Consider the following 72,089-nt stretch of genomic DNA (forward strand, 5'->3'; position numbering starts at 1 on the left):
AAAGTCATTTTTTATGATGAAAGATTATAGGTCACTTTGTCTGAACCCTAGTTAGGAGGTCAACTTCCAAAGACCATAGCTTGCTCAATTTTTATGATATGAAATCCATTCAAGTTTCATGATCAAATTCAAGATGTCCTTTTCAACTTTTATGTTTGGAAGAAGTTAAAATTCAACTTGAAAATGCATGTGTCAAGAGGAAACATTATAGGTCATTTTGGGCCACTACCATTGAACAAGTGATTTTCCTCAACTTCTAAAATGCATAACTCCTTCATGACAAATCCAAATGAGGTCAAATTTGTGACCAAATTAAATAAGTTTGAAAGATATACAACTTTGATGAAGGAACCTTTTCCATTTGAAGCCCATAGAAAAAGTTATTCAAGGTGGAAGAAGTGAACATTTGACTTGGTACTTCAAAAATTTTAAAATATGTTTGATTTTACAAACTTCCACCTTAAAATTCATCATTATCCAAGGTTCAAATGGAAAAGTGTTCAACATGAAAGTTGTTCCCCTTGATCCCACCTTTCCAAAAATTCCATGATCACCTCATTTGGCTAAACAATGAAGGACTTGTACATGGGTTCTTTTCAAGGAACCAATTGAATGATTTTCACCTTCACACTTCAAACTCAAATACATGGCCACATGACATGATTTCAGCATGATTCATAAGCAATTTTGGACCTGATAGCATTACTTGATGGGCCTATCACACGCCCATGCAAGCATGCAAAGAAAATTGCTAAATTTGGCAAAATTTGGAAGTGTGTGGAAATGAATCACATTGGCTATAAATACAACCCTTCATGCTCAGAATTGAGGACCTCATGCCCAAGCTTTGAACCTACAATCCAAACCCTCACCATTAAAGGATAATCTTGAAGGGTTTCATTTGAAAATCGAGCTTCAAAATCTCATTCTGTTTTGAGATTGAAACTCCAAGAGTCCAAGCCATTTTCTGATCTTAATCACTTCCTACAAGCTTCAGAAACAAAGCCAAGCATAATTAGGATCAAGATCAAGCAAGGTTGAAGCTCCCTCGAAGGTAATTTTTCAGAATTTTCATCTCTTCGATTCTCCCTCAATTATTCACTATTCTTTGTGATTTTTGGTTGGCTGAAGTCCTACCAATGTAGGCAAGAAGATTGAGTAGCTTTGAGGTCAAATCGAAGCAATTCAGTTCATGATCCTCAAAATTCAAATCCCTGTATCTTTTTATATACTTGGAATTAGAGAAAATTGAGGTCAAATTCGAGCTCCTGAGCATTTTTTTCTCTAAATCCATGTCCTTGTTTTTCATTTATGTGGTGGTTAGTGGTGGCCAAGTCCGGTGAGGTCCACCGGAGAAGAAGACCGGAGCCCTAGCTCCGGTGGTGTGTTGGCACGCCTCATGACCATCAGATCTTGTTCAAGTGTTCTAATCATGGTCGTTCCTTGTGATTACCATCCCTATGACGCGTTGACTGAGGTGTATGGTGTGAAGCGCGCACTTGACCATAAGATCTGCCACCTCAATTAATGAGGGAGATCTGATGGCCTTTGTTTTTTTTTTGTATTTTCTGATTTTTCATTTAATTGCTTTATTTTGTTTAATTCATAATAATTTCATTTTTAATCAAAAAAAATATGGGACTTTCACCAAAAATCTTTAAATATTTTCCTTTTTCATTTTCTGAATTAAAATTACTTTTTGGAATAATTTTGATATTTTTCATGAATTAAATATTTTTGTGCATATTTTTAATTGTTTAAAAATACTTTTGACTTTTCAGAAATCATGAAATTTTTTGTCTAAGGTCTTTTGACCTTGTTTGACCTAGAATACATCTTTTGTCCATTTATTTGGTGTTTTGAAGAGGTTTTAGCTTTTGACCAAATAAAATTGAATTTTAATGCATTTTTAATTTGATTTTTAATTGATTAATTGTGTAAAGATTATTTTAAGCCATTTTTATGGTCTTGTGATGTTTGACTATTTGTTTGGGCCTTGGTCAAGGTTGATTTGACTTTTGTTGAATTAAAATCATTGAATTTAGGGGATTGATGAAATGTACATTTTATCTTCCAAAATGAATGAATGATTTTAATTTGATAAAATTCCTCCCATGACCGATTTGTGTTTCTCTCACTCCCCTCCCCCTTCATCTTCATCCCTATTCTTCCCCCATTCCTTTCATTGACCAATGAAATCTCAAATATCCTAAGGCTAATTGGTTCATCAATGACCATGTGTCAGATGAACCAATACAAGTATGAATGAGATTGGTCCATCCCTCTTAATCTTTTCTTTTAGTGTGTGGCATGTGTTTAGGAGTTTGGTTCATCATACCAAATCTATAACATGCATTAACACTTAAATTTTTATTGCCCGACCTCAGATAGTTATGACTTCTACATAAGTCCAATTACGTTTGCTTAACATAGAGCTAAATTTGATCCTAAAGGAATATCATTCTAGTAAGTGAGATTGTAAGTCTCCCATCTTTCATGGTATTGTGTGGAAACTTGGCGTTTTTTCCTTCCTATGGAAGATGTCTTGGTTCAAGGACTCATGCTTGTGAATAGATGGTTGAGTGTTCTCCAAAGAATGACTTAATCAATTAAAAAGCAAAACACTACTAACATTCAATTAACCTTTGACTAACATTTGACTAACTCTTATTAATATTGCTTTACTTTCAAGTCCTTTACTTTATGAAATTTAATTTGTAGTCATTTATCATTTATTGCCATTTACATTTCATTTAACTTGTTTATGTTTATGTCATTTTCACTTTGCTCATTTGAGCCATATCTTGTGATTGTATATATTTATTTGTGCATTTTGATTTTGTTTGTGGTCTTAGGAACTTAAAATACTTAATAAACAATAAAACCCCCAAAAAAATGTTTGGTGGACTGTTGATCTTGATCTGAACTTTTGGACTTAGGATTAGGCAACATTCCCTATGCAAAAAGGACTTGGCCATAGCCAACATTCTGAGACCAAGTTTTTGTGAACTAAGCCTTCATCTGATGCAAGTCTTGGGATTTATTTGAACTCATCTACTACATTGTCTTGATGCAAACTGTTATTTTAATCTTGTGTCCAATGTCTTATTCTGAGATGATCAAGGAGTATTTCATCTGATACATGAGAAGACAAAGAAGACTGCTAGCTATGAATTTGCTTATTTGGATGGGGCTATCTTTATTTGATGCCTTGATCTTCATGATGTCTGATGTTACTAATTGCTTAATTGATTATTGCTTGATTCAAAGTCCAAAAGGAAATTGGGTTTTCTATATAACATTCTTGTCATATTGGATTGCATCCCATCGGTAAGATCTTTTCAACTCTCAACTTTTAATTTTATGCTTAGGATTAGTCTCTTCATCTTCTCCCACTTCTTAAATTTCAAAATCTCTCCCTATTTTCAAAAACTTTCTTTGCTTGTGATTTCAAACTTAGACCTATTTTCAAATTAGAAACTTTGGCCTTATGCCAATGAATTTTTAAACCTTTTTCTTGAATCAAACTTGTAAATAAATCTAATCATATTAACTTAAAGTTTCAAAAGACAAAAAAAACTAACACTCTTTCAAACTTTTGGGCCCTTTGTGCCTATTTTCATCCAACTTTTGATTAAAAGCAATTCACTCATTTTGAAATTGATACCACGAACTTCGAGGTTTTGATCCCTCATTTTTATGTGGGTACGTAGGCACAAGTCTGAAGGTCTTGTCAAACACAAAAATATAATCAATGAATTCTTTTCTCATCCCCACACTCTATTTTTCTCAAACATCATTTTATACCAAAAACACATACACACATAAAAAAGGGCTCCCTAGGAGTACCTAGGACACTTTGGGTGCTAACACCTTCCCTCTGTGTAACCAACCCCCTTACCTATAATCTCTGGCATTTTATTAGTTTTGATTTGAAAACTTCTTATCTTTGGGTTTTGTTCGTACTTTTTCCTTTTCCTTTGGAAACAATAAAAGCGCGGTGACGACTCTGGTTTTATTGATGTTAAGCTTATCCATATCTTGATGGTAATAAATTTACCGCTACCCCTACCAATAGCTTTTATCCCCCAGAGTCTCTGTCTCCTCAGTGAGTTTTCCTTGGGGAATGCATTATGCTTCTGTGGACTTTCAGTCTCTCCCGGATTCTTTTCCTTTGTGGCAATATATTCCCCAGAAATATTATATTTGCATTCATATCAAATGCATCATGAGGTCTCTTAGGGACCAAAATTTGTTTCTTTTTGTTGTTATTTAAGTATATTTTACCGTGTTGATATGAAGATTTTAACCTTCACATCATCGGATAGAATGACCTTAAATAGGGGTAGCTGTAAGACCCTAATTTTTACCCCTAATATCCCTCATGCCATCTCATAACTTGGCATTGGCACTAGGATCATACCTTGGTATCCTCCTCACTTATCATTCATTGGGTTTGTATTGGGATAGATCACCGAGCATATTTGATTGTATCATACTTTCTTTTCTTTTTTTACTAACCAAAATCCAAAAATATGTCTAGTGTAGTTTTGTTTCTTTTGTAGGTAGTGTGTGTATGTCCACCTGTGCCTCATCAAGTTCACAACAAGGATTTAAGACCCTCAATACAAGGGATCAAGTTAACGAAGGTTAACATTGGTTCAAAGCATCTTATATGGATCCCCATATTATTTATTTGTCATTTTGATTAAGAATTCATCAAGAGTTTGAAGCTTGTTTGTCAAGGAAGCCCTAATTCATATGGGTATCTTGTGTGCCTTCCTCAGCAAGTTTCTTCAACATTTGGTCAAAGATATCAAGGGATACTCCATTGGACTTAATCATAAGCATATATGATCCTCTATGATCCCCAAAGAGCAAAATAACTTCAAGTTTGCAAGTTGGTTCAAGGAGGTTGATCAGAAACGTCAACTGGTCAAATCTAGGGTTTCCTAGACTCTATCTCTTATAATTTTTGTCATATTAAAATGATTCCAAGCGTAACGTTACTCTTTATGACATCCCAAACAACTTTCATGTTGGAATCAAGAGATAATTTTACTTGGAAAGTCATTTTTTATGGTGAAAGATTATAGGTCATTTTGTCTGTGCCCTAGATAGAAGGTCAATTCCAAGAACCATAACTTCCTCAATTTTTATGACATGATCCAAGTTTCGTGATCAATTTAAAAATGTATTCTCCAACTTTGGTTATTTGAGAAAGGTCAAATTCCACTTGCGAGGGCATGTGCCATGAGGAAACATTATAGGTCCATTTTGGTCATCATCATTGAATAAGAAATTTTCCTCAAATTCTAAAAGTCTTAACTTCATCATGAAAGCTCCAAATGGTGTCAAATTTGTGACCAAATTGAAGTTTATTGAAAGATATATAACTTTGAAGACTGAACTAAAGTCATTTGAAGCTCATAGAAAAAGTTATTCAAGGTGGAAAAAAGGGTCATTTAACTTTTAACTTAGAAAATTTTCAAGTATGTTTGATTCCTCCAACTTCAAGGCCAGAATTCATCATGATCCAAGCTTCAAATTGAAAAAGTCCTAACATTAAAGTCGTCCCCATGATGGTAGCTTTCCAATGAGTCAAAGATCATTCCATTTGGATCAAAATTGAGGGACTTGCGCATGGTTTCTTTGCATGGCCCAATTTGAAAACTTTTGAACTCAAATGTTACACATATTTGCATGGCTTCATGTTATGATCTCAACATCATTTGTGCACGAATTTGGACTGATTGCAATGATCATTTTGGCATAAACACATGTTCATGCAGCCATGCACATTGAATTACTATTTTTGGAAAAAATTTGAAATGGTTCAAAGATCAATTCCATGGCCTATATAATGAGATGCATTGCCTCAGAATTGAAGAGAACCCTTGCCCAAGCTTTGTCCAGCAATCCCATAGCCACATTGCATAGAATACCTTGAAGATTTCATTGAAATCGAGCTTCTAGTTCAACTTCCATTTTTGAACTAGAACTCCAAGGATTCATAACCTTTTTGATCCTAATCATCTCCTGCAAGCTAGAGGAAGCAAGACCAAGTGGAATTGCATCGAGATCGAGCCTCAAAACTGCAACCTGAAGCTGAATTTTCATAAACTTCTCTTCTTTGATTCTCACTCATTTCTTAATATTTTGGCTTGATTTTTGGTTGCCTGAAGCCCTACCAATGTAAGCATTAATACTGAGTTGCTTTGAGGTTAGTCGAAGCAATTCAGTTTGCATACCTCAATTTTCAACTCCATATTTCTCATTATAGAGTGAGAGTTGAAAAATTTGGAGGTCATATTTGGAATCCTCGTGATTTTCTCTTCAATTTGGTATACGATCTATAAATTTTGGTGAGCTTTTGACCTTGACCAGTCCAGTGAGGTGGCCGAGAAGATGTCTGGACCTAGGGCTCCATTAGCCACATTCTAATCTTGTCCATTGATTGTGATTACCAAGTGCACGCACGCGTTGACTGCAGCGCATCACGGATGTGATGCGCTTGGCCATCAGATCTGCCACCTCAATTAATGAGGGAGATCTGATGGCCCTTGTTTTTTTTTATTTAGTTTATTTTCCATTTTAATTTTTTAAATAACATTTTCTCATTTAATTCATTATAATTTCAATTTTAATCCAAAAAAATGGGACTACCACCAAAATTTCACAAATAATTTCCTCTTCCCATTTCTGAATAAAAATTATTTTTTGGATTGAGTTTGATATTTTTAGTGAATTTTGTTATTTTTAACTTGTTTTTAATTGATTTTAAATACTTATGATTTTCAAAAAATTCCAAAAAAAATTAGTCAATGGTCCTATGACCTTATTTGACCTATGATAAATCCCTTGGCCATTTCTTTGGTGATTTGAAGGGATTTTAGGGTTTCCCCTTTTAAAAATTATTTTCTTCATTTTAAAGATTGATTTAAATTGTTTTAATAACTTTAATGTTGTACTGAGCCATTTTATTGACTTTGTGTTTACTCAACTTCTGTTTGACCTTGGTCTTGGTTGAATTGGACCTTGACTTGGTCAATACCATTGGATTTAGAGGGTTGATAAAGTTTGAACTTCATCCCTCAAGATGAATGAATGGTATTGATCAAGTGATATTCATCCCTTGATCAATTTAGGATCTTGTAAGACCCCAATTTTGACCCTAAGATCCCTCATGCAATTCCATCATAAGCATTAGCATTGGGATTATATCTTGGCATCCTCCTTACCCATCCTTCATTGGGTTTGTTTTGGGAGAGATCACCAAGTAATTTGAGATTATATCATACTTGTATATTATCATTTTCTAACAAAAATACCAAAAATATGTCTTTGCATCTATCTAACTCTTTTTGTAGGAAGGACATGATCTCATTGATTCATTGATCACATCTAGGGTTTGAGACCCTCATGAACAAAGAGCACAACCAAGAATTGATTCAAGAGTGGTTATAAGTATAATATATGAGTCCCAATGATTCCAACATGTTATATTGATCAAGTTTGCTTCAAGAGTTTGAGGGTGATTTGCCTTGGAAACCCTAGTTTGATTAGGTATCTTGAGTAACTTCTCCAACAAGCTATCTCACCAATTGATCAAATTTCTTAAGGGACACTTCAAATATCATCATCTTATGCATATATGATCTACCATGAGCCAAAAAAGTCAAGAGAATTGTAAATTAGCAAGTTGGTTGATGGTGGTTGGCCAGATGAATTCATCTGATCAAAATTGGGTCTCCCTAGACCCTATCTCCTACACTTTTCACCATATGAAAATTATTCCATGAGAAAACTTACTCTAAATGACATTATAAACAACTTTCATGTTGTGACCTAGAGCTAGTTTTGCTTGGAAAATCATTTTCTATGTTGAAACATTATAGGTCATTTTGTCTAAACCCTAATTTGAAAGTCAACTTCCCAAGGCCATAACTTGCTTAATTTTTATGAGATGAAAGATTTCCAAGTTGAAAAATCAAATTCAATGTGTCCACTTCAACTTTGATGTTTGGAGTGGGAGCTAATTCAACTTTTTTGAGCATGTGATATGAGGCTACATTATAGGTCACTTTTGACCTATACCATTGATCAAGTGAGTTTTCCAAACTTAAAAAATGCATAACTCTATCATTTCAAATCCAAATGACGTGAAATTAGTGACCTTTTTGAATGTATTTGAGAGAGATACAATTTTGATGAAGACACTTTTCTCATTGGAAGCTCCTATAAAAAGTTAAGCAAGGTGGAATATTGAGACATATGGCTTGACACTTAGAAAAAAATTTATGTGTCAAATTTTTCCAAATGTCCACCTCAAATTTATCCAAGTTCCAAGCTCCAAATGAAAAAGTGTTCAACATAAAACTTGTTCCTCTTGATCTCACCTTTCCAAAGAGCTCAAACTCATTCATTTTGGACTTGAAATGCATAGGCTGCGCATGGCTTACACAGACTGATATCATTTGGCATGGATCCAACTTCAAGCAACAATGCACATGTGCCTTGCAATCTAAGCTAACTTCAAAGCATCTGAACTTCAAATTTGGACCTTCAACTATCATTTCATGGGCCTATGTGCGCCCATGCACCATTCCATCATCATTTGCCAATTTTGGAAAGTGGAAGTGAGTGTGCAAATATCACTTGATTCATCTATATATAGAGCTTCAATTGCTCAGAAATAACAACACCATTGTGCCAGCTTTGATCCCCCATTGAAAACCCTTCACTCTCATAGGATAAACCTGATAAATTCATTTGAATTTGAGCTTGAATCTCCACTGTTTTGGAATTCAATTCTCCAGGAATACATTGCTTCTAAACCTTTCCATTTCTCTTCCTGCAAGAAATTGAAGTGAGTCCAAGCACAAGCCAGATTAAGATCCATCGTGTTCATACCTCCATTGAAGGTAATTTGCAGAAATTTTAAACTCTTCGATTCTCTTAAATTTTTGCTCAATTCCATTAATTATTTGGTTCTGAAGTCCTACCAATGTAGGCAAGAAGATTGTGTTACTTTGAGGTCAAATCGAAGCAACTCAGTTCATGTACCTCAGATTTAATTTCCACATATCTCTTAATATATTTGGAATTGGAGTAATTGGAGGTCAGATTCGAGCTCAGTGTCATTTTCTCTTTAAGATCATGTCCTTGTTTCTTTTTTGGGGGATGGTTTATGCTGACCAGTCCGGTGAGCTCTACCGGAGAAGATGACCGGAGCTCTGGCTCTGGCGATGACTTGGACAACCTCTGAACCATAGGATCCATGTCTCATGTTTTAATCTGGATCGTCCCTTGTGAATACCATCTTTACCACGCGGTTGACTCAGGAACATGTGGAGTGCGCTTTTTGGATCATCAGATCTACCACCTCAATTAATGAGGGAGATCTGATGGTCCGCGTATTTTTGAATTTCTGATATTTCATTTTAATTGCATTTTCTTCAATAATTCATATTAAATTTAATGTTGATCCAAAAAATATGGGACTTTCACCAAAAAAAATCAAATATTTTCCTCTTTCATATTCTGAATTAAAATTATTTTTTGGATCATTATTAATATTTTTCATGAATTAATTGATTTTGCATTTGTTTTTTATTGCTTAAAAATATTTTTAAATGTCCAAAAATTATGAAATTTTTTCTCCAAGGTCCTTTGACCTTGTTTGACCTATGATAAATCTCATGGTCATTTCTTTGGTGTTTTGATGAGATTTTAGGATTTGGACAAAACATATTTAAAATAAATGCATTATTTTATTATTTTTAATTGAATAAATGCCATTTTAATTTTGTTGACCATTTGTATTGACTTAATTGAGTTTGCTTATTTGTTGTTGGGCCTTGGTCAAGGTTGATTTGACTTTGTCAAGTTAATATCATTGGATTTAGGGGATTGATGGAATATATATTTCATCTCCCAAAATGAATAAATTATATTAATTTAATAAAAGTCCTCCTTTGACCAATTTGTGATCTCATTCATCCCTTTCCCTCTTCATCTAATTCCCCTTCTTCATCCATTCATTTCCATTTGGCCTATGACATCTCAAAGTCCTAATGCTAGTTGATTGAAAAGTTGACATGAGTATGGATGAGATTAGACCACACCTTTTGCATATTTTTTATGTGTGGTATGTTTCATGAGCATAGTCCATCATACTATGTCTCTAACATGCATTAACACCAAAATTTTATTGCCCGGTCTCAAATAGTTGTGACTTCTACATAAGTCCAATTACGATTGCTTAACATAACGCTAAATTTTTGACACAAAAGGCATAAGAATTCTAGTTAGGGAGATTGTAAGTCTCCCCTCTTTCATGGTATTATGTGGAAACTTGGCCTTCTTTCCTTCCTTTGGAAGATGTTTTGGTTCAAGGATCCATGCTTGTGATAAGTGGGTTGGGTGTTCTCCAAAAAATGTCTTGAAATGAAAAGCAAAGCAAACTAACCTCTAACTTACTAACTATTAACTTTTAATTTCAAGCTTTTACTTTAATGCAATTTACCTTTAGCATTTTATTTCATTTGCCATTGTTCATATCATTCTAGTTGTTTATGTTAATGCAACTTTCACTTTGTCCATTTGGACCATATTGTGTGATATATCTTGTTTGTATATACTTTGTTTGTTTGTGTGGTCTTTGACCATTAATGTACATAATAAAACAAAAACCTTAAGAAACTTTGAGTGGATTGTTGGCTTGATCTTGGACAAATGGACTTAGATTCTAGGCAACCTCCCTAAGCTAAAGGACTTGGCCAATGCCAATTTGTGAAGAACCAAGTGTTTTCAATTTGAAACTCATTTGATACTTCATTCAAGATCTCTCTAAGTTCATATGTAACTTGATCATTGTGAAGCTATCATTTTGAACCTGTGGAATTCATCTGTTACATGGGTCATTTTCTGAAGAAGATCATGGAATGGTTAAGCTTGGATGAGGCCATATTTATTTGATGTCTTTGCTCTTCAAGATAATATAATTGTACATTTGTGTGTTGCTTGATCCTAAAAGTCCAAGGGAATTCTGGGTTTCTATTGACATTTTTGTCTATTGGATTGCTACCCATTTGGTCAGATCTTTTCAACTCTAAACTTTTAAATTTTGTACATAGGGTAGTCTCTTTATCTTCTTCCCATTTCTTTAATTTCAAAATCTCTCCCTCCATTTTCAAACTCTTCTTTGTGTGAACTACTTTTGTTCTAAACTTTGACCACTTTTGCAAAAAAGATAGAAACTTTGGCCTTATGCCATTGCATTTTTAAACTTCTTTTCTTAAATCAAACTTGTAAATGAACTTAATAATACTTGACTTAAACTTTCAAAAAGCCAAAAATAACTACTCATTCAAACCATTTTAGGCCTTTGTGCCTTTCAAACTTAAATTTTGTTAAAATCAATGCATCCATTTTGAAATTTGTAGCACGAACTACGAGGTTTTGATCCCTCATTTTATGTTGGTATGTAGGCACAAGTCCGAAGGTCTTGTCAAACATTAAAATATAATTAATGAATTCTTTTCTCATTCCCCCATTTTATTTGTTTGTAAACATCACTTTGTACAAAATACATATGCACACAAAAATGGCTCCCTAGGAGTACCTAGGACACTTTGGGTGCTAACACCTTCCCTCTGTTTAACCAACCCCCTTACCTGTGATCTCTGACTTTTATTAGTTTTTATTTGAAAACTTCTTACTATTTGGTTTTTGTTCGTACTTTTCCCTTTTCCCTTGGAAACAATAAAAGCGCGGTGGTGACTCTTGTTAATTGATCTTTAGCTTGTCAATAGCTTAATGGTCATGAATTTCCCGCTATAGATCTCTTTCACTTCATTTCTTCATTTTCATCTCACTTATTTCCGAATCCGCTCATGGCCAATAATTTCTCATATATCAAAATGTTAGTTGATTCATCAATCACCTTGTGTCAGATGAATCAATATGAGCTTGATTGAGATAGGTTCATCCCCTCTTATTTTAGTGTGTGGTATGCTATATGAGCTTAGTCTTTATACCTTGTCTCTAGCATGCATTAACACCAATATTATTATTTCCCGACCTCAGATAGTCGTAACTTCTACATAAGTCCAATTACGATTACTTAACATAGTGCTGAATTTGTCCCAAAAGCAATAGCAGTTTTGTAAGTGAGATTGTAAGTCTCCCATTCGTCATGGTATTGTGTGAAGATTTTGCATCTTTTCCATTTGTGAGATCTAATGGCATACTTGTTGATTTTTATCCAAGTTGGAGCCCTTATCATGAATGATGTCTAGGTTTATATCTTCATGCTTATGAGTGGATGGTTGAGTGTTCTCCAAAGAATGACTTAAAACAATTTTCTTCTTTCACTAACATTCACTAACATTTATTTGTATTGTCTTTATTTTTAATGTCATTTACTTTAATGCAATTTAATTTATTGCACTTTATCATTCATCGCCATTTACATTCATGTAATTTTTTTATATTTCAGTCATTTTCACTTTGCTCACTTGAACCATATTTTGTGCTTGTGATTTTATTTTTTGTATGGTCTTAGGACCTTAAAATACATAATAAAAACAAAAACCCTAAAAAATATATTGGTGGACCGTTGGACCTCTGTCTGTGACTTGATTTGGACCTTATGGACTTAGAGTAGGCAACATCCCTGAGCTATGGAAAGAACTTGGCCAATGCCATTAATTTGAGACCATTTCTTGGCCAATGTCATTCATCTGATACAAGCTTTGAGAGACTCATTTGGTTTATCTGTTATATACTCTCTTCTTATTTGAATTTTTATCTTATTGATATCATTTAATGCTTTCTCTTTGAGTATGTTTCAAGGGATATTTTCATCTAATACATATAAAAGACGTTGAAGATTGCTTGCTTTGGAGTGCTTACTTGGATGTTTGGTTATCTTTATTTGGTACCATTGGTCTTCTTATTAATTACTTGGATGATTATGCTTTATTGATTGCTTAACAATCCAAAGGAAATGGGTTTCTATCTGACATTATTGTCTTGTGGATGCTTCCCATTGGTTATATCTTTTCAACTCTTAACTTTTAAATATTGTCTAGGATAGTCCCTTCATCTCCTCCTCATTCTTTAATTTTAAAATCTCTCTCATTTTCAAAACTTATTTATTTGTGTTTTTCAACTTAGACTTGTTTTAATGAGTAGAAACCTTGGCCTTATGCCATTGATTTTAAAAATATTTTCTTAATCAAATTTGTAAATGAACTTAATCATATTTACTTTGTTTTCAAAAAGACAAAAAGAACTAACAACCTCATCTAACCCTTTTGGCCACCTTGTGCCTTTTCCTTTTAAAACTTTTTCAAAAGAGAGCATTTAGATTTGAGTTATCTTTGGTTGAGATATAATTCTCCCATTCCATGATATATTGATTGTAAGACTTTCCATTTATTAGGGGTTAGTGGCATACTTGTTGATTGAATCCAAGTTGGAGTCCTCCCTCTTAAATGTTGTAAAGCCCTCATTATCGGTGGATGTTTGGTTGAGTATTCTCCCATTGATAACAAAAGATCTTTAAGCTTTTGTTAAAATCAATCCATCCATCTTTAAAAAATTTACCGCGAACTACGAGGTTTTGATCCCTCATTTTTATGTTGGTACATAGGCATAAAATCGAAGGTCTTGTCAAACATAAAATTGTAAATAAATGAATTCTTTTCTCATCCCCTCATTCTATTTTTTTAGCAAACATCTTTTCAACTAAAACACTTACGCACAAAAAAAGGCTCCCTAGGAGTACCTAGGACACTTTGGGTGTTAATACATTCCCTTTGTGTAACTAACCTCCTTACCTGTAATCTCTGACATTTTATTAGTTTTGATTTGAAAACTTCTTATCATTGGGTTTTGTTCGTACTTTTCCTTTTTCCTTTGGAAAAATAAAAGCGCGGTGGTGACTCTTGTTTTATGGATATTGAGCTAACCAATAACTCAGTGGTCATGAATTTACCGTGACAATGCTACAATAATGATAGTATTCTATGCAATCTTTCTAATGAATGCGTTCGCGTCTAAAATAGGGTCATAATACTTAAGTTATCTAACAAAGTAGCTTAATCAAAATTTGGGTTAATACTAACGCGTTTCACAATTATACAACAACAAAGGCTTGGCCTAGTGGTAAGGCTTGCACCATGACACGAAGGTCCTGGGTTTGACCCTCATTGGTGATAAAAATCTATTTTTCCAATAACAACAACCACCATATGCAAACATATGAAACCTAACAATAATAGAAAACTTAGTAACCATTAATCATGATTATGAAAACTCTTATCATCCTATCATAAACCTTACTAATTACTCTATGATTTATCAAAATCCTAATTTCTAAATCAAAGGTTCAATTTAGAACCCACCTTGTTATTGAGATGAAGAAGTTCTTGTTGCAAGATGCCAAGGAATTAGAAACAGGTGGACCAAACAATTATCTTATGCTATTAACCATACTATTTGTTCTACTAGAGCATTTGAGTATTTAAGGAAATACGGGGCATTACACCCCCCCCCCCCCCCCTTAAATACTATTTGTTATACTAGAGCATTGAGTATTTAAGGAAATACGAGGTATTACACCCTCCTCTCCCTTAAATAAAAATGCATCCTCGAATTTAAACATTACCTGGAAGAGATGAGGGTAAGCTTCTCACATCTCAAACTCAAGCTCCCAAGTAGCATCGCCTGAATGTGATTCATCCCACTGGACCTTCACAAAAGAAATCTCCTTATTTCTCAACACCTTAGTTTCCCTTCCCACAACACGACTTGGTTGAGGTTCAAAACTTAGGTCTACTTCTACTTCCACTGAATTAGGAAGAATAGACTGAAGAGAATCATGAATGAATTTTCGGAGTTGAGACACGTGAAAGACATCATGCATCTCAGATAAAGAAGGTGGTAATGCTAATCTGTAATCTACTTACCCAATCCTTTCTATAATCTGATATGGTCCCACGAATCTCAGACTTAACTTTCGCGACTTAAATGGTCCCTTTAGCCTTAACCTTAGAGTAACCTTCAAGAATTCATGATCACCTTCCTCAAATTCTAATGGCCTCCTTTTGTTATCTGCATAACTCTTTCGGCAATCTTGTGTTTTCTTTAAATTATTACAAATCATCCTTATCTTTTCGATAGTCTCTTGAATAATCTCTAGTCCTAAGATCCTTACTTCACCAACTTCCATCCAACACAAGGTGTTATGCATTTCCTCCCATATAAATCTTCATAAGGAGTCATTCTGATACTCGCATGGTAGCTATTATTATATGAAAATTCAATCAATGGTAAGAGCTTTTTCCAATTTCCTCCATTCTCAAGCACACAAGCTCTTAACATATCCTCCAATGTCTATATCGTCCTCTCAGACTGACCATCTACCTGAGGATGGTTAGACGTACTCAAACTTAACTTCAATCACATGGTCTGTTGAAAAGCTCTCCAAAATCTTGAAGTAAACTTTGGATCTTTTTCAGATACAATACTAGTGGGGACACCATGTAGCCTCACAATCTCCGAAATAAATAATCGTGCTAGGTGACTTGTCTTGTAAGTAGTTTTCACAGCTAGAAAATGTGCAGAGTTAGTTAATGATCCACAATCACCCATATTGAATCATAACTACCTTGCGTACGAGGTAGCCCAACTACAAAATCCATTGAAATACTATCCTATTTCCATAATGGTATCTCTAAGGGCCGCAATAAACCACCTGGCTTCTGATGTTCAATCTTTTTCTGCTGACATACCCCATATTCAGACACATACTTCGTAATATCCTTTTTTATTCCAGACCACCAGTAGTCTTTCTTCAAGTCTTGATACATTTTTTATGAACCCGGATGTATGGTAAATGCACTTTTATGAGTTTCTTTTAAAACTTTTCTTTTCAGTTCGTCATCATTCGGAACACAAACCCTTTGATTAAAAATAACAACTCCATCTAACGCATGAGTGAAACCCGATTGAATTAACATCTCTTACCACTTCTCATCTAGCATTTTCCCTTGCTGAATTTCTTCTCTTAGATTGGAAGTAACATTCAAATTTACCATTATAACACCATTATGAGTCCAAGCAAACTGAAGGTTAAGATCTCGAAATTTTTCCAACAATGCATATTCTAACATTATCAACTCAACTTTGTGTATCTCCTTTTGACTTAGTGCATCTGCAACTTTATTTGCTTTTCCTGGATGATACTTTATCTCAAAGTCAAAATACTTCAAGTACTCCATCCATGTCCTTTGACGCACATCCAATCCCTTATGGCCAAACAAATATTTCAGACTCTTGTGGTCACTGAACATCTCAAAACATACTCCATACAAGTAGTGACACCACACCTTCAACGTAAAGACAATAACTGCTAATTCAAGATCATATCTCAGATAATTTCCTTTACGAGTCTTCAACTGTCGTGAGGCATAATCTACGAATTGACCATCCAACATCAACACTCCTCTTAATCCTTTCTTAGAAGCATCACAAAATACTTCATAGGGTTTAGTAGGATAAGGAATAATTAAAATAGGAGTAATTGTTAATCTCTTCTTAAAACTCATGAAACTTTGTTCACACTCTGAATCCCAACAAAAAAGAATCTCCTTTCGGGTAAGTCTAGTCATTGGTAAAGCTAATTGATAAAATCCTTTAATGAACCTTCGATAATAACCTACCAACCCTAAGAAACTTCTGACTTCAGAGGAATTCTTCGGTCTTTCCCAATTAATAACTGCTTCAACTTTAGATGGATCCACTACTCCTCCTCCTTGTGAGATCACATGACCAAGAAACTTGACTTCAGTCATCCAAAACTCACATTTTCTTAACTTGGCAAAAAAAAATGTTTCTCTTGCAATACTGAAAAACAATTCTTAGATGTTCTTCATGCTCTTGTGGAGTGTGACAATAAATAAGAATGTCATCAATAAAGATCACTACAAACTGGTCCAAGTAAGGTTGAAATATCCTATTCATATAATACATGAAAATGGCAGGAGCGTCACACCAAATGGCATTACAAGAAATTCATAATGGCCATATCGGGTTCTAAATGCAGTATTTGGTATATCATGACTTTTAACTCGAATTTGATGATAGTCCAATCTCAAATCAATCTTCGAGGACATTGAGGATATTTTCAATTGATCTAACAAGTTGTCTATCATAAGTAGTGGATACCTGTTCTTGATTGTAACTTTATTCAACTGACAATAATCAATACATAAATGCATACCACCATCCTTCTTCTTCATTAGTAACATTGGAGCTCCCCAAGGTGAGACACTAGGTCGAATGAAATGCTTGGTCAATAACTCTCTCAATTGATTCTTCAACTTCCTCAACCTAAGGGGGTGCCATATGATACAGAGAAACAGATATTGGGTTCGTTCTAGGTACCAGATTAATAGAGAACCCCATTTTCCTTTCAGGTGGAAGGGAGGTGACATCCTCGGGAAAAAGTTCTGGAAATTCACAGACTATTGGAATTTGCGCAACCTTCATATCATCACTTGATTCTTTGGTGAGAACCAAGAGAAACATATTTTTCCTTCTCGAACAAGAAATTAACCATGCCAACCGTACCTTCTAGAATAGTAGTTAATACATTATTTGGAGTGGCTTCACTATATGGAGTGATGATTAAATTTTTCTTCATATCCAATAAACACCGAATTGGAAAAAATCCAATCCATCCCCAAGACTACATCAACCTTCTTAAGTGGTAAACAAATAAGATCAATCTAGAAAACTCTACCATTCACCGACAGAGAACAATTTTCACAAATCATCGGTGTTTCTACAACATCATCCATGGCGGTAGTAACCACCATAGAAGCAAACAAAGGAATTGCTTGCAAGCCAAGACGCTTCATACATTGAATTGATACAAACAAGTGTGTTGCTCCACAATTAAATAATACAAAACAAGGATGACCATTAACGAGACACGTATCAGCAATCAAAGCATTGTTACCCTTAGCCTTCCTTGCATCCAAGGTACAAAACTAACCAATATTCTTTTCTTGCGTCTGAACCTTATTATGTGGACACTCTCTAACCATGTGACCTTCCACATGACAAGTAAAACACCTAACTACACCACCAGTACACCTTCCAAAATGGAACTTCTTACATACTTGACACTAGGGAGATTGGGTAGGTTTTGCATGATACACTTGTTTTCCTTTGAAAGGTTATGGTCTAGGTCTAAACTGATGACTTAATCTTCCTTGGTTATTCCGGTCAACTTCATCCTGGATCCTTTCCTCCTGGACCTTCTTCAAACTATTCTGAGTCACATAACATTGTCTTTGTAACTCTTCATAGGTAGTGAACTCTCTTTCTTTGTTGGGTGTCCACCCATAAGCTTTCACGAGATTTAATCCACCATGAAATTCAGGAGGAGTCATGCGAAAGAAATCCCAGAAATTACCACCTACAACTTCTTGTGGAAGCACTTGAGGGTGAAGACCAACATTAAACTGTTGCCTAAATTTGTTTTGTTGTTGCTACATCTGTTGCACAAACTGAGGCCACTGGACACCTTCACTACCACTCGCGAGTTCTGAATTCTGAGTTCTAGGTCTACCACGACCTCTGCGCCAGCCAGCCATGATCCTTAACATCATACAAATAGAATTAAGTTGATCAAGCTCAATACTATAAATCTAACATCAAGGACAGTGACGACAACATATATATGAGGCAAAAATAAATACTCATAATATTTCATGGCTAGGTCGAGGATTCGACCTGCTCTGATACCAATTGTAACACCCACATATAATATATGTCTAGAATTTCATATTATACATAGTGTAATACTGGTACTGAAATACATAAGCACCTATTGGCAACATTATATATATTTACATGCCCAAAGGAAACTACCACGATGGCACAATATATAAAAAGGTGCCCAAAATAAAACTAAGATCTAGATCATTCACTGAATGATCTTAAAATAAATATCTACACAGCAGAAAAGTCATCCCAAAAAGTAAACAAGCAAGTACATCAAGCCATCTTGTCCTGACCATTCGCTTGCTCAAAGCTTCTTGAAAAATAATCAACAAATATAGGGTGAGATAATAATCCCAGTGGATTCCCTATCTTATGGGTCCACTCAACTCTACAAGGTTTCTAAACAATTCTCTAACTTAAGTCAACAAGGGAAAGAAAACTTAAGTAATGGGGAAAATGCCGCAACTTATGGAAACATGTTACTTGAGTTCTCGTAACTCAAATGAATCACTATTCAGATTTACGAAACATCAATCCCCGAGCGGACCTACGTCTAGGGCAAGCTCGGTTCACACATGCTCGTATGATTCGACTTTCATTATGGATATTGGGTCCTCTATGAGCCTCAAACTCAGTCCAAGCGACTGTCAACCATATGGGCCTCTAACCCATTTAGGGTATCTTTCACTGTATTGGCCTCTAACCCACTTAGGTGTCCACCTATCCTCCATGTCTGCCATGGTTGGGGATCAAACATAATTGAGGCACGAATCATTGGAGTTACATCCCATTGCCTACCTCATATAAGCATCTCAAAAGGGGATGGACACCATCAAGGATAAAACACTCTGAATACGTGATTAATTCCACAAAAACATGATTGAAATCATAATCACTAGGTGACCTCATTCACCAATATTCACATCATATATACATGTTCCATACAATGCTTATTATTCATGGCTAAACAACTATCTGCCATAATACACATAGAGGTATCATTATGTACAAGCATTACCATCTAAGTTGTTCGTCATACCTTAAGTTATCTTTCTAGTCCATTTACCTAGTTATAAACCTAGGTTTCCTCACTTATCTTCATAAAGATTAAAACATGTTATTTCACATTCCACATAACGACAATATTTATATTACATCAAAAATATGATTCATGTCATTCATAAGTACATAATGTAATATAATATGGTACAATAATAATAGTCTTTTAAGATATCTTTCTAATGAATCCATCCGCGTTTAAAATTGGGTCATAATACTTAAGTTATCTAACAAACTAGTTAATCAAAATTTGGGTTAATACTAAGGCATTTCACAATTATACAACAACAAAACCTTGTTCTAGTGGTAAGGTTTGCACCCTGACATGGAGGTCCCGGGTTTAACCCCCATTGGTGACAAAAATCTATTTTTTCCAAGAAATTAATCTATAGCTCGACCTATACTGACATTTTCACCTAAAAACCCATTTTTTTCACCTGCACTTATTTTGGTTCATTTCTAACAACCATATCCACCCATAAGACAACTAACATACATCATGTAAACATCATACAACATGTATATATATTCCATAATTCCTTCAAGATCATAACACATACTCATAATAACAACCACCATATGTAAACATATGAAACTCAACAATCATAGAAAACTTAGTAACCATTAATCATGATCATGAAAACTCTTACCATCCTATCATAAACCTTACTAATTAATCTATGATTTATCAAAACCCTAGTTTCTAAATCAAAGGTTCTACCTAGAATCCACCTTGTTATTGAGATGAAGAATTTATTGTTGCAAGATGATGAGATGAAAATGGTGATGATGGATTCCAAGTTGATCTTCTTCTTCTTCTTCTTCTTCTTCTTGCTGGAAGTTCTCTATTTCCTTTCCATGTTTTCCTTAGATTTTCCAAGTCTTCTTTCCTCTGATGGTTTCTACCTATGTACACAACATGATACGTGTCATACCCCAAAATTTGCCCGTTAATCTTGCAAGACATTTTTCAACGCACTTCAATTCATTTTTCAAGACACTGATCTTAAAGGAACAAAGACCCAGCACACAGGTGGCCAAATCCAGAAAATGGCTTAAAATGGCTTGCTCGCTAGGCGAGCAAAATCCTTCGCCTAGCGAACCCTTCGCTACACCACTCGCCTAGCGAAGCTTGCGAATACCAAAAATTTTGGGCTTCATTCTGAGCCCATTAGGTCACAAAAAATCATTATAAATACCACAACTTCAGTCAGAAGAAGGGGGGAGAGACAGACGGACGGAGACAGAAAGAAGGAACAACAAACCCTAGAGGCTAACCCAGAGAATTCAGAGCAACCCTAAAGGAAACCCTGAAGGAAACTCATCTGCACAAAGGTTACCTCCGCCCAACTAAATCCGGCACCAACCCTAAGAGTGATCTGCCAATTCAACGTTGCAATTCAATTGCCAACAGGTTTGCACTACCACTACCGCTTTATGCTTCCAATTTACATGTGGTATTATGATTGAATTTATAAATATATCTTAGGTTTTGCATGTGGATTTAAATATGTATGGATATCTTGAATGTTTAACCATAAAATGTCTGTAATGGATGCCATAGGGTATGGAGCTTGCTGAAATCGTACTATTCTTAAATTCAAAACCTGCAGCCGTTCGCTAGCACATCGCTAAGCGAACATGTAGCGAGGGTTCGCCAGGCCCTCGCTAGGCGAGGCAGCAGCGAACGTGACAGTCGCTGATTTTTCTGTTCTGATTTTTGCTAATCTGACATGTTTTATTGTAACCATGCATGGTTTACCTGACATTATTACTGTTGTGATTCCTTTTGGTTTGGTGCAACTCTCGATTGCACCCTGATTTGGTATTCTGACCTGTTTGCTGAATATTGTAAGGGCTCACATACTCCTGGAAAAGGTAGCTTGCTAGGTATTCCACTTTATTTGTGGGATACCCCTGTGGAGATTCATCCTAATTACCTAATTGATTATAATGTGGAGATTCATCCTAATTACCTAATGGATTATAAAATATTTCCTTTGAATATGTGATCTTGGACCTCTTTTTGTTGCCTTACGGTATTACGGTATTACGGTATTACGGTCATGTCCCGCGAATGTGGGGATGCACTTAGCAAAGATCCTTCGGTTAAATCATCATGTCCCTATAAGATAAATCATAGTCCCTCGGATGTTGCCTGCGAATATATGATTTTTGTCCCTCGATGACCCGTCGTTGTAGCCTACGGTTAAATGATGATCGTCCCTTCGAATGCTAAGGTATCCTTACAAATGTTGCCTTCAATGACCAATCAATGACCCTACGATGTCCCTTTTACATCCAAAGGATAAAACTACTTACTTCTCAATAGTAAGGACAGTTTTACCCTCATAAGGATAGGAAATGCCCATAAAGACCTTGGGTAGGTATAACTCTTAAATGCTGACTCACAACCTAAAACATTTTTCATACATCACACTTTGCAAAACATCTACTAGAAAATCACCATTTGGTATACATTCATACTAGAATCATTGTCAAGTTATATTTTTCTAAACAGCTTTCAAAATTAAACGAGATAAATACTTTGTATACATTCATACAAGAATCATTACAAAGCTAAACTCTCTTTTCAAAACATTTTCTAAGCAGTTCACAAACACTTTTTCAGACAAGAAAAACATAAGTGATCCAGCAATTAAGAGCCCATGGATAACCATGGATACAAAGGGTGCTAACACCTTCCCTTTGTATAATATACCTCCCGAACCCAAAATCTAATCAAGGTCTTTCCTGTTCTTTTCCGCCTTTCCTTATTGGATAAAAGAAAAGTCGGTGGCGACTCTTGTTATCCGCGACATTTGCTTTCCAAAGCAAAAACACACCACAGTCAGTTCACCGTATGACAGAACTGGCGACTCTGCTGGGGACTAACTTAAAAAGAGAGGTTGCCTTAAAAAAAAAAAAACAAGATCACTTATTTGAATTGTCTGATTTACTTTTAAGGGATTGCTGGGGTATTTTATGCTTGAGTGAAAGATCCTACACCCGGATCTAGTGTACCTTCGGTAAGTAGCAAGAGATCATCGCGACTATCCGGCGTATACTGGAATGGTTAAAATGATGGCTACGGTTAATGTGACGCTTTGGATGTCCTGATGTTCCTCATGTTTACTTGAGGAGAAATTTGGCGTCTGCGTGGTGTCATCAAAGCATTAACCAGACCTTTAGAACCCTAATTGACTCATCCTAGCCATTAGAAAGTAGTGAGATAACTGACTTCGGTTCCGGCTGGGGTTGGTTGAGACTCGATACTACACTCTTTGAGATTGGACTTTAGGAAAGCTTTGGTCAACCATTTGGTGTTGCACTGAAGTGGACTTAAGGGAAGGTCAATGATTGGAGATCCTTTTAGAACCCGATTACTATTCTAGGACAGGTTGAACCAACCAAACTGCAGTGGGGAGGGTACTTACCTATGGAACTCATGCAAGCCTTAAAACTTAGGAATGATTGTTGTGTGACTTGCTTGTGTTTGTTACTTACATAACATCATAACATCATAACATCATGGCATTGTACTAACCATTTCAAGGACTTGGGGATTTAACTTTGCTCTGTAACAGGGCTATGGCTTCCAGGAAGACCATCCGGATCAATCTTGTGGCGATCTCTCCTCAACTCGAGGATTTAGTGACAGAACTTCCCGATCATGCTCAGTTCATCAAGAAACATGGTTCCCTCCTCAATTTAGTTACCACCGGTTTCAAAGAAGATATGATGAGAGTTCTATTCCAGTTCTTCGATCCTAAACATCATTGCTTCACCTTCCCAGATTATCAGTTGGTACCCACATTAGAAGAACTCTCCAGGCTGCTTGGGGTACCTATCCTTGATCAAACACCTTTCAGTGGTTTAGAAAAGATTCCGAAGTCTGAAGAAGTTGTCGCAACTTTACACATGACAAAGTCCGACATTGAAACTAATTGGGTAACAAGAAGTGGAGTTAAGGGTTTACTTGCCAAATTTCTGATAAATAAGGCCCGAGAATTCTTAAAGGTTATGAATGTCCATGCTTTCGAGGATGTTCTAGCACTACTTATCTATGGTTTGGTTCTATTTCCTAATCCGGATCAATTCATAGACATGAATGCTGTTAGGATATTTCTCACTCATAACCCTGTGCCTACCTTGCTTGGAGACATTTTGCATTCCCTTCACACTCGTACTATGAAAAGGCAAGGGACTCTCATGTGCTGCGTACCTTTATTATCCAGGTGGTTTATTTCGCACCTTCCTCCATCAGTCTTGAAGAATGAGCAAAATTTGAAATGGTCTCAAAGGATAATGTCGCTCTCCCATTCAGACATCCGTTGGTGTCCTCATCTCGAAGAAAATGTTATCATCATTGACCGTTGCGGAGAATTCTCTAACGTACCACTCCTGGGGATAAGAAGAGGTATTACTTATAACCCAGCTTTAGCCCTACGTCAGTTCGGTTATGCTCGAAGAGATGGTCCACATGAGATAATTATCCAAGGCACTGTGTTTGACTATGACAACGATTCCCAAGGTCTCCGTCAAAGATTTGTACGAGCTTGGAGCATGGTGAAAAGAAGCACCTTAGGACAGAAAAACTCTATTCCTATGGAACCTTATCTCAGATGGGTACGCGCAAGAGCTCGTGAACTTGTCATGTCATATCTTGCAATTGGACCTCTGATTGTCGGACCGGAAGTTGAAGGAGGCGCACCTCAGATCATTCCTTATCCAGATATGCCTACCAATGTTGAAGAATTGAAGAAATCCTGGATCCAGTTGAGAGAGGAAAGGGATACTTTTGAAACTCGGTTCGGTGCAGAAAGGAAGAAGGTGTTAGAGCTCACCAGGCAGCTTAATAAGGAAGGAAGACTCAATGCATATCTTCGCCCAAAAAGAAGCCGTCCCTGGGAGACTTGAGCTTTCATTGTATTTTTATTATTCTTTTTGTAATGAACATCGATTAAAGAAATTATTAATAAAAGTTTCTCTCTTTTTGGTGGTTTACGCAAAGTTAAATTCCAAAAGTCCTTGAAAACATTTCATACATTGCATAGCATAACATTGCATAACAGGTATTCTAAAGGATCAATGTTCTCACGGTCTTCCTTCTAAACAGAAAAATGGCTCTCGAACAAACTGTCAAAGATCTCCAGGCTCAAAATGCTCAATTCCAGGAGATGATCATGAACTTATCCAAGGGGCAGGAGGAGCTGAAGACTTTCTTGCTCGATAAGAAGAAAGACAAGAAAGTTGTGAGTTACATTAACCCGGGAAGAAGGCTTAAAGGACAGGCCGCAGGAGCCAAGATTAGAATTCCGAAGGATCAAGAAGAGGAGACAGAGAATGATTCGGGAGAGGAGAATGGTGATCCCTTCAACCCTGAGGACGACGATGAAGATTATGAAAATGAACAATACTCTCCAAAAGATGATAAATATAAGTTGCTGGAAGAACGCATGCTAGCTATAAAGGGTCAGAAGGCGCCCGGTCTGGATTTCGAAGGCTTAGGTCTGGTCTCTGATGTGGTCATTCCCCGCAAATTCAAGGTCCCCGCGTTCACTAAATATGATGGTGCGTCTTGTCCTCAGATGCATCTGAGAGCTTATGTGAGAAAGATTCAGCCGTATACCACTGATAGAAAACTATGGATCCATTTCTTCCAAGAGAGTCTGTCTGGCACACAGTTAGAGTGGTATTATCAGCTCGAGAGCTCTAACATCCGCACCTGGACTGATTTAGCGACAGCTTTCTACAAGCACTACCAGTATAATTCTGAATTAGCGCCTACTCGGCTACAGTTGCAGAATATGACTATGGGATCTAAAGAAAGCTTCAAAGAATATGCTCAAAAATGGAGAGATTTGGCTGGCCGAGTCAAACCCCCTATGACTGATCGAGAATTAGTGGACATGTTCATGGGTACACTGACTGGCCCATTCTACAGCCATCTATTGGGAAGTTCCTCATCGGGTTTCACTGAACTTATACTAACAGGCGAACGTGTTGAAAGTGGCATTCGAAGTGGAAAAATACAGGTGGCTACCTCTGCAAGCACCAAAAAGTCCTATCAGGGGAAGAACGAATCAAATGATGTGTACGGTCAAAGGGGTCATAACAAGAAAAATCGTGACCATGCTGTTGGAGCAGTGACGATTGCAGCACCGCCATCTCAAAACTTCCAGCACAGACAAGACAGGCCCAGAAGACAGTTTACAAAGATCAATATGACTTTAGCACAAGCACTGCAGGGTATGCTAAAAGCGAATTTAATTACCCTCAGAGGCCCCCCTGCAAATCTCAACACTACTTCTCCTCGTTATAATCCCAATGCCAGGTGTGCATATCACTCCGATAGTCCCGGGCATGATACAAATGATTGTTGGTTGTTGAAGAATAAGATTCAGGATATGATCGACGCTGGAGAAATTGAATTTGATCCTCCGGAGACCCCTAATGTCATCACCGCTCCTATGCCTAATCATGACAAGACCGTTAATGTTGTGGATGACAATTCTCACATTTCTAATGTAGCTGACTTAGCATCTCCTCTCCTAATCATCAAGGAGAATTTATTGCAAGCTGGTTTATTTCCAGGTTGTGCTGAAAGTTGTGATCTCTGTATACTCCGACCCAATGATTGCTTAAAGTTGAGGAATGGTATTCAACAGCTGATGGATGATCGTACAATTCTCTTTGAAAAGATTCCTAAGGTGGAAAACCCTATTGAAGAAATATCTGTGATTGCCAGATCCAAAGTTCCAGTGAAGATTACCGCTACTAGAGTGCCTGTGAAGATTACTGCTGAGCCCAAGGTAGCTCCCCTAATTATTACTGCACCTGGCCCAGTACCGTATTCCTCAAGCAAAGCCATTCCGTGGAATTATGGAGGTGATGTTTACATCCATGGCATAAAGCAAGATGATAATTCTGCTAATCCTAATGACGTTGACATTGTTGGGACTAGTAGAATTACTCAAAGCGGAAGGATCTTTTCTCCAGAAATCTCACCTCCCGTCCCTGAAACTCGAGAAAAGGAACCAGTAATCAATCCTTCTCAGTCAAGGACACCAGTCAAAGTTACTACCGAAGATGTTTCCAAACAGGAAATGGAAGAAATGCTGAAAATCATCCGCAAGAGTGATTTTGATGTGGTAGAACAGTTGGGGCATACTCCATCTAAAATTTCGATGTTATCCTTGTTGTTATCTTCTGAATCTCATGCCAATGCATTGATAAAATTCTTGAAGACCGCTCATGTACCTCAGGAGACATCTGTCGATCAGTTCAAAAATTATGTTGCTAACTTGGCTGTTGACAATGGCCTAGGCTTTTCCGATGCTGACCTGACACCAGCAGGAAAGAATCACAATAAAGCTCTACATATCTCCATTGAGTGTAAGGGGATCACCTTATCTCATGTGTTGATCGATAATGGCTCTTCTTTGAATGTGCTACCGAAGGCTGTGCTCGGTAAACTGGACTGTAAAAGCATCAAACTGAAACCTAGTGACGTTGTGGTGCGTGCTTACGATGGTGCGAAGAGTGTTGTCCATGGTGAAGTGGTTCTCCCTATCAAGATAGGACCTCAAGTCTTCAACACTACCTTTCACGTGATGAACATTCGTCCTGCCTATTCCTGCTTGCTGGGACGCCCTTGGATTCATGGGGCAAGTGTTGTAGCTTCGTCTCTCCATCAAAAGCTGAGGTATCCTAGAGGGTAAGATTGTCACTGTGTGTGGAGAAGAAGAGTATATTGTCAGTAGTGTGCATACCTTCAGATACGTTGAGATGGATGGTGAATTCTTTGAGACTCCTTCTCAATCATTTGAAGTAGTTCCTCCGACCAGTCCCGTCCTTAAGCCAACTTCCCGTGTGCCCAAGGTTATTCGTGCTCCTCCTGCCATGACTTCTTTGAAAGACGCTCAAGCCGTGGTCGAGGATGGTGGTCGTACTGGCTGGGGTCAACTGATCGATGTACCGTACAAGTCTGATAGATTTGGCCTGGGATTTAGCTCTGAAAAGATGGTCAACGATCAGATTAATGTTGTAGAAGATGCTGATAGCGATTGCGACTTGGATAAATGGATCTTCCCAACAATTGGTGACGGACTCAAAAATTGGAAGGCTAAAGACACTATCTCGATTTCCTTTAGTCATGAGTAATTGTTATTGCTATTTTAGTGTTGCAAATTTTTAATTTTTTTGAACTTCTTAAAGCATTGTGCCTATACCTCGGGCACAAATAGCTAATTTGTTAAGGGTCTTGTCATCTTCATAAGCATATTCACATTCAATAAATCAATGGACTTTTTGCATTCAAATATTGCGCTCTTTATCTTTCCTGTCGTCTTTCAAACAAGCTATGCTTTCTTACACACACTCACGTAATAAATTGCAGATCCATATCCACTCTGGATCCTGTTGATAATAATTATGTTACTGTTCATTATGACTTTGAAAATCCGATCTACCAAGCCGAGGATGGAAGTGAGGAAGATTGTGAAGTACCTGGAGAGCTTGCCAGACTGTTACTGCAAGAAGAAAAGACTATACAGCCGCATGAGGAATCAATTGAAATTGTAAATCTGGGTACTGAAGTAGACAAGAAAGAAGTCAAAATAGGAGCAGGCTTGGAAAACAGTATCAAAGAAAGATTGATTCTTATGTTACATGATTATGTAGAGATTTTTGCTTGTTCATATGAAGACATGCCAGGACTGGATACTGATATAGTAGTGCATCGTTTGCCAATGAAGGAAGATTGTCATCCTGTTAAGCAAAAGGTTCGGCGCATGCGTCCTGAAATGTCTGAGAAAATCAAAGTTGAGGTTATGAAACAATTTGATGCAGGTTTTCTGGCTGTTACTTCTTATCCTCAATGGGTTGCTAATGTGGTCCCGGTGCCGAAGAAGGATGGTAAGGTGCGAATGTGTGTTGATTACAGAGATTTGAATAAAGCAAGTCCCAAAGATGACTTTCCACTTCCGCACATTGACGTTCTGGTAGATAACACCGCTCAACACAAGGTATTCTCATTCATGGATGGATTCTCAGGTTATAACCAGATTAAGATGGCGCCTGAAGACATGGAGAAAACTACGTTTGTGACGCAATGGGGCACTTTCTGTTACAAAGTAATGCCATTCGGTTTAAAGAATGCAGGGGCAACATACCAGCATGCTATGGTGGTTTTGTTCCATGATATGATCCATCATGAAATAGAGGTGTATGTGGATGACATGATAGCCAGATCTCATACTGAAGAAGAACATCCCGATCATTTATACAAACTGTTTGAGAGGTTGAAGAAATACAAGTTGAGATTGAACCCGAACAAATGCACCTTTGGAGTAAGATCCGGTAAACTCTTGGGCTTTATTGTCAGTGGTAAAGGAATTGAGTTGACCCGGCTAAGGTCAGAGCTATTCAAGAAATGCCAGTTCCCCGTACAGATAAGGAAGTCAGAGGTTTCTTAGAACGCTTGAATTACATTGCCCGATTTATCTCCCATTTGACTGCTACCTGCAAACCCATCTTCAAATTACTGAGGAAAAATCAAGAGATGATCTAGAATGATGAATGTCAAGAAGCTTTTGACAAAATCAAGAAGTATCTCCAAGAACCTCCAATTCTGATGCCACCAGTTGAAGGAAGACCTCTAATCATGTATTTGACCGTGTTAGAAAATTCAATGGGGTGTGTGTTGGGGCAACATGACGAGTCTGGTCGAAAAGAGCATGCCATATACTACCTTAGCAAAAAGTTTACCGACTGTGAAACAAGATACTCATTGCTCGAGAAAACTTGTTGTGCTTTGGCTTGGGCTGCTCGCCGACTAAGACAGTATATGTTGAATCATACCACCTTATTAATTTCGAAGATGTATCCTATCAAATATATATTTGAGAAACCTGCCCTCTCCGGAAGAATAGCAAGATGGCAGATGATTTTAACAGAGTATGATATCCAATATACCACTCAGAAAGCCATCAAAGGAAGCGTGTTAGCTGATCATTTGGTTCACCAAGCAGTTGATGATTACCAATCTATGAATTTTGAGTTCCCAGATGAGGATGTCATGCTTTTTACTGATTATGAAGAACCTGGACCAGATGAAGGACCCGAACTGGGATCCCGATGGACTATGGCTTTCGACGGATCTTCTAATGCGTTGGGCAATGGTGTTGGTGTTGTAATTATTTCTCCCAGGGGTTGCCATACGCCTTTCACTGCTAGACTATGTTTTGACTGTACCAACAATATGGCTGAGTATGAAGCATGTATTTTGGGACTCAAGGCTGCTATAGACCTGAAAATCAAGTTTTTGAGTGTGTACGGGGACTCAGCCTTAGTAATCAGTCAGATCAAAGGAGAATGGGACACTAAACATCCGAATCTCATCCCTTATCGAGAGTGGGTGTTGACATTAATCCCATACTTTGAAGAGATTACATTCGAACATATTCCACGAGAAGAGAATCAGTTGGCAGACGCATTGGCCACCATGTCATCTATGTTCAGAGTCAGATGGGACAATGAAGCTCCCATGATCACCATTGCACGATTAGATGAACCAACATATTGTTATGAACTGAATACTGATGAAGTAGAAGAGAAACCTTGGTTCCACGAAGTAAAAAGATATCTAGAAACTCAAGAATACCCTGAAGGGGCATCCATCAATGACAGAAAGTTTCTGAGGAAGTTCTCCGCTAAATTCTTTTTGAGTAATGGAGTATTATACAAACGTAATCATGATTCGACTTTGCTTCGCTGTGTGGATAAAAGGGAAGTAGAAAAGATTATGGAAGAGATACACGACGGTACTTTTGGGACTCATTCTAGTGGACATACGATGGCCAAGAAGATTCTGAGATCAGGGTATTATTGGTCTACCATGGAAGCTGATTGCCACCATCACTCCAGAACTTGCCACAAGTGCCAGATCTATGCGGACAAAGTACATGTACCTCCTACTCCATTGAACGTGTTGACAACACCTTGGCCCTTTGCAATGTGGGGCATTGATGTGATTGGAGAGATTAAACCTACTGCTTCTAATGGACACCGTTTCATTCTTGTTGCTATTGATTATTTTACGAAGTGGGTAGAGGCAGCCTCATTTGCTTCTGTCACCAAGAATGTGGTGGCACGGTTCATCAAGAATAATCTTATTTGTCCGTATGGCATCCCTGAAAGAATTATCACTGACAATGGTACTAACTTGAACAACAAGATGATTACTGAACTTTGCACGCAGTTCAAAATAAAACACCATAACTCTTCTCCGTACCGGCCAAAGATGAATGGCGCCGTAGAAGCTGCCAATAAGAATATTAAGAAGATCATACAAAAGATGACAGTAACATACAAAGACTGGCATGAGATGTTACCATTTGCTCTTCATGGTTATCGCACTTCAGTACGCACTTCGACAGGGGCAACTCCTTTCTCTTTAGTCTACGGAATGGAAGCCGTTTTACCAGTGGAAGTTCAGATTCCCTCTCTAAGAATTATGAAAGATGCAGGCTTAGAGGAAGATGAATGGATTCAGACTCGACTCGATCAGATAAATTTGATTGATGAAAAGAGACTCGCAGTTGTTTGTCATGGACAGATATATCAAAAGCGCATGACCCAGGCATTTAACAAAAAGGTCAAGAGACAGGTGTATCAAATTGGCGACTTGGTAATAAAGCGTATCATTCTACCACAAGGTGATTCTAGAGGCAAATGGACTCCCACATACGAAGGGCCGTTTGTAGTTAAGAAGGTATTCTCTGGTGGAGCCATGATGCTTGCTACAATGGATGGCGAAGACTTCCCACATCCCGTGAACGCAGACATAGTTAAAAAATACTACGCATAAAAGAGACCCGCTAGGTCGACGTATCTAGGCAAAAGTAAGGGCATCCCGGCGAACCAAAAGGGTTCGGGCAAAAATTAGGGATAAACATATAAAAACGTACACCCGGCAAGTCGAAAACCTGAAAAGGCGGCTTGGGCAAAAAAGGGTATCCTGGTGGACTGAAAACCTGAAAAGGCGGTCCAGGCAAAAATTAGGGATTAAAGCGTATGACTATGCCCCGTTCTCGGTCAGCTTCACCCAAGTCAAAGGGACTAAACAAGCCAATCACTTCTATCCGACAGCAGGAGATGAGAGGCTTGAAGACATAATGACAGTAGTGGAACTAAAATCAATAGGACTTTTTCTGCATAGCTTTCTCTTTGTTTTTTGGACAATTTCCTCTTACTAGGATATTTGTCTCCTTGTACTCAAATTGCCTGATTATAGGCCCTCTTTCAAAATCAATACAATTTTAGTTCCAAAAAGATGTTTTGTTTTACTTTCTCTGTTTTGTTTGCATAAACGTCCATTGATTTAATTCGAATTAATATATGCATTTGAACATGATTGATGTTTACCGAAAATACATGCATAAAATAGGAAAAGCAATTACTAAAAGACTTTAGGGTCGAGGATAAAGTCTAACCATGCTTTCCGACGAATACAGTTGCTAATCCCATTCCCCAGCAAAAACCAGTTATTCCCCAGAAGAAATCGGCATCACCAGACAGACTGGTCATCTCTTCCATCCCCAGCCAGGCTCTGTGGAATATTTCTACCATCAGACAGAAATCAAGTATCCCCAGCTAAGAAAGGGTCATCAATACAAATATCTCCAACCAGAATATTGGGATCTATTTTCCCATGGAAAAACTTTTCAGACGCATAATTCATTCATTACATCATTTCACAGCATACGCATGCATACAATGTTCGCATTTAGTTTCGAAAGCATAAAACATCTCATGCATCATGACATGGCATGAAGCTAACTTTATTTTTCAGGTTAATTATCCTCCTGATACAGTCAAAGTAAAGATCCATTCAGACGGACGTCTTTATCGATTACATTCCAGATTCAAATACATCTCTCAGATATAATCCATATGAATATTCATTCTGACAAGCACTCTGATATCCTCCTGATGGCGCCATCTTTAAGCCCATCCCTGACGTTCATTGCAAATACAACATATACAAATATTATCAGGTATAGCCTAACGTATGGTTCATTATGATTCAGCCCAACATATGATTCCTTCAATTATTCCAATACGGTCTAGCGTACAACCCATTTGGATCTTCATTCCTCAGATACTACCTAGCGTACGGTACATTCCGAGGTGTAGTCTAGCGTACGATTACTTTCTTCAGATACAGCCTAACGTACGGCTCATTCTGCAGCTCAGATACGATCTAGCGTACGATCCATTTGGATCTTCATTTCCTCAGATACTACCTAGCGTACGGTACATTCCGAGGTGTAGTCTAGCGTACGACTACTTTCTTCAGATACAGCCTAACGTACGGCTCATTCTGCAGCTCAGATACGATCTAGCGTACGATCCATTCTGATCTTCATTCCTCAAATACTACCTAGCGTACGGTACATTCCGAGGTGTAGTCTAGCGTACGACCACTTTCATCAGATACAGCCTAACGTACGGCTCATTCTGCAACTCAGATACGATCTAACATACGATCCATTCTGATCTTCCTTCCTCAGATACTACCTAGCGTACGGTACATTCCGAGGTGTAGTCTAACGTACGACTACTTTTTGTCAGATACAGCCTAACGTACGGCTCATTCTGCAACTCAGATACGATCTAGCGTACGATCCATTCTGATTCTTATTTCGTCAGATACAGCCTAACGTACGGCTCATTCTGTAATTCAGATACGATCTAGCGCATGATCCTTTATCCCTAGCGAAGTCGACGGCGTAATGGATGACTCACTATACGGTCTAGCGTATGACCCGGTGCGACACCCATGTCTTCAAATTGGTCTGATATACGATGCACTCTGAAGCTCTCATCATCAAACTTCCTAGATGGCATCTTTAAGCCCATCTCCATCAAGACTAATTAACAAGTGCAAATTTTCGGGGCATTCTAAGTGTTCAATAATCTTCCACCTCCAGACCACGAATGGCGTACATACCATTCTAACTCTCTCGGTTCAAGAATATTGAACAGGGGCAGCTGTCATACCCCAAAATTTGCCCGTTAATCTTGCAAGACATTTTTCAAGGCACTTCAATTCATTTTTCAAGACACTGATCTTAAAGGAACAAAGACCCAGCACACAGGTGGCCAAATCCAGAAAATGGCTTAAAATGGCTTGCTCGCTAGGCGAGCAAAATCCTTCGCCTAGCGAACCCTTCGCTACACCATTCGCCTAGCGAAGCTTGCGAATACCAAAAATTTTGGGTTTCATTATGAGCCCATTAGGTCACAAAAAATCATTATAAATACCACAACTTCAGTCAGAAGAAGGGGGGGAGAGACAGACGGACGGAGACAGAAAGAAGGAACAACAAACCCTGGAGGCTAACCCAGAGAATTCAGAGCAACCCTAAAGGAAACCCTGAAGGAAACTCATCTGCACAAAGGTTACCTCCGCCCAACTCAATCCGACACCAACCCTAAGAGTGATCTGCCAATTCAACGTTGCAATTCAATTGCCAACAGGTTTGCACTACCACTACCGCTTTATGCTTCCAATTTACATGTGGTATTATGATTGAATTTATAAATATATCTTAGGTTTTGCATGTGGATTTAAATATGTATGGATATCTTGAATGTTTAACCATAAAATGTCTGTAATGGATGCCATAGGGTGTGGAGCTTGCTGAAATCGTACTGTTCTTAAATTCAAAACCCGCAGCCGTTCGCTAGCACATCGCTAAGCAAACATGTAGCGAGGGTTCGCCAGGCCCTCGCTAGGCGAGGCAGCAGCGAACGTGACAGTCGCTGATTTTTCTGTTCTGATTTTTGCTAATCTGACATGTTTTATTGTAACCATGCATGGTTTACCTGACATTATTACTGTTGTGATTCCTTTTGGTTTGGTGCAACTCTCGATTGCACCCTGATTTGGTATTCTGACCTGTTTGCTGAATATTGTAAGGGCTCACATACTCCTGGAAAAGGTAGCTTGCTAGGTATTCCACTTTATTTGTGGGATACCCCTGTGGAGATTCATCCTAATTACCTAATTGATTATAATGTGGAGATTCATCCTAATTACCTAATTGATTATAATGTGGAGATTCATCCTAATTACCTAATGGATTATAAAATATTGCCTTTGAATATGTGATCTTGGACCTTTTTTTGTTGCCTTACGGTATTACGGTATTACGGTCATGTCCCGCGAATGTGGGGATGCACTTAGCAAAGACCCTTCGGTTAAATCATCATGTCCCTATAAGATAAATCATAGTCCCTCGGATGTTACCTGCGAATATATGATTTTTGTCCCTCGATGACCCGTCGTTGTAGCCTACGGTTAAATGATGATCGTCCCTTTGAATGCTAAGGTATCCTTACAAATGTTGCCTTCAATGACCAATCGATGACCCTACGATGTCCCTTTTACATCCAAAGGATAAAACTACTTACTTCTCAATAGTAAGGACAGTTTTACCCTCATAAGGATAGGAAATGCCCATAAAGACCTTGGGTAGGTATAACTCTTAAATGCTGACTCACAACCTAAAACATTTTTCATACATCACACTTTGCAAAACATCTACTAGAAAATCACCACTTGGTATACGTTCATACTAGAATCATTGCCATGTTATATTTTTCTAAACAACTTTCAAAATTAAACGAGATAAATACTTTGTATACATTCATACAAGAATCATTACAAAGCTAAACTCTCTTTTCAAAACATTTTCTAAGCAGTTCACAAACACTTTTTCAGACAAGAAAAATATAAGTGATCCAACAATTAAGAGCCCATGGATAACCATGGATACAAAGGGTGTTAACACCTTCCCTTTGTATAATATACCTCCCGAACCCAAAATCTAATCAAGGTCTTTCCTGTTCTTTTCCGCCTTTCCTTATTGGATAAAAGAAAAGTCGGTGGCGACTCTTGCTATCCGCAACATTTGCTTTCCAAAGCAAAAACACACCACAGTCAGTTCACCGTATGACAATACGTAACAAAGTATTATAATGTGTGGTTGGAAAAGGGCCAAGGAATTAGAAACACATGGACCTTAATTGGTATTGGAAAAGTCTGGATGGGATTTAATCTGATTGTAGAAACAATTATCTTATGCTATTAAACATACTATTTGTTATACTAGAGCATTTAACCCATTATTAGTGTTATAAAAAATGTCCCAATTAATAAAAGGTCAGTTCCAAATAATATTAATTAAGTCGATATGAGTTCACTAGTTACTCTAATCATCCCAACTGATAACTTTCAGAGCACATAGGAAATCAGTTGATCTCAACTGATATGAATTTGATTATTTAAGGAAATACAGGGTATTACAAGGCCGATGAGGTTGATTAGGCAGGGTCATCTCAGGCTGCTGAGGCCTTGTAGAGTTGTCATTGTTGTCACTTTACTCAGACCATACTGTCAGACATATATGGGACTACGAGGTAAAATTAATTAGATTCATTTTTTTAAAATTAATTTTTATTATATTACAAGTTTCTAACATAGATTTATTTTTCTTCAAGATCGTGATCCGCTGAAAACCATTATCCATGTGCAGAATAGTATTGGCTTGCCTTAGCCCAATGACTAGTGGTTGCAGGCTGATTTGTCCCTATCTGGGATGAAAGACTTGTGCAAGACCGATTATGTTATGGCCAACCACAAGATGCTTAATGCATTTGTGTAGATATGGGGCACTGAGACGTCATCATTTCATCTATCACTTGGTTAGATGTTTATCACACTCGACAATGTGTTGTGTTTGTTGCACCTTTCGATTATGGGGAAACTTCTAGATTTGAATTCCTGAAAATGGTATATACATATGAGCTCCTTAGAGCAGAGCAGGGTATAGGTCATGACGAGCAAGTGAGGTTGCATAGAGTGTATGCTATGCAAGTCTACCTATTATATATTATCGGCACTGCCATTTTTGTGGACAAGAGTTCCATTTATATGGATGTCGTCTACCTAAGGTGCTTCGAGAACTTCGAGTGAATCCAAGACTACAACTGGGGGACGTTTGTTTGATATACTTGTACTCTAAGTTATCAAAGGGTTATAGGTGGAAGAAGAAGCATGTGACATGAAACATCACACTACTACGGTAATATTTATTGGTCTTTTAGTGTTCGTGTTTCATTTTCATTACATTCTTGCGACGTGTGTTCCAACACTTTTCAGGCTTGGATCCTCTAGTACTTCTCGTGCATCTCTGGATGGTTGTGTGTATTGATTTATACTGAGGATATGTCGTGCGCTTCTGCATTTTCCCCACTCAGAGGGAACCAGGTGACAGAGTCGTTTAGAGTGTATCTTGACCGCTTGGTTGTTGAGGATATGCACTTTAATATCTATGTCGATAATCGCGAGACGCGGCCATTTGGCGACATGGTGTTATACTCTGTATGATTAGCTTTGGTTCACGTCTCACATTTCCTCATCTGTCTGGGTGTGTCATGCGATAGTTTGGCTATACTCAGACAATTCTCAGATACCCTATTGTCTTTGCTCCTCCTGCTATGACATATAGAGATACGGATTCCATGTTTGATGATTATCTTAGTCATTAGGTATCGGAGGATCCACGGAGTATCATAGCTGAGAGCGACTAGAGTTATGTCAACGAATACATTAGGTGGTTCTTTAGGGTGTCACATTCATATGTGGTGTAGGCTGCTCCAGGAGATCCACCAAGGTCAACTCATCAACAGATACTAGAGGAGGGGATGCACAGTTAGATCATGCTAATAATGTCTTGCCTAGTGTTAGCTGACCAATTTCGGCTAGGGGAGAAATCCAATTTCGACTAGGGGACCTGTCGGAGCCTCCTCGACAGGATGGTGGACGAGTCCGTAGGTTGACACTTGTAAGCCTTGGTCGAAGTCGAAGGGTTTGAGCAGTGAAGGAAGACGTGGGCACTCAAAGAGACCGTGGGTAGTTATTTGCCAAAATGGGGGAAGTGGATCGACACGTGACATCATGAGATGGTTTTGTAACCTCCAGATGGTTATTTTCAGCTAGTATTTAAGCCAATGTTAGGTGAGATTCTAGGGGTGGCATTTTAAACATTTGCAGTAGTGGTAAAGCTTGAAGTATCAAAGCGTTTACGAGAAAAGAGTCAATCTCCTCACAAAAATGTACTTTGCCTCCATTTTATATTTATAAGTCATTTAATCTTACAAAATTTACCTTTTGTCTTTCTTGCTTTATCGTTCATACATTCCCTTTTTTTCGCCTTACTTTTATCACGTTCCTAACTCATCAAGAGTTAAGTTTACACCATTTTAAACCTTTCAAAAACATGATTTACCAAAAAGCCATACGCTCAAACACTAAGTTCAGGACTTTGTAGCCGGTCCTGCAAGTAACCCTCTTATAAGAAGGCTAGAGATTATTGACGAAACAACAAATTGGCACACCTGATGGGACCTCGATAGTGTTAAGTGTATGCGATTGCGCAGTGGGAAAATGACGTCTCCTAGACCCCACGAAGGAGCGTCTTCGGAGGGAGACACAACGACGCCCGAGGCCGCCGACACCGGCTCTAGCATGGCTTTGACAGTTTCAACAGCATTTGTAGGACCAATTATGACGTCGTGTCAGTCATAAACTCTGACATCGACAACCATGGGGACTATGGGGCAACATATGCCCAGTTTCACGGTTCCCATGCACAAAACGTTGAGAATACCGATGGAGTTTATGGCAAATATGAATAATCTCGGTTCGACTTACAACGATACCTCATCATCGCCATTCCCGTGCTACCAGGGTTTTGGACCTTTGGAAACCCCATTTGGTTGACCCCCAGGTTTCGGATTGACGTCTCAATCAGTCCCAACTTTTACGTCAAGTTCTATCGTCGTTATGAGAGAACAGATGGACGAGAGCAACCATGAAATGGTACACATGCTAACTCAGTAAATGGATACTATATTGAGGCCATTGATCCAGGATTCGATGCAGAGTTATCAATAGTTGGCGACCCAAATGACAAGGATTGGAGATTTTTTGGGAGCTCCAAGGGCTCAAGTTCGTCGGAATCCCACGCCTCCTCCTCGACCGAAAACACTGGTTCGACAAGAGGAGATGATAGATGATATTGTCGAATAGGAATATCAGGAATTCGAACACATCCCAAGGGTGGCACGAAGGCCCCCCGTGGTACTGGTTAACCGCAACTAGGATCCATACCAGGTGGTTCGACAAGTTCGACACGATGCATCCATGAGAGAACAAAACCTAGAGGCTATCCTCGAACGGGTCATAGTGCGAAACAGAGTAAGCCCTTGCCTACAATGGCCGACTTACTCTTCGCCCCTGCCGGATTTTGTCTTACAGACAGAATTGCCTATGGGATGGAAAGTCCCTAAATTTACTAAGTTCACTGGGGATACTTAAGAATCCACCGCCGAGCACGTGGCCAGGTACCAGACCGAGCCTGGCGACATAGAGAACAATGAGGATTTGAAGTTAAAATACTTCCCAAGTTCTCTGACAAAAAATGCGTTTACATGATTCACGGCGTTATCTCCACAGTCGATCAAAACGTGGACACAGTTAGAGAGGTTGTTCCATGAACAATTTTACATGGGACAATCAAAGATCAACCTCAAAGAACTAGCTAGCGTTAAGCGAAAGGTTGATGAATCAATTGATCAGTATCTGAACAGGTTTAGACTGCTAAAAGCATAATGCTTTACTCAAGTCCCTGGACACGAACTAGTTGAGATGGCGGCTGGAGGTCTAGATTATTCTATAAGGAAAAAGTTGGATACTCAGTATCTGAGAGATATGGCCCAATTGGCCGATATAGTTCGACGTATCGAATGCCTGAAAGCTGAGAAGTCTAAGGCGGGTCGACATCAAAAGAAAGAAAAAGTGTTCTACATCGCAGTCGAGGGAGTTTCTTCCGACGACAAAGATATAGTCGATAGGAGTGAGGTCAATGTGGAAGAACTTAAGCCCGGACCTCCGTATGCGTGTAAGATTTTGAAGCCATCAAATGGAAAAAAACCCGTCAAACCAGAAAAAACAGACAAATACGTAGCTAAGACCTATACTTTCGACGTGTTTAAGTGCGACGAAATCTTCGATCTATTAGTAAAAGATGGTCAAATTATCGTCCCTTAGGGTTTAAAAGACCCTCCCCTAGAACAAAATAAAAAATAGGATTCTTTAAATTTCATAATTTCCTTGGTCACAAAACTCACCAATGTGTTCTTTTCAGGGATTTGGTGCATAAAGCTCAAGTTTGGCGAAAGGCCAAAAATGCAGGTGGATTCTGATCCTTTGAAGGTGGAAGAAGCTTTGTACACGAAGCGTCTCTAGTGCATGATGGTAGAAACTACTGATGGTCTCGTTGAGGTTTCCAAAGCAACCTCATTAGCTGAATCATTCAAAGTGATGATGGTCGAAACGATTGAAGGTTTTAGAAATGAGGAAGAAAGGAGGCCCGAGTCTGCCTATCCTCATCATGGCGAAAGCTTATCAGACTTCTAGGAGAAGAATAAGGGAAATGGTTCAAAAGCTCTGTTATGCCCATAGTGCAGCGCGGTGTTTGACGAGAAAACCGCCGAAAGACTGGAGGCCGACAACAAGGTTGTGAAAGAGGAAAAGCCTAATGTCCCACGGTTCGTGTTCGATAGGCATGGAGCACCTCGACGGAACGAAGATTATAAAAGATAGTTTCAGCGTTCCCGACCAAAGACCTTCATTCCTCCAACTGATGTTCCAAATGAGAAATGGATAGAATCCGTCAATCAGAATGGGGGCAAAAAGCCAAAATGGAGGGTGTTGGAGAAAGAGACAAAATCTCCAGAGAAGAAAAGAGGCTACACAATCTCTCCTAACTACAAGGGAAAGAATCCAATGACTAGGACATAGTGGAGACGCCACCACCGGAAAAAAAAAGTTGGGAAAGTCGTTACCACTCCGTAGTCGAAGACTCCGGAGACCATTGGACAAAAGGAACAAATATCAAAGGTCGTAGGACCAGGAAAAATGGTGGCCAATCATTTAGTGGCCATGACCGTCGACTCGAAGGGAAACAAGGCAGTGATAGCTACTTAGAATGTGGAATGTTCGTCACAGATCGAGAGCCAGCCACAAAGCGAGGGAAAATCAAAGAAGGAAGAGCCCAAGTATTCTACCCAACTAGAGGAAGGAGAGCCTGAATACTCCCCTCAATCTGATGAGGAATTCGACGAAGACATGTATGAAGAAAACAACGATGAAATTTATGGTGACGATTTCATCGTAAACTATGGCATCATATCGGTGTTGCTAGCTGAATACGACATGGTGTCCGAAGTCTCTGAAGAAGGAGACTTTATGTCAGACGAAACAGATGGAGGAAAACCTTTATGCTACTATGTCATGAATAACGACATGGTGAAAGAACATAACGCAATGTTTGAAAGGCCCAGTTCTTGGATAATGTACCATCTGAAACCGTTGTTCATCAGAGTTAAGGTTGATGGAATGCCGGTGAATAAGGTTTTTGTCAACGGGGGTGCTGCAGTCAATCTGATGCCCTATACTCTGTTCAAGAAAATGGGAAAGGGTGACGAAGATCTCCGACAACACAACATGGTCCTCTCAAACTACGAAGGAAAAACCAGCAATATAATGGGGGTTGTTCAGGTCGACCTCGCTGTAGGCACGACAACATGTTCAACACTATTCATGGTGATAGACTCAAAAGCCAATTTCAACTTACTCCTGGGTCGAGAATGGATCCATGGGATAAGGGTTGTTCCCTCAACGGTCCACCAAAGGCTTATAATCCAGCGAAAGGACGGCATCATAAAGAATATTGAGGTTGACCAAAGTTATTATCGGGTCGACGATAGGGGTTCCAAGAGGTATTTCGACCAACACTTGGCAAATATAGCGCCATGTGATGACGAATAGGGCTTCTATACTTCCGTCAAAATTGGTCAAGTTCTGAACTTAGACCCTGATCATGGTTTCATATGGGATAACGAGGAAGACACGGGATCAGAGGTGGGAATCCCACTTACGGGGAGACCAGCAGTCGATGAGGATGACTGTTGAGTCAGAAAGCCTAACTCAAATTTCAGCCTATTTGGATGAAAACAAAAGGAAGTCAATTCTCGAAAGGGAGAGACTTCAGAATTTGGCCTGTGAGGCCGAAGGTCTAGAATATGGTCGACCAGACTAGACAACAACTTCAGAAAGCCGGAGGCTTGATTGTATCTATGACAATGAGCCTTTGGGGTTCAAGAAGAACCCACTAAATGAGTCCCAGAAGATGCAAGCGCGAGATCCCCTCGAAGAGATCGATCTGGGAGATGGAATCACAAAAAGACAAACCTACATAAGTACTAAGGTGGGGTCAGAAATGAGGGCGAAACTGTTTGAGGTATTGATCGAATATAGGGACTGCTTTGCCTGGGATTATGACGAAATGCCAGGTTTAAATCGAAGCATCGTAGAACACCGACTGCCTATCCAACCTGGGAAAAAGCCAGTGAAGCAACACCCTCGATGATTCGCTCCAAACATTACTTCAAAGATCAAGCAAGAAATCGAAAGACTCCTCAAAAGTTGTTTCATAGGAACGACAAGGTACGTTGAATGGTTGGCCAACATAGTGCTTGTCATCAAGAAAAATGGAACTCTTAGGATTTATATAGATTTCAGAGATCTAAATAACACCACGCCTAATGATGAGTATTCAATGCCCGTGGAGGAAATGTTGGTCGATTCGGCCGCAAGTTTTGAGTATCTGAGCCTACTTTATGGATACTCTAGCTACAATCAAATTTAAGAAGATATCCCCAAGACAGAATTTCAATGCCCTGGCGCTCTAGGGACATACGAGTGGGTCATCATGCCGTTTAGTTTGAAAAACGCAGGAGCAACCTACCAAGGGGCCATGAATGCCATCTTTCATGACTTCATTGAGAAGTTCATGCAGGTATATATCGACGACATTATGGTAAAGTCTTCATCTCAGGAGGGGCACTTGGATCACCTTCGACGCTCGTTTGATAGAATGAGGAAATATGGATTGAAAATGAATCCATTAAAGTGTGCTTTCGGTGTGCACGCAGGTGACTTCCTGGGATTTGTGGTACACAAACGAGGTATCGAGATCAATCAGAACAAGATGAAGGCGATCTTAGACCTCAAAATCCCATCTACAAAGAAACAGCTCCAGACTTTGTTGGGGAAAATAAACTTCTTAAGAAGATTCATTTCGAATCTTAGTGGTAAAATGAAGGTATTTCCGCCGCTACTTAAAATTAAGAAGGAAAGTGATTTTCACTGGGCCCTTGAACAACAAGAGGCTTTCGATGCGATCAAGGGGTACCATACCAAACCTCATATTATGTTACCTCCCAATAGGAAGAAAAATATGAGTTTATATATTGTTGCGTCTGATACGACTATAGGGAGCATGTTGTCCCGAGAGGATTGTAATGGTGTCGAAAGGCCCATATATTACCTCAATAAAAGGTTGATAGATGATGAAACTAGGTACAATCTCATAGAAAAACTATGTCTATGTTTGTACTTCGCCTGTATGAAATTAAAGCAATATATAAAACCAGTTGATATTTATGTTTCGTCTCATTACGATATTATTAAACATATGTTGTCTAAACCTATTCTGCATAGTAGAATTGGGAAATGGGCACTGGTGTTAACAGAGTTCTCTCTAACTTTCAAACCTTTAAAGGCCATGAAAGGCCAGATCATGGCGGATTTTATAGTGGATCATGTCATGGTCGAATTATCCCTGAATGTGGTCGACACCATACCATGGCGTCTGTATTTCGAAGGATCGAGTCACAAAGACGGAACGGGAGTCGGGGTATTGATATTATCCCCTCAGGTGGGTCCGACGAAGTTTAAATACAGGATCAGTGAAAAGTGTTCCAATAACGAAGCCAAATACGAGGCTTTAATAGTTGGTCTTCAGCTTTTGAAAGAGATGGGAGCCAGTCGAATTGAAGTAAGGGGAGACTCGGAGCTGATAGTAAAGCATATCACACGCGAATATAAGTGAATCAAAGGGAGTTTGCTAAAATATTTTGTGACTGCAACGCGACTATTAGAACATTTCGAAGTTACAAACATAAGACATATACCTAGAAACAAAAACCAAGTGGCCAACGAATTGGCTCAGATTGCTTCAGAGTATAAGATGTCTAAATCGAAGTTACAAGATATGATCGAGGTTTGAGAGAAAATGGTATCGAGAACACCACTGACAGAAGATATCCTCGATAAGAATGACAGTCATGACGGAGAATGGTAGGAAACCTGTGGAGTCGAGAGGCATGGGAACATGGAGTTTTCATTGTCAACAGTTCATCGCCAACAGATTGGAGGAAGCCGATTATCAAATATTTAGAGAATTCAGTCGGGGGTACTGATAGGAAAACCAAATATAGGGCTTTAAGTTATGTGTGGGCAGGAAAGAATTGCTGAAGAAGACACCATAATGGGTATTACTTAAATGCATGGGAGATGCCGAAGTGTACTTAGCCATATATGAAGTGCATAGTGGAGTCTGTGGTGCTCACCAGGCAGGCCATAAGATGAAGTGGTTGTTGTATCGACAAGGGGTTTATTGGCTCAGTATGTTGAAAGAAATCATCGAATTTGCCAAGGGATGCCAAGAATGTCAAAGACATGCATGTATTCAACATATTCCAACGAGTGAGTTGCATGCGATCATCAAACCATGGCCCTTTATGGGGTGGGCTTTAGACATCATTGGAGAAATTCGACCAGCCTCGTCGAAGCAACAAAAGTTTATCCTAGTAGGGATAGATTACTTCACCAAATGGGTCGAAGATGTCCCTCTAGTGAAGGTGAATCAAGAAGCGGTGATTAAATTCATTCAAAAACATATTGTGTATAGGTTTTGTATCCCAGAGACCATTACCACGGATCAAGGGTACGTGTTTATGGGATAAAAGATGCAGGAGTTCGCCAGCGAGACAGACTTCGGGTTGGTTACCTCTACACCTTACTATGCACAAGCGAATGGCCAAGTATAAACGGCCAATAAAGTAATAATAAGCTTGATTAGGAAACATATCTCCAAGAAACCAAAGAACTGGCACAAGACTTTGGACCAAATTCTACGGGCTTGTCGAACGTCCCCAAAAGAGGCGACGAATTCGACGCCTTTTCGACTGACGTTTGGTAAATGTCGCGGCGCGAAAAATACCCAAGCGTAGGGAACGCTCGAAATATAAATAAAACAGAGTCGCCACCGAACTTTATTTATTCCCAAAGAGGGAAAGGGGAAATATCAATAAAACCCACAAAAATAAAAAAGAAATGGTCGTCGCAACCAAATCGGGTTCGGGAGTCGGTTATGCAAGGGGAAGGTATTAGCACCCCTCACATCCATCCTACTCGATGGGACCCATTTAGTTAGTTTTGTATTAGAGTGTGAGCGTGATATCATTTGCAATATTCTACTTATCGGGTAAGGAAAGAGAAAGAAAGAAAGGAAAGACTTATGGGTGTTTTAATATTAATGTGCCTGACAAGATTTCGCAATCCTGCTCCTACGTATCTCCAGGTGCTATGAAGAACTCAAGGCATACGTAGTTCTACCCAAAGAGAACTACTGGATGGATTGCTTTTAAAGAGAGTGATGCTTGGATCATATTTGAGCGATTAAACCTTTACTTGTTGCTCACTCTTGGAGGCTGAAGTCTTTGTTTGTTTCACATCAAAATGAATATTGCATACTGTTTTCTGAAAATGTTTTCGAAGTTGCACAAGGGCGGAAAACAAGTTTGATGAGTTTGAGTTGATTTTAAGCGGAGACAAGCATCTAAGCAGGGAGCTCTACTGCAGTACTCAGATGCTCGAAAAGGAAGAGGCCTAAGCCCAATAACTCTCTTTTCATCCAAAAGTTTATTATGAAAATGTATGGCAAATTAGGCCAAAGTTCATTAACGGAAGACGATTAGTCAGACAGAGAGCTCTACAACAGTGTCCAAATAATCGGGAAAGAGAAGGTCGATACCCAATCAATCTTTTTCTTCTATAAGAGAAATGACCTAATTCTAGTAATTATTGTATTTTAATATGGAAGACGAATGTTTGAACATTGAGCTCTACAGCAGTATCCTAACATCCGAAATAGAGAAAGTCTAAACTTAATCAGTTTCTTCCATTTTTATTGTGAAAAGCTTTTAAAAACAGTGGGACGACTTGACGTTGGATCAAGTGTCAGAAGTTTACTTATGAAAAATAATTTGGATGTGGCGGGGGTTTAGATTTTTAGTGAACATTTGAGGATAGGCGTGCTCCTAATGCTTGTTTACTCAAGATATTCAAAAGGATGTGCTTCCAATTATCACTTGTTATCCTTCGATTTTATTAAAGTATTTTGGGCATAGAAATATTTTGACGTTGGGTCAAGCATTTCAATTTAACTTATGAAATAATTTGAATTAAGCGAAAGAGCTACTCGATGTTGGATCGAATACTCACGTCGTGAAAATGGTTTGACTTGTTGAAAATGATTTTTGAGTTTAAATATGAAAATAAATTTGTTTTTTTTTTGTTTTGAAAATAAATATGGATTTTTATTATTTTAATATGATTTAGTTTTTAATGCTTAAATATTTAACTACTAAAAAACAGATAATAAGAAAAAGAGAATCAAAATAGAGTGTGGCTTAATGAGTAAATAAGCTTATATTCTAATGATACCCCGTCCAATAAGGGAAGTCATTCAAATTAATTTCAATTAAATGATAGCAAATAGGAAATAATAAAATAAATAAAGTAAAAGAATAGCAAAATTCTACCAGAATAAGAACACATGCATAGGATGGTTAGGCAGGATGTTAAATAAGAATTTGACAGTCACTTAAAAAACATATCTACATATAAACTTAAGCTGAAATATTTATTTATATGTATAATAAACTGAAACATTCTATATACATAAAAATCAAATTTAATAACTTTTATATATATATATATATATATATATATATATATATATATATATATATATATATATATATATATATATATATATATTAGAAAAAATTAGAACAGAGAAATTTATATATACACATGCAAAACTAGCATTAACAGTATGTATGTATTAGAAAAACTTGGAACAAAAATTTGTATATACACATGCAAAACTAACACTAACAATATGTATATATTATAAAAATTTAGAATAAAAAATTTATATATACACATGCAAAACTAACACTAATAGTATGAATATATTAGAAAAAATTAAAAAAAAAAATTTAATATACACATACAAAACTAACACTAACAATATGTATATATTATAAAAATTTAGAACGAAAAATTTATATATACACATGCAAAACTAACACTAACAGTATGAATATATTAGAAAAAATTAAACAAAAAATTTAATATACACATACAAAACTAACACTATCAGTATGTATATTTTAAAAATAAAATTAAAAAAAATTATAAGATATTGTTTATATATATACACATGGTATCAAGATACATATATTTAAAAAAAACTTAGAACGAAGAGTTTATATATATATAAAACAAACAAGCATAACTAGTAACAAAAGTTTGAACATTGAAGTAGAAAATAGAAGCTTACCGAAAGGCAAATGGTTTACGGTGGTGCAACCGCTGCAGTGTATTGTTATTGTTGTGCTCAGTGGTGGGTTGAAGGTGTTGGTCGTTTGGTCTCCGGCAAAGACGAAACGAACGGAGGAAGTACTTGTTGAGATTTGTTTTGTATGTGTAGGGTGAGGTTCGATCAGAGGGTGTGGTTTCCGGCGAGCAAAACGATGGCGGAAGAAAGGGTTGTTTATGGAGGAACTTTGAAGTGCGTTGATTTTCTAAAGTTATGGAGGAGATTTTCAAGTGTATTGATGAATGAAGAGATGGAGTAGGTTGTTGTGTGAGGAGAAAGTTACATGGTGGTTTTTTTTATTGAAGTTTTCCATCCATCCTTATGAGTTCAATAGTGTGGTTGTTCATGAAGCATGTGTTATGTGTTGGTTAAAACAGAGGTATTGTTGTATGTAATGATGTGAAGTGTATATCATGAAGAAAAATAGGGAAGGGGTTTTCTTGAGATGGGTTAAAGGTGATGTTGATGGTGAGTATCAGTTTATGAAGAAAGTGTTGGGAGAAGGGATGAGAAAGTGAAGTGTGATGATGAATGATGATGATGGAGCAGAGAATAGGAGAGTATAAAAAAATGAGAAAAATAGAGATAAAAAAAATATCTAAGAGAGAGACCACGTGGGAAGGAAGGAAAGAGGAGGAAAAATATCCAAACACATGCCATGTGTCAACTTTATGATGGTTCAAAATTAATCTATTTTTAAAAAATAAAATAGTAACAAGTGTCAAAAGGTGATTGGTTGTCTAATTTTATTTAAAAAATAAAATAATTCTTTTATCTTCAAAAATTAAATTAAAAATAAATAAACACAAATTAAAATTGACTTGAAAATACAAATAATTCTAAATAAATCTTCCAATTGTTTTTTACAAAAGAGTAAAAACAATCGGACAAAAATTGAGTAAAATTTGGGCGCAAAAATACCCGGAAAAAAAAATGAACGCATTAAAATGATCAGCGTGAAATAAACTTCTCTTAAAATACAGGTTTTGATCGATTTTTTGAAATAAAAGTTGACCGGTTAAATGGCTCAGGCGGATAAAATTGAGATTGAAAAAGTAGTCGAAAAATTAAAACTAGCACGCCAAGTTAAACCACGCGAATCGTAGATTAAAAAAAACTGACATCTTCAAGCTCAATTTTGAAATTTCCTATCCGCTAATTCGACGTACAGTTGAGAAATGGTGCGACTGGTCTGTCTGTAGATCCGAAAAATTAACCTAGCTAGAATTTCAAGCACTATGCGAAACAATATGCATGTTGTGACAAGTATAAAATGCAAACTTCTGTTGAATGCACTGATTCACTGACTAAATAAATACAAACAGACAATCAGACACAAATGAATCGCCCTTGGACCATTTGCTTCTCATTCTCAAACACAAACAAAACCCTGTATATATTCAGACAATAACAACACTCTTGATTCTCACCTTCTGAACCTCTGAAACAAGATGTAATTGAATGAATGATGCACTGAGATCGAGAAATCAAGTCTTTCGACTTCTTAATCAACATATGATGAATGAAGGTTATTAAGATAAGATAAAATGCCAAAACTCCTGACTTTTCATCTAAAATCTTGATAAATTCTTTTTAACTGATGAAATGCATGACAAAATGGATCGATTCATGCTATGTTGATACGAGTGAAAAACTCAGGGTAAAATTTAGGGTATGACAGTAACAATGCCATATTGCCAGTAGAGATCTGCTTATAGTCCGTCAGATTCCAACGTCATAACGACCTTCAGTTAGAATAGTACTGGAACATGATGTTCGACGAATTAGCTGATTTGGACGAAGAAAGATTGGTCACAGTCAAAATGTTGATCCGACAGAAGGAGCGCATAGCTAAGGTTGTAAGAACAAAAATTGTTCTACAACAGATTCCTTGATTTTGATGATAACAAAGGATGAAACCAAAAATGGCACCCTAACGAAAAGTTTCTAAGTGTGCAGGATTCTAAAGAAAGAAGGAAGAAATCTGATGATGTCATCAGATACAAAACCAGATCAGATACAAATTATCAAAAGATAAGAAGCATCTGAAGTAGAAACAAGTTCAAGAAAGTCTAACTCTGAGCAAAACAACAAGTATCAGAAGCATCTGAACAAGAAGTAAGCTCTAGAAGTTCTGACTCTGAACAATGCTATCTCTAAATTCCAGAAGTTATCAGCGCTGTCTAAAGAAACTATCTGAACTCAACATCAGAAGCAAGATTCCAAGATTCTCCAGAAACACAAATACTCTGAGCATGGAATTGCTAATCATGAAAGAGTAACGTTAAAGTCAAGTAAAGATTTGCAAATGGTTTTCCTAATTAAGAAAGAGACGTTAATCTCCAATTTCAATAAAGAAGATACTACTTGTGGTAAGTAGTCATTTCAAGGAGAGAAAGTTATCCTGCAGAAGCTATTTAAGTGATGGCGTAAATTCATTTTAATATCCACCAGTTTCAACTACTACTTCAACTGATATATAAAATGGGCTGCAATCAACTTTGAAGAATTAGCAAGCCAACAAGCCAAAATTATACTGAAACATCAACGCTCAAGAAAAACACTCTTGCTCTCTAAGATCTTCACGAAGCTTTTGCTTATAACGTGAAAAAAAACTCTTGTTCTTAATACTGTAATATTTGCTTTCTTAGAAGCACTCTAGATTACATAAATCTTTTATCTATTGTTTATTTATTTCCTCAAGTGACTCTGTGAAGTCTGTATACTTGAGAGGACTAAGAGATCTTTATCTTAGACGTTGTTTGTAATCTTTCAAGATTAGTGGATTAAGTCCTTGTTGAAGGCGAAATCACCTCGGCCGGGTGGACTAGAGTAGCTTTGTGTTATAAGCGAACCAGTATAAAATCCTTGTGTGATTTTCATTTTGAAAAAGCGCTTATTTTTCCAAACAATTCAAACCCCCCCTTTCTTGTTTTTCTCACCTTCAAAGGTATACAATAGAAAGGTAAGGGAAAAACCTTTACTGATAATGATTACAAAATATGGTCGATAGACCTACAAGAGAAATAAAAACAGAAAGAATTCAAATGGGGAACCTATATTTAAAATCCTCAAACGAGGTCATCTCGTGACTAATCCTATTATCCAGAGTGAGCTTCTTCCCGCGTAAGTATTTGATGTTAGTCTCGATCTTGAGGGCCCTTTCTCCATGAGATATTCCCCTCAGGATTTCACTGTCGATCACCTCTTGCTCAGGAACTCCCTCAATCATCTCCAAAGAAGCTTTTTGCGCTTCCACCTCAACAATCTTTTTATTAAGTTCAGCGATCTGGGCTGGTAGTCAGAGATCTGTTGATCGAAGGCTTCCCGCTGACGAAGACGTTATTCCTTCTTGTGTTCGAATTCGTCGAGTTCCCGCTCACAAACCTCACTAGAGTCCCATTCGATCTTCGCCTCATCGAGTTTCGTTTTTATCTGAAGATCAGCATTTTGTCAAAGGCTCAGGTCCTTGGAGAATTGAGTAAAAAAGGCCTCAAATTCGACAAAATACTTGACCATTGAGGTAGGAAGATCATGGAGAGCAAGAGAGTCGAGAAATTTGAAAACATCACGAGCAATCTCCCCTTCTCTTTCAAGAGTGCCTAGAAATTCTTCATCGAAGAGTGACGCCTTGAGCTGTTGAAGGATGAAGACAACCTCGGTGTGAAGCTCGTAGGAAGCACCGACAGTAGTAGATGGAGGTGGTGCGTCAGTCGACAAACGACGAATTTGTTGCAATTTTCTTAGGGCCTCAATGGGATTCCTTTGTTTGATAGTCCTTATGTCGTTTGAGGTCAAAATGTTGGTCGATACGTTTTCGTCAGCCACATTCGCATCAAGAGGTGGTGGAGAGGCATGATTTTGAGAAGTCACTGGGGAACCACTTTGAAACTCAGATTGTCGTTGAGGGCTTAAGACGACGTTGGCGGGAGGACGTTCGGTTGTATCTCTGGCCACGACTTCGACCTCAATCGGGGAGCCCACTAGTCCCTAAAAGATAGAAGTGTTAGATCACATGGAAAGGAGAAACCCATATATGATGGGTAAGAGTATGGATAAATACCTGGAGATCCACAGGAGACGAAGCAGTGGGAGTTCTCTCTGAATCCCGGGGAGTAGGAACCTCTTCGACATCTTCCTAGACTGTCGGGGAAACCTTTGGAGCCACCTTCATCGGAGTCTTCTAGGTTTGAGCCTTCTTCCGCCGCGTAGGGGTAGGACGAGTTCTGGAAGGTGCTTTTGATGGAGAAAAAATGTGTGAGTGCACACTCCCATCAGAATCTTCATCCCCTACCACAAGCACCTCTTCGGGTATCTGAATGTTAAGACATGTGGAGAGGTGATAATAAGGTCTTAGTCAAAAACTTGTTCAAAAATGAATAGGTAATACATATGGAGGCAGGGTCGAAGGAGCCCGTTTCTTCTTCGAAGGTTTCGCCTGAGTCGGTTTACCAGAGGGGGAGACCCTCTTTCGACCCTAATAGCCAAAAAAACTGTTACTTTGGTATAACACCAATAAAAGAAGAAAATAAATTAGTTTACAAGTACCTTTTTAGGGGCTTCGTCAACATGAGGCTTTTGGATTCTTTGGTCGGGAGCATTAGCGGACAGAGGCGGAGGCGGTATATCACCGGCGAGAGTGGGAAGTGCGTCAACCATGTTTTGAAGAAACCGGTCACCTGGGAAAGCATGACTGTAGTAGGAGTTCCACCACTCGTCAAAATCTATGGTTATCAAGAAATATTGTTGGAACCTAAAAATTGGGAGTTCGTAACGGTTTGTAAATCAACAAAAACAGAGGCAAGCCTTATGATCATCAGCTGTTAACGTTCGACCGGACCAAAAAATGTCGGTGTCATTAGATACTAGAGGCTTCGGGACCATTTGACTTAGGCCAAATTGACGAGCCACAAGGTTTGGTTGGTAACTCATGAAACCGAACCCCTTCGTCCCTGGTTCAATCCTGTATTACAGTAAGGTAGGAGTCAGGAAATCCCTCCATATCGCGTTCGACTAAGCTGCAGTTTGTAGGGAGTTACCGGGAAAGGGATCATTGAACCATTTGGGGCCGATTCTGTTAGCAAATGCCGTCATGCCAGGAGCAAATTTGTCCGCTTCGATGAAAATATTCAAATATTTCATGAAGATATTGGTGTTTGGAGTCTCCTAACAGGTCGTCAAAGCCAACCCGGCTCCTTCGATCGGTCAATCTTTGTTCAGTCGCATGAGACGCTCCGACATTGTGTATCCCAGCTGCTACTCAAAGGTAGCATTTAACCAATGTTGCAAGAGCCACAAAGGACCTGACAGGTTCAGGGCTTTGGGAGTGTTGGGAAGAAGTTTCAATTTTAGGGTTGCCAGCCCTAGATCCTAATACAAGGAGGCCAGTAGTAATTTGTCTAATGATACCTGTCGACCCTCATGAATCTGGATTGCCAGAGCAATATAACTTTTTTCTATCTGCAATGAACCAGGACAGAAAACGTAGTATGAGAGCCACAAGGTAAGGAAGGCTATGTGCTCCTCGTCAGACACTTCGACAGAGTCCTTGTTGTGGTGGTCTTCTATATAGTTCAGAAGGATGGCCCGACAAAACGTGAAAGTATACTCCTTCGAAAGGGTTGGATCGAAGGTTTCCCCCTGGGGCGAAAGGTCGGTGATCGCCGCCACGTCGAAGAGAGTGGGTGTCAACATCCCACAAGGCAGCTAGAACGTGTTAGTCGAGCCTTCCCTGAAGCATAGGGACGTCAACAACATACAAGGATTGACACGGTGGGCATACCTTGATACTTGAATAAGGTCAAAAATCCTTGCACTCTGTCATTGGTCTTGACGCTTTTGTTGGACCTTGTTAAGTCACGCCAAGTATTCCTTGTTGCCAGGAGTGGGCATGGATTGAAAAACCCTAGCTTTCGCCTCCTTGAATCTGACGTCAAGCACGATAGATCTATCGAAAGCAGGAGGCATAACAGGTTTATACCCAAAAAAAAAGGGCGCAACGGTCTTTGGAGAAGACTTTTGGTCAACAAGAGGTTCGTGGAAAGCCAACAACTTTTTGTCAACCACGAAAGGTATCACCATCTGGCGTTGCCAATTCTTGATAATAGCTTCATCAGATGATATGGGTTGAGGAATGCGATTCATACCCTCTTTAGCAGAAAGTTTGAAGGCGATGGGATTGTGTCAAGTACCATAGGAAACAACTTCTTTGGCGTGAGAAGAGGAAGCCATTGTGAAATAAAGCAAAGGTTTGGAGTTTCTTGAGATGTTGGGTGAGAAATTGCAATGCAAAATATGTCTGAAGTTTTGAGCAAGAGAATACGTGAGTATGGGAGCAGAAAAGTGTGTGAAGAAGGAGAAGAGACTATTTATAGCCCAGTGAGGTGAACACTCGAGCGCTAGGTAATTGATAAGTGGCTGGTTGGGAAGTAATAAGAAGAGTTAGTGGGGTTCGGTTGAGATCCCATGACCTAGAGATAGTTGCTAATATGATAAAGTGTCTTGGAAAGCGTGCGACCGAAAAAGTCATCATCACATATGAAGTCATGAGTAATGATAAGACAACTAGCAGAAATATAGAACTTTAAAAGGCCAGTTCCTCGATCGAAGTGCTCATGTTGAAGGCGGCCTTTTCAGGGGGCAATTTGTTAGCTGACCAATTTCGGCTAGGGGAGAAAGCCAATTTCGACTAGGGGACTTGTCGGAGCCTCCTCGACAGGATGGTGGACGAGTCTGTAGGTTGACACCTATAAAACTCGGTCGAAGTCGAAGGGTTTGAGCGGTGAAGGAAGACGTGGGCACTCAAAGAGATCGTGGGTAGTTATTCTCCAAAATGGGGGAAGTGGATCGATGCGTGGCATCATGAGATGGTTTTGTAACCTCCAAACGGTTATTTTCAGCTAGTATTTAAGTCAATGTTAGGTGAGATTCTAGGGGTGGGATTTTGAACATTTGCAGTAGGGGTAAAGCTTGAAGTATCAAAGCGTTCACGAGAAAATAGTCAATCTCCTCACAAAAAATATACTTTGCCTCCATTTTATATTTACAAGTCATTTAATCTTACAAAATTTACCTTTTGTCTTTCTTGCACGTTCCCTTTTTTTGTCTTACTTTTATCACGTTCCTAACTCATCAAAAGTTACGTTTTGCACCATTTTAAACCTTTCAAAACCATCATTTACCAAAAAGCCATACGTTCAAACACTAAGTCCAGGACTTTGTAGCCGGTCCTGCATGTAACCCTCTTATAGGAAGTCTATAGATTGTTGACGAAACAACCCCTAGATGTCGCACTGTGGAGATTGTGCAGACATGCATTGACAAAGGTATATTTCCTAATGGGTCTGAGGTGAGAAGGTCCTATATGCCATTATGACGAAGGCACGAGAAGCACTGATGTACCAGAGACTGCGTCAGAGGGCTAGATGATAGTTTTTGTATTTTGAATTTATTGTCGATTGTATTTAATTTTAACTTATTTAGATTATATTGTGTATTTCGACTTCATATTATATATATATATATATATATATAATATATATATATATATATATATATATATATATATATATATATATATATATATATATATATATATATATATATATATATATATCGATTGATGACTTATTTTGTCCATATGAATTTATATATTTCATTTTTTGCATATCAATTGTATGGTTTACTGCCCATCACATAATATGATCCTTAACATTTATAAATCATCATTTTAAATTAAATAACCATAAAATTATGGTTACGAAAATACATCTCTGTAAATCCTAAACGGAGATGTATCTCCGAAACAATAAACGTATAAAATAGATATTTCAAAGAGAATGTATGAGACATGTTTTAAAATATTACAGAGATGAATGTTCAAATTAGTTAACGTTTTAATTTAAGATAAAATTGTGTTCGAAGATGTATTTTAAGAGTCTATCAAGCATTTTAGATTTTTCATATTTTATTTTTCCTAACTCAAGATAAAAATAAATTTTAAAAATATTTGGGACAGTTAACCAAACACGGTAGCTAATTAATAAAACCCAAGAATACACTACCATCCATTAAAACAAGGCACAAATTAAAAATTATTCGAAAAATAATAATAATTACACGACTGATGAATTTCCCTCGATAGAAGCAGTCAAAGTCAAAGAGGGACGTTGATAGATACTGAAACGGGTCACAGGTAGAACAAATTACGAATCAATACCCATGGACAATCCGAGAACACGTATGTTTGATCCATCTGATCCCATCCCGTAGCGTTGCCTTAACCTTACCCTCCACCGCATAAACCTTATACCTCGCTATTCTCTTTCTTCTCTTCGTTTTCGCGTCTCCAAAGCTCCAAGGCTTCGCCACCGGTGCCGCTCCGCCGTGACTCGCCTGAGTCATCGCGCCAGATAACTCACTCCGACTCGCGTAGTAGCTCTGACTGAAACCATAGCTTTTCCCGCTCACAATCTCGATTCTTCTATCACTTCCGTATGGGCCGTGATCCGACCCGTACCCGTACCCCTCCATGAATCAACTGAAGAACTGAGGAGGTTTCAAACAAGTGGTGTTTTTAAGGTTAGGGTTTATGAATTGTAAATGTATACTAATATTTATAGGAATAAATGTTTCATGTTTTATTTATTTTTGACAAAAATAAAATGGGTAATTTTTAATTTTATTGGTGTTGTCTCGGAGCTGGAAATCCGGGGTAGTGCTTTCCCCGATAGTATTAAACAAATATTATGGTTTATGTTGTTTTTATTTTTTATTATTATCATTATCATTATAGTATTGAAACTTTTGACAATATATTCTGACTCTCATTTGTTTTCTAATGTTGCATAATTTTTTATGGGAAGGTCTTGTGTTCCAACATATACTAAGATGATAAAGTTTGATTTGTCGGTTTATTAATGTACAAATGTATGATATATGTTAAAAAAAGGAAATTAAGAGGGGCCATGAAATGGACATATAGAGTGTGTTTTGGAATAATTAGCATCATTGTGTGAAAGGTAGGGCAAGTTTTAAGTAGCCAGGCAAATAGAGACTGGAAAGTGGAAGAGATGCAATGATAAGTTCAAATGGATGATTTGGTGGGAAAAGGGATGCGTTTAGTATAATGAATCAAAATTACTACTTTCTCCTCAAATTAAATGAGTAATTTGCGAGGCACTCACAATTTAGTTACTAAGAATATGAATTAATATTCTAATTTGTAAAACATTTTTAATATTCATTCATAAGTGAACGTGGAGACTAACATTGTGGTACTTAATGATGTGTTTCTCAAGTATAATGTTAAGAATTCTAGTTGGGTATCCTAGTTAGAGAAAAAAAATACAAAAGAAGTAAACCACATATTTGAATAGGGTATTAAACTATGCATAATGTTAATATTTTTTTCTTTTGTTTAAATTATGAAAGATGGTGAAATTGAAATCAAAGAAGTTGATTACTAAATTGAAATGAAAGAAGTTGGTTACTAGAGATAGTGTGACTGAATGGGATTTTTTCTTAACGACGAATAAATGCAATTGAAATTGTTTTTTCAATATCAATTAATCAGTTATATCTTATATTTATAAAAAAAAACTAGAGAAAAATGCAAACAATGTGTCTTAACGAATTGGTAAGAATCACTGATGGATTTGTAGAGGAAGATTGTGTTGTCTAATCGTGTGAGTGAATATGATGTTTATTGGTATTTTTAGTAAATTAAGTTACAAGATTTAATTTGCTTAAAGGATTAAACTTGAAAAAATTCTAAAGATATATTGTGCAAAACGGTTTGAGAAAATGTATTTGTGCGTGATAACGTAACATTTGAATGTAGAACAATTAGATAAAAATCCCAAGAAATAAAACGCAAAATTACTTGAAAAGATAAAGTAAACAAAGAAAATCATAAAAGAGATTAAGTAAAAATGTTTAGATTAAAAGTGGGACGTAAATTCATACATTTCTCACAAAAAATTTTATCTTTGTAACTTGGATGTTTGAATTCTACTTATATACGCGTACATCAATAATCGTCGACAATGATCAACTCTCCAACATTCGACACATATACTCTTACTTGGCCTTTCGTCCTTTACTTTGCTTCAGCGTGTCTTCTGTTCTTAAACTGCTGCAAAATCATTACTTCTGTCGAACAACATCTTCAAGTCTTCCAACTGTCTTTGTCGAGAATCCTCCATGTCGAACTTTGTAATTTTGGTGTCGAAAACATGATTTAGCTATCTGTACTTAACATGTATATTTATCTCACCTTCACTCTTATCGAACATGCTGAGTCAAAAATCTTAAATTAATATATGCCCCCATCCACCCACAAAATGTCACTTCCAATCATGTTTGCAATACAGAAGAAAGGTGGCGTTTTAAGCACACTCTCGGCACTATTCTAAGCAGCCTGCATACGTCACCGTCATTATGACCACTTTCACCTAGCCACCACGTCAATAAATGTGCATGCAATCGCATCATGGTACTAACTTCCAAGACCACCGTGGGCCATAAGAATTAACGCAATTAAAATACAAAGAAAATCATTAATAACAATTTTAAAACAAAAATCAAAATGCCAATTATTTTGGTTTCAAAAGAAAACTGAAAAGTCTCTTTTCATACGACTATATATACCTTTATCTCCTTCTTTCTCCCTTTTCACAACATTTATTTCTCTTTTGAACCCTATGAACTTTTGTTTTCCTATAACTCTCACTTTTTATCACTTTTTCTTCTGCTCAAGTACTAAGAACAACGACTTCTTCTTCTGGCATGAAAAAGCAACTTCCAATCCCTTTTGGTATTGATCTTCAAGGACTCATCCTCTTTAAATCAGTGTTATGTTCCATAACCTTCAATGGAGAAGGAGAAAACTATCATTTTGGCTTCTCACGTATTGATCCCATTTTCTCTTACAAGTGTCGTTCATGGGTTTTTGGGTCCTTTATCCAGATCATCTATGAAACCAACCAAAATGGAAAAGTTTTTCCCTTGTTCACCAACATGCAAACCTCGTGCGTTTGAAGATAGAATTTTTTAGTTGGGCCTCATGGAACATCCCGATTGTGTGTTTCGTTCTTCTCCTTTTACCAACAATAATGCTTATCTTAGTTGGTTGTACATAATACAAAAGAAAAAAAAAACAGACTTGGAAAGGTCAAGGTATTTTTTATTTGATTCAACTATCAAAAGCTGGATCCAAGGATAACCCTAACATGCTTATAGCTACTATATGCTTTTGAGAGTCTTCGACTAACACTTTTCATTTACCATGTAGGATGGTCACTCATACTCTTTTCGATGTTGTTGTTAATATTGTTCTTCGACCAACTAAGGAAACTTTCAACCTCACTCTTAAACACTGTCATACGGTGAACTGGACTTTTTGTGTTTTTTATCGCAATGTCGCGGTTAGCAAGAGTCGCCACCGACTTTTCTTTTATCCAATAAGGAAAGGTGGAAAAGAACAGGAAAGACCTTAATTTAGATTTTTGGGTTCGGGAGGTACATTATACAAAGGGAAGGTGTTAGCACCCTTTGTATCCATGGTTATCCATGGGCTCTTAATTGCTCGATCACTTATATTATTTTTGTCTAAAAAAAAAGTGTTTGTGAATTGTTTGGAAAATTGTTTTGAAAAGAGAATTTAACTTTGTAATGATTCTTGTATGAATGTATACAAAGTGGTTATCCCGTTTTAGTTTTGAAAATTGTTTAGAAAAATATAACTCGGTAATGATTCTAGTATGAATGTATACCAAGTGGTGATTTTCTAAAGGCATTTTGAAAGGTGTGAGGTGCAAAAAAAATGTTTTAAGTTGTGAGCCAGCAATTAAGAGTTATACCGACCCAAGGTCTTTACGGGCATTTCCTATCCTTATGAGGGTAAAACTGTCCTTATTATTGAGAAATAAGTAGTTTTATCCTTTGGATGTAAAAGGGTCATCGTAGGGTCATCGATTGGTCATTGAAGGCAACAGTTATGAGGATACCTTAGCATTCGAAGGGACTATCATCATTTAACCGTAGGCAACATCGGAGGGTCATCGAGGGACAAAGTTGTATATTCGAAGGCAACATCCGAGGGACTATAATTTATTTTATGATGATTTAATCGAAGGGTCTTTGCTAAGGGTATCCCCACGTTCGCGGGACATGACCGTAATATCGTAATCGTAAGGCAACAAAGAGAGGTCCAAGATCACTTATTCAAAGGCAAAGTTTTACAATTAATTATATAATTAGGATGAAACTCCACATTAAAATTATTAAAAATAATATATTAAAAAATTAATACATTAGAAATTAATACATTAAAAATTAATTTAGGGTGAAACTCCACAAGGGTATCCCACAAATAAAGTGGAATACCTAGCCAATAACCTTTTCCTGGGATATGTGAACCTTTACGAAACTCAAAAAAAGACACATGTCAGAACACCAAATCAGGGTGCAATCGAAGATTACACCGGAGAAATATCACAACAATAAATAGGATAGGATAAATAATGCATGGCTATGATAAAAACATAAAAAAAACAGACTAGAAGAATCAGGTACTGTCTCGTTCGCCTCTGCCTCGCCTAGCGAAGGCCACGGATTTTGAATTTGAAAACAACCCCATGTTAGGAACTTTGAATTTTATGGCATTTTATCATAGGAATAACATGGTCAAACATTCAGGGTATTCAGGCATATTTAAATTCTCATACGAAAGCAAATTATATATCGACATTTAATCATGATGCATTATATATGTAGATATGGCCAATTGAAAGTATAAACAATAGAGATACGCAAACCTGTTTGCCAATTCAAGGTTGAAGGGATTGACCACTTGTAGTATCGGAATAAGTTAGGCAGCGGGAATTGGACGGCGATGGCTTCGGTGCAGATGGGCTGTCTTCAGGGTTTCTTTACTCTAAAATCTCCGGGTAGACAGGGTTCCTATGCCAAAGTTTCTATCCGTCCTTCTCTGTTCTCTCTCTTTCTTTTTCCTCAAGGTTTTGTTCCAAGGAAACCTCAGAGTGTTTTGCTTCTCTTCCTTCTTTCTCCAGTAAATCTCCCAGTGTAAACTCCAAGTGTCACTCCCAGTGTCACTCCTCTACTGAAACTTCAGTATTTATAGACTGATTTCGTGGGTAATGGGCTTGAAATGAGGGAGACCCAAGTCCAAAATAATTTGTTATATTTTATTTATATATTTATTTTAATTATTTAATTAATTAATTAATTAATTAATTAATTAAATTTTTTTCTCTTTTTTTTTTTTTTTTTTCGTTTTTTTTTTTTTTCGTTTTTTTTCGTTTTTTTTTTTTTTTTTTTTTTTTTAGGAAAAATGATGGGTAATTTTTTGGGGTATGACAGCTGCCCCTGTTCAATATTCTTGAACCGAGAGAGTTAGGATGGCGTGTATGCCATTCGTGGTCTGGAGGTGGAAGATTATTGAACACTAGAATGCCCCAAAAATTTGCACTTGAGAATCGACAGTTGGTCTTGATGGAGATGGGCTTAAAGATGCCATCCGGGAGGTTTGATGACGAAAGCTTCAGATCGAGCCGTACATTAGGCCAATTTGAAGACATGGGTGTCACACTGGGTCGTACGTTAGACCGTATAATGAGTCATCCATTAGGCTGCCGACTTCGCTGGGGAGTCGGAGTGTGTCATATGCTGTTGGGGATAAAGGATCAGAATGGACCATACGCTAGATCGTATCTGAGTTGCAGAATGAGCCGTACGTTAGGCTGAATCTGATGACGAAAGGGGTAGTCGTACGTTAGACTACACTTCAGAAATGTACCGTATGTTAGGTAGCATCTGAGGGGATGGACATCCGAACGGGTCGTACGTTAGACCGTCGCAGAATGAGTCGTCTGTTAGGCCGCATCTGATGATGAAAGCAGTAGTCGTACGCCAGACTACACTTCAGAAATGTACCGTACGTTAGGTAGCATCTGAGGGTTGTAAGATCCAAACGGGTCGTACGTTAGACCGCGTTGGGGTTGTTGAAGTTCATAATGGATCGTACGTTAGATCGTATCCGAGTTGTAGAATGAGCCGTCCGTTAGGCTGCATCTGAAAAAAGAAAGTAGTCGTACGCTAGACTACACCCCTGAATGTACCGTATGCTAGGCAGCATCTGAGGATTTGAAGGTCCAAATGGGTCGTACGTTAGACCGTATTGGAGTTGCTGAAGAAGTCATATATTGGGCTGAATCAGAATGAACCGTACGTTCGGCTGTATCTGATAACCTGTATATGTTGTACTTGCAATAAATGTCTGGGATGGGCTTAAAGATGCCATCGTTAGGAGGATATCGAAGTGTTGTCAGAATGAATGTTCCCATGAACTGTATTTGAAATATGTATCTGAATCTTGAATGTGATTGATAAAGGTGTCTGTCTGAATGAACCTTTTATTTTGACTATATCAGGAGGATAAATAACCTGCAAAGAAAAGTTAGCTTCATGCTATGTCATGATGTATGAGATGTTTCGTGTTATGCTAAAATAAATGCGAATGTTGTATGCATGCGTATGCTGTGAAATGATGTAATGAATGAGTTATGCGTATGAGAAGTTCTGCTTGGGGACTCTACTGGGGAAAATAAATCCCCATCTACTGATTGGAGATATTTGTAACGATGACCCTTTCTCGGCAGGGGGTTCTTGATTTCTGTCTGATGGTGGAAATATTCAACAGAGCCTGGCTGGGGATGGATGAGATGATCAATCTGTCTGGTGACGCCGACCTCTGTTGGGGAGTAACTGGCTGTGCCTGGGGATACTGCCATTTTCTGAGGAAAAAAAAAAGCTTGTTGGGGAAGAGAATTGGTAGCGGATTCATTGGAAGCATGATTAGACCTTTTCCTTGATCCTGAAGTCGGGTAGTAATTGCTATTGCTATTCTATGCATGTATTTTTGGTAAACATCAGTCATATTCAAATGCACATATTAATTCAAATTAAATCAATGGACATTTACGCAACCAAAACAGAAAAGTAAAAACAAAAGCATCTTTTTTTGAAAGAGGGTTGTATTGATTTTGAAAGGAGGCCTATAAACAGGCAATTCGTGTACAAGGAGACAGAAATCCTAGTAAGAGGAAATTGTCGAAAACAAAGAGAAAGCTATGTGGAAGAAGTCCTATTGATTTTAAGCCTACTACTGTCATTATGTCTTCGAGCATCTCATCCCTTGCTGTCGGATAGAAGTGATTGGCTTAGTCAGTCCCTCGAACTTGGATGAAAGTTGACTGAGAACGGGACATAGTCATACGCTTTAATCCCTAATTTTTGCCTGGACCGCCTTTTCAGGTTTTCAGTCCACCAGGATACCCTTTTTTGCCCAAGCCGCCTTTTCAGGTTTTCGACTTGCCGGGTGTACATTTTTTTTTATATATCCCTAATTTTTGCCCGAACCTTTTTGGTTCGCCGGGATGCCCTTACTTTTGCCTAGATACGTCGATCTAGCGGGTCTCTTTTATGCGTAGTATTTTTTAACTATGTCCGCGTTCACGGGATGTGGGAAGTCTTCACCATCCATAGTAGCGAGTATCATGGCTCCACCAGAGAATACCTTCTTAACCACAAATGGCCCTTCGTATGTGGGAGTCCATTTGCCTCTGGGATCACCTTGTGGTAGAATGATACGCTTGATCACCAAGTCGCCAAGTTGGTACACCTGTCTCTTAACTCTTTTGCTAAATGCCTGGGTCATGCATTTCTGATATATCTGCCCATGACAAACAGCCGCAAGTCTCTTCTCATCAATCAGATTTATCTGATCGAGTCGAGTCTGAATCCATTCATCTTCATCTAAGCCCGCCTCTTTCATGATTCTTAGAGAGGGAATCTGAACTTCCACTAGTAAGATGGCTTCCATTCCATAGACTAAAGAGAACGGAGTTGCCCCTGTCGTAGTGCGCACTGAAGTGCGATAACCGTAAAGAGTAAAGGGTAACATCTCATGCCAGTCTTTGTATGTTACTGTCATTTCTTGCATGACCTTCTTGATATTGTTAGCAGTCCCCACGGCGCCGTTCATCTTTGGCCGGTACGGAGAAGAGTTATGGTGTTTTATTTTGAACTGCGTGCAGAGTTCAGTAATCATCTTGTTGTTCAAATTAGTACCATTGTCAGTGATAACTGTAGCACCTCAAATTTGCACCCATCATTGTACATACATTTTCATATTAGGTCATAGCATATCATGGTTCATTGCATAGCATTGCATTGTCCCAGTTGCCTCAAGTGCAAGCCAATCAAGAAATTAGGTCAAACTGATCAGGAGATCAGTCAACCAAGCAAGCAAGCATAATTCCATTGAGCCAAGGCCCTAGGGTTTGTACAACAAGTTCACATGACTTGGAGGTCCATTTGAAGTGTTCAAGTCAAGGGTTGAAGGCTCAGAGGTCATCAGTTCATACACAGACAGTCAAAAACCCTAGAAAGTCAAAGATAGTCAACAGTCAGTCAAAGCAGTGGATGGTGGCCATTCTTGTGGAATTTGGGCACCATGCTCATTAATCAAGGGTTCATATGTCTTGGGACATCATTTGAAGTCAAGTTCTCAAGGAATTAGGGTTTGGAATTCATCAGAAGAGGTTCAGTCATCCAAAACCCTAGAAAAGTCAACTGTTGGTCAACTGTCCATTTAATCAGTGATTTGATGATGGAAATTGGTTTGAGGGAGCTTATTCATGTCCAAATAGGCCTCATATATCATGTCAAACACCATCATGGAAGAATTTGAAGCCAGATCAGAAATTTCCAAAAATGGAAACTGGACCTGTAACTGAAACTTACCAAAAATGGAAAGTCTTGATCCTCAAACTTACATCATGATACAAGCTTCAAATGAATTTTTCCCCAACATAAAAGTTGAAGATCTTGTTCTCCCATTTCCAAAAAGTCCAAGAACTCTCGATTCCCATGTATGGTTGGCAAGTTATGATCAAATCATTTTCACAAAATCTTGGACTTCAAAAGGCCATATCTCTCAAACCATTTGGCCAATTTTGGTGGGGTTTTTTCCTACAAGTCACATTTGATCCCCTCTTTCCAAAAAATATAAATTTCATACACCAAAACCTTGCCAATCAAAATGGCATTTTTGAACCTAGCATATGTGAAATTCAAGTTTGACCAATGGTTGACTTTTTGAATTATGCATTTTTAACACTTGGGGCCAATTGGAACTTGCTTGGAATGTTATTTGCAGCATGTACAAAGGCAAATTCGTGCAAGTACCTACACCCGTCACATAGCCATGCCTAATTGCTTGAAAATGGGAAGAAAAGTACAATTTGCAACCACCATATCCCACATATCCATGAGCCATGCCTTGTACCACAAAAACAGCAGAGTTTACTCATCATTTTCTGTAAAAAAGAAAACACTAAGGGCAGCCACATTGAATAGCAAGAAATTTCTGTTCTCTCCTTCTCTCAAGCTTCATTTTATGCATTTTCCAAAATCTGTCCAAAAACTTCAAAAGAACTAAACCAGCTTAGCATTGGATTAGTAGACTTAAAACAGAAGTATATAAGCTTCATTTCAGCACAAAGCAACCCTAGAGACACAGCCACCAAGTTCAGAAAACCTCCATTCTCTCATTCTTGCAATTTGGCACATTTGCATTTTCGGCTCAAAAGCTTCAAAGAGCTCGAGCACTCTTGCTTCCTTGATCATTTGGACAACCTTGTGAAGCATTTTGAACCCTTAAACCATGACTGGAACTCCCTTTTGAGCACTGTTTCTTCAAGCTACCAACAATGGTGAAATCGAGATTTGGAAGTTTCAAGCAAGTTTGAGTTAAAGTTCTTCAAGGTTTCTTCATTCCAAAGCATAGTGGACCTCTGTTTGAGCTGGAAGCATACAAACAACCACTGTTCCTTGATTTTCTTCACAGCCAAGTAAGATTTCGACTATCCTTTCTCTCCAATCCATGCCATGTGTTAGATAGAGCTTGCTTAGTTGAATCCATTACAACTTGAACCATCGAAAATGATTAATTATGCTGTGAGAAAATTGAATTTCATTGTTTATGTTCAAATAAGTTTTTGCTTGATTTGCTTTATTCATGATGAGTTAGTGAAAATGGATACCATATTTGTGTTATGTGTGGCCTGATGATGCTATTGATATGCCTGCCATGGATTTCTGGGCATTTTGATTTTTTATGATTGAATGGTAATGATGATGCTCTGCTGTTATGATGAACCCTAATTGATTCTCCAGAAATTCACATGATATATGTTTGGCTTACTGTTGTTTGATGTTGCATAACTGCCAATTGCCATGCTGTATGCTTGATGCTGTCGAATTTTATTTTGGATGATTACATGAAGATGAATGCATGTTTGTTGCTGCTTAAACCCTAATGGTATTTTGAACCCAGAAGCATGAGTTTCGATTGGCCTGTTGATGTTATTTCTCTGCTTGGTACTGTTACATTAAGAGCCAACCAATCAGGTTATTTGGTTGCCGCGCCCTAAAACTTTGCGTTTTGATTAGTGGATGTGGTATTTACCACAATGCCACTCGGTCAACACATTTTGACCTTCCTTGCATGTCCTTTGTTCATGTTACCTCATTTATTCACTCCACTTCCAAAATCCATTTTTCACTCATTTCAACTCCAAAATCATGGGATTTTTTGCATTATGACCTGTTGGATGTCTATTATTTTACCATGATTTTTAATAATTTTTCTGATCATTGGATTTTAATTGGCTCTAGGGTTTGTGTTATGTGACAAAAAATGATACATGTTGCCAAAACAATTGTGAAATGATCATGTTGCATCCTTTGGTTCTGAAATTTTTTGTGGAGAAACTAGACACATTCACCTTTGTTTCCATGTAGAGTTTATGCATTTATCATATGTGGTTTGCTGGATATGATTTTTTGAAGTAGGGTGTGACAACTTGTGTCACACCAATGATGTGCATTTTCATGAATTTTAATGACATACTTCCTGACCTCCAAATGATCCAATTTTTTGCATAAGCCTTTTCTCATATGTCTAGTTTATGTGTGATTTTTCTGGGATTTATTTGAACTGTTTTCCATTTGTTTGAGATTTTTCTTCCCTGCCTAGTCAATTGTTGACTTTATGTGACATACCTTGCCATATCATTTGGGAAATTCTCATACCTTATTGTATGATCATGAAATTTCATATGTGCATACTAGACATCTTGAGCTTTGCATTGGTGTTAATCCCATCCATTTCTCATCTGTTTTCATTTTGTTATGATTTTTTGAAGTTGACCCATGATTGTTGACCTTCTTTGTGCTTACTTGAAACTTGTTTGACTTCATGATTTTCATTGACTGCCTTCCTCTCATCCAAATGCCATGAAATTTGACATGCTTACCATGCTAGATGTTAGGATTGAGTGTGAATTATCTGATGATTTTTGAAAATATTTGGGTTGACTTTTGATGCAAGTCATTCTGTTGACTTCTTTGAGCTTCTGTTTGCTATACCTTGACCTAATTTGTTCATGAAATGATGATGGCGATTGATATGAATGTGAAACCAATTGGTTTGTTTTCTTAATTGTTTGAACATGATTTTGGATGCTTGCCACTTGCTGTTTTGACTTTCTAATTCCTTTTTGACCCTAGGCTTGTCCTAGTGGTCCTGTTACTCACTTTTGAGCTTCTGTTTTCAGGTTAAACACCAAGTGACCAATGAGATCAACTTCTTTTGATTGAGCTTGCCTAAATATCATTGTCTAACATGTTTTGTTTTGTAGGTGGCTTGGCTCGCATGCCTTAAGCCTTATGCCTTGCACATTCACTTGCTTGTGTTGACTGGTTGACATCTGTTTCATTTTGATTTAACTTTGACTTGTATACTAACTGTGCTTGACTGATTTCAGGTACTTTAGTTGCTTAGTTCCTTGTGAACTTTTGCTTTGCTTTGCTTGTATAAGCAACTTGCATTGAGGTACCTTTCTATCTTCATGTAGTCTGGAAGACCTGGTCTGTTACTTGGCCAGGCAACTGTCTGAAGTCCTCCTTAAGAGGCAATGTTTGTGGATGTTTAATTTTGTCCTTGCATAGAGTCAAAGTCCTCCTAAGTGAAGAGGCAATTGGCAGAACCCAAGGGATAAGCAACCTATCCCCTGCTATTCAGTGTGTCATCTGCTTTGCTCACACCACTGTGTTGATGCATTGCAGATACAAACCCAAGATCTTGTACAATTGTACAGTTGAGTCAGTTTTAAATGTGTAGAAGGGTTCCCACTTTCTGAACCCACACATTCTTGTCTTAAGCTCTCCCAGGCCAGGGATAAGAGCTGTGAAGTCTTATCTTCACTCACCCTTCATCTGCTTCACCTTAGCCCCTCAATGGCAAGGTTAAGAGCACATTCACCCAGTTCCAGAGGTTTGTTTGTTGAGGTTGATATGACCCCTCGACTAAAACCTAACCCTTGTTTGAGCCACTTGCTTGTGTATAGTGTGTGCTATCTGTGCTTGTAGGATTGTTTGACTTGCTTCATGTGCAAGTTAGGATTGTTTGACTTGCTTCCTGTGCAAGTTAGGTTTAGTTTAGACTTGCTTCCTGTGCAAGTAGGTTTTGCTTGGCTTGCTTCCTGTGCAAATTAAGTGTGTGTGTGGCTTGCTTCCTGTGCAAGTCATGCCTAGGATAGGTTGGCTCCCTGTGCCAGTTAGCTAGAAACCTTAACTTAGGGATGATTTGCATGATAACATCTAGGCTCGAGTCGTAGTCTCCCTAGTTGTGTCTCCCTCTGTTATCTGGTTAGGCTAGTCCTTTATCCCTCCGTAGGGGAACTACATCGCCCTGATCTTCATACCAGATGAAGTATGTAGGCAGGAGATTGAGCTGATCTCTCCGGGCGCCTTTTCTTTTCTTTTGTGTGTGTTTGACAGTTATAGGCTCGAGTCCCCGACTCCCTATTAACTTGTTGCCTTGTTGTGTGCTTGGAAGCTGATGTAAGTCCATCGAGTGGCAGTTAGGTTCCAGTGTGCGTGTGTTTGGTTCGGATGCTGATGTAAGCCCAGCTATTGGCATTCAGGCTCCACGTTTGCCTGTGTGTTTTGTCTGCTTGTGTGTGTCAGCCGAGCTACGAATGCTCTGATTCTTCTCTCGTCCGAGAAGATACGTATGCATAGGATGCGATACCCTAGCGAGCATGTGTCGTTTCCCCAGTCCGAACTACTTCGACTCTGATGTCTATGCCTGATAGACTAAGTAGGCCCAGGATGCGATATCCTGCCGAGTCAGTTTCAGTCAGTCTCTTTTGTCTCTTTCAGCCAGTGTGTGTGAGTTTGAGCAGTGTTTAGCAACCATTTTCCTTCCTTTTGTGCGTGGATCCCGTAGAGTACTACGGATGCGTAGGGGTGCTAATACCTTCCCTTCGCATAACCGACTCCCGAACCCATACTCTTTGGTCGCGAGACCATGTTCTTTCCAGGTTTACTCTGAGCGTTTCCTTTCCCTCTTTTGGGATAAATAACGCACGGTGGCGGCTCTGTTGTTCTTGTTTTCCCGCCGGTTTTTCGCGTGATGCGACAGCTGGCGACTCTGCTGGGGATCTAGAGAAGTTGACCTGTGCTGGTCCATCTTCCCTGAGCGAGTCTCTCCTAGCGCTCTCTAGGTTAGGGTTTTGGTTGCTTTGTGTTGTGTTTATTTATTGCATTCATTATTTGTTCATTTCATTTATTGTTTGCATTTATTGTGTGCATTAATGTTTGCATTCATATTCATTATTCATTCTTCCTGGCTGGTTGTCTGTTTTTCTTTGTGGGGTGGGAGTCAGTTGAGGTAAAAGGTCCAATACCCAGACCATGAGTGAAATCTAGGAAACCTAGGAATAGAGTGATTCATGGGAAGCGGGTGGTGTACGCCACTTAGCGGAACATTGATATCACGAGCAGTTCAGACTCTGATGGGGTATTATCGGTGCATACATCGGGTGTGCACAGGATGATATTCTTGAAAGGGTTGTTTATCCTGCGTTTCTCTTGACCTTACCCTGGCCTAGACTACACCCGTGAGTGGGGAAGGGTTCATCATTACAGGTACTGTTGGTGACTTATGGTTCTGTTGGTGACTTTGGGTTCAGACAACAGTATATTCAGTTGACCTTGGGTTTTCAAGTTGGATTTGGGTTCTGAGTTTAGACCGAAGCTTCGACTTTGTGATCAGAGATGCACCGCCAGCCAGTTGTGTCTGCATCATGTGCATCATAGCATATTTATTTTCAAAAAGATACGCAAAAAAAAAAAAAAAAAAAAAAGAAAAAAAGAAAAAAAGAGAAAGAAAAAAAAAACTAATCTCCGCATGCATATCATTTCTCAGGTACATTCCAGAGTTTGATTCGCCGATAGAGATGGCAACAGTCCCAGAGCCGAAGCGGAAGACTTGTATCTACGTTTTTCACCGGGAGCCTTTGACGCCTCTGATTGAGTTGGGCAGTCTTGTGACCAGTGATCGTCTGTGGGGGTTCGTGAATCAGTATGGGGATATCCTGACAGTGTTGAAGACAGTAGTTGACCCGGTGCCGTTGCAGACACTTCTTCAGTTCTATGACCCAGAGCTTAGATGTTTCACGTTCCAAGATTACCAGTTAGCACCTACTCTCGAGGAGTATTCTATACTGTTGAGCATCCCGATTCAGCATCAGGTTCCTTTCTTGGACGTACCAAAGGAGGTTGGCTTTAAGGTTGTTGCCAGAGCTCTCCGGTTGAGTGTTAAGGAAGTTTGTGATAATTGGAAGCCCAGTGGGGGAGTTGTGGGTCTGCCGTTGAAGTTTCTTCTGAGAATAGCCAGAGATGAAGCAGAGAAGGGAAATTGGGAAGCTTTTCACGCACAGCTTGCCGCCTTGATATATGGAATCATCCTATTTCCCAGTATGCCAAATTTTGTTGACCATGCTGCCATCAGCATTTTCATCAGAGGAAATCCAGTCCCCACCTTGTTAGCTGATACTTACTATGCCATCCACAGTAGGCATGGTAAGGGTGGAGCCATCAAGTGCTGTCTACCTCTCCTGTTTAGATGGTTCATGTCACTCCTGCCTGGTAGTGGACCCTTTGTGGACACTCAGAGCACTCTCAAGTGGACTCAGAGGGTCATGTCGCTCACCTCTTATGACATCAGATGGCAATCTTACCGGATGAATGTGAAGAATGTTATTATGAGCTGTGGAGAATTCCGGAATGTGCCACTCGTGGGGACCAAGGGTTGTATAAATTATAATCCAGTTCTTTCTCTTCGCCAGTTAGGTTTTGTTATGAGTAGAAGACCACTTGAAGCTGAGATAGCTGAGAGTGTGTACTTTGAGAAGAAGGATGACCCTGTTAGGTTGGAGCAGATTGGAAGAGCTTGGAAGTCCATTGGTGTCAGAGATGGATCCGTCTTAGGGAAGAAGTTTGCCATAGCCATGCCTGATTACACTGATTGGGTAAAGAAGAGAGTGGAAACTTTGTTGCTACCCTACGATAGGATGGAACCGTTGCAAGAGCAACCACCTTTGATCCTTGCTGAGAGTGTGCCCGCGGAGCACTACAAGCAAGCCCTGATGGAGAATCGCCGTTTGAGAGGGAAGGAGCAAGATACCCAGATGGAGTTGTACAAAGCCAAAGCTGATAGGTTGAACTTGGTTCATCAACTCAGAGGAGTGCGAGAAGAAGATGCTAGTAGACTGAGAAGCAAGAAGAGATCCTACGAGGAGGTGGAGAGCATGTTAGATGCAGAACACCGGGAGTGCTTGAGGCTGCAGAGAGCTGAGGCCAGCTATCAGAAGAAGATCAGAGACTTGGAGAAGCAGCTCAGAGATAAAGACATCCAGTTGAAGAAGGAAGTAGACTTGAGACAGGCATCAGAGAACCGTCTTGGAGGAGAAGTCTTGGAGCTCAGAAGACAGTTGAAGGAGAAGATCACCCCTCTACCAGAATGTTCAGAATGCACACTGTTGATAGACCAGTGCCATTACCTGAAGACCCTCATTCCAGAAGACCGTCTGTCTTAGTTTGTATCTTTGTTTGTGTTTTTTTTTAGAATCACCTCCAGGCTTGTTGGATGGGATTCATTTGTTTGTACTCCGTCTTTGGATCTTCATTATTGAGAATCACCTCCAGGCTTGTTGGATGGGATTCATTTCTTTGTACTCTGTTTATGCGAATTTTCTGTTGACTCGGTGGTATTGACCTTTTTACCCTTATGTATGGATAAGGTTGTCAGTATTCCCTGTTGTTCTCATTTTCCTTGTATCTGTTTGTTCTCTTGTTGCTGCAGGTTGCCATCTTTTCAGGATGGGTCAGGCTCTTTGAATGCCTGAGAAATGAGCATATCATGTGCATCATACGCATCATTAGCATCATACTCATATCATTTTGCATAACAGGTGTTCTTGGTCGTGACTTCTCACTCTTGGTTCCTGTTCAGGCAGGATAGCTGATCAACGTCCGCACCGCTACTCAACAAGACTGAATCAACAGAGAAGTATGGAT

Source organism: Lathyrus oleraceus, chromosome 6 (genome assembly GCF_024323335.1).
Source record: "Lathyrus oleraceus cultivar Zhongwan6 chromosome 6, CAAS_Psat_ZW6_1.0, whole genome shotgun sequence".
In the NCBI taxonomy this organism is placed as follows: Eukaryota; Viridiplantae; Streptophyta; class Magnoliopsida; order Fabales; family Fabaceae; genus Lathyrus; species Lathyrus oleraceus.